This window comes from Trachypithecus francoisi, unplaced genomic scaffold (assembly GCF_009764315.1).
Source record: "Trachypithecus francoisi isolate TF-2019V2 unplaced genomic scaffold, Tfra_2.0 Lachesis_group3, whole genome shotgun sequence".
In the NCBI taxonomy this organism is placed as follows: Eukaryota; Metazoa; Chordata; class Mammalia; order Primates; family Cercopithecidae; genus Trachypithecus; species Trachypithecus francoisi.
Window position 1 is genome coordinate 3,553,530 of NW_022681468.1, and position 55,965 is coordinate 3,609,494.

General features: G+C 56.7%; 2 protein-coding genes across 6 annotated transcripts; both read right to left on the reverse strand.

Moving 5' to 3' along the window:
- Positions 1-2,336: 2,336 nt before the first annotated feature.
- EXOC3L4 (exocyst complex component 3 like 4) lies at positions 2,337-18,383 on the reverse strand. Of its 5 annotated transcripts, none has more exons than XM_033191189.1 (14): positions 18,233-18,383; positions 13,852-13,928; positions 12,156-12,565; positions 9,973-10,627; positions 8,607-8,718; positions 8,283-8,405; positions 7,837-7,937; positions 7,603-7,683; positions 5,699-5,813; positions 5,057-5,176; positions 4,817-4,969; positions 4,081-4,202; positions 2,705-2,858; positions 2,337-2,529 (listed from the first exon to the last, which is right to left on the reverse strand). In XM_033191189.1, exons 3-14 carry the CDS (start codon positions 12,547-12,549, stop codon positions 2,383-2,385), a joined length of 2,277 nt encoding a protein of 758 aa, XP_033047080.1. In that variant the 5' UTR covers positions 12,550-12,565; positions 13,852-13,928; positions 18,233-18,383; the 3' UTR covers positions 2,337-2,382. The 5 variants fall into 5 exon arrangements, with proteins under 5 accessions (XP_033047080.1, XP_033047079.1, XP_033047078.1 ...); XM_033191188.1 differs by lacking the exon at positions 18,233-18,383 and adding an exon at positions 15,979-16,219 and having other exon boundaries at positions 13,852-15,269; XM_033191187.1 differs by lacking the exon at positions 18,233-18,383 and adding an exon at positions 15,962-16,219 and having other exon boundaries at positions 13,852-15,269.
- Positions 18,384-22,851: 4,468 nt separating this feature from the next.
- Positions 22,852-28,646, reverse strand: LBHD2 (LBH domain containing 2). Its single transcript, XM_033190750.1, has 4 exons — positions 28,570-28,646; positions 26,785-26,887; positions 24,643-24,799; positions 22,852-23,187 (listed from the first exon to the last, which is right to left on the reverse strand). Exons 2-4 carry the CDS (start codon positions 26,851-26,853, stop codon positions 23,087-23,089), a joined length of 327 nt encoding a protein of 108 aa, XP_033046641.1. The 5' UTR covers positions 26,854-26,887; positions 28,570-28,646; the 3' UTR covers positions 22,852-23,086.
- Positions 28,647-55,965: the final 27,319 nt, after the last annotated feature.

Genomic DNA, 55,965 nt, shown 5'->3' on the forward strand with positions numbered 1-55,965 from the left:
CACAGACACACACACACTTGCTTATCAACCAGATGACCTGGCCGACGAGAACCCAAGCACCTCTCTGAGAGGCAGCCCGCACCCTGCAGGCTTGGCCTGGACAACAGATGGCCAAGGAAGCACTCCAGGCTCATTGCAAGGTCTCATGGGCTCAGCCTCCACCCCCTGGGGCAGAAAGGCCAGTGGCCAGACCCCAGGACTGAGGCACCCAGGATGCCCTGGTCTCAGCCCCGCCTCTACCCCCAGCTTCCCTGACTGCATCCTCTAGGAGCTGCCATCCCACCCCCAGCTCAGCCTGGCTTGGCCTGGGAAGTTCCAGCCTGCAGCCCCCAGCCCCAGGCACCACTGAGCTCACGAGGATCTGCACACATGGCACACACACCCTCCTGGAATGGAGATACAGGTACACATGCGCACACAGTTCCTGCCAGGAAAACCCTGACTTCCTGTATCCGGGCCTAGGAACTCTCAGGGTCTAAGCTGGGCCCCCTCCCTCTGCCATCAGCTGCTCAGCTTCAGCACCTCTTCCCAGCCTCTCTTGGGGCCTCCCCCTGCAGTGACTTCCACTCAACTCAGGTTTTGCTCCAGCCTCAGCATCCCACCACCCCAACCCCAGGGTGCCCAGGGCCTTCCTGTAGGTGGGCCTCTGGGAACATGGCATCACAGGGAGGCCAGGGCCCTGGCCTTATGACTGGCTCTGACTTCACCCTCCCCAGCCGAGGAGGCACTGACAGCACCCCCATTTCGCAGCTGGAAGAAAATGAGGCATAGTGAGATAAAGGAACCTGCCTGCATTCTCACAGGTGGGAAGTGGCAGAGCCAGGACAGAACCCCCTCCCCAACTCCACAGCCCAGCCCCAGGACCCTCCGGCTCCAGCTCCTCAGTGAGGAGTCTGAGACAGAACGGTGGGGAAGGGAGTGGTGGGAGCTCCTTGGAGAGAACCTGACCAGGACCAGACCAGGCCAAGCCCTCCCTTCTCCCCTCTGATGAACCCTGCCTGGGACACTCATGGCCACCACCAGGTCAGGGGTGGGGTCAAGCAAGGGAGAGGCTGACCTGTCAATCACTTGTCATCTCTTGGACCCCTCCCCTAGGAAAAGACATGCCCTTCTGGCCCCTGGCTGGGAAGATCCCCAGCATGACACAGTGCCGACCTCTGTTCTCTGCCAGCCTCGGTCTTCCCATCAGAGATGGGAATTGCTTATTGGCACTAGCGTCACAAACCCGCCCCCACCTCAACCTGGAGATGGGGAACGCCAACTTCCTCATTCCTGCCCCACCTGCCCCACCCTGCCAGGGGATGTCTGGATATTCCCTTGCCTCAGCCTGCCCTGCTCCTGGCCTCCAGCCCTGGTGCCCCCATGGAGAAGGGTCCTGCCCCAGCACTTGCTCCCAGAAGAGACAGACAAGCTCTGGGCACTCAACCCCCAGGCTCTAGCCCCAGCAAGACTCAGGCTCCAGGTCCCAGCCCTGGCATAGGAACCAGGGCAGGTCTGCCCAGGGAACTGCCCCCTGACTGTCCACAGTGCAGGGAGGGGGCCTGGAGGGAACAGGGAGAGACACGCCCCCTGTCTGCCTGGCACCAGAGCCTTTCAGACCCCTTACCCTGTCCTCAGGCGACCCAAATTCGTGGAGCTCTTGGAATCTTGGCCCACCTGCGGTCACCTGCCCCCCACTCTCGCCAGGGTCGGGGTCAGGCCCAGAGACACTATGGGGGCCCACTGTGGAGGGCTGGGAGGGGCACCTGTCACCACCTGTCTCAGCTGCTCCCTGGAAATCTCCTCATCTCAACTTTCAGCCTCCCCAGCAAGCCCGGCTGCCAATGCAAATGGGTTTCCCAGCAACTCAGCCCGCAGGCTTCAAGGCTTCAAGTTTCAGTGGCAGCTTTGCGGAGAGAAGCGGGGATGAAGGTGCACACTGCAGCAGTCTCCTTATGCTTTCCTCCATTGTTGACATCTCATGGTCACTCCCGGACACACACTCCATGAGTGACACAACCCCTGCAGTAACTTGACAACTTTCACTGCTGGGAAGTCCCTCCCACATCTAACCCAAATTCTTCAAGCTGCAGAACCAGTCTTGGCCTCTTTTTGTCCCCAGGAAGCCCCGACTCTGCCTTGGCTGAGACGAGGCTGAGCGGGCACAAGGCCAGTGGACCGTGCCGTGGTGGGGACAGCCACTTCCCTGCTCTGGACCTGCCTCAGTCGTCCCATGGGTTCCACGGGCACCAGAGGGCCACCCACCAAATGGTGTCACCAGAGAGCCTCCGGCCTGGTCCTTCAGCACACCGGGACCCAGGCTCCCCATGCCCTGCCCACTCCTTAGGGAGGCACCATTTTAATTCACATTTATTTTTTAAATAAATACTCTGCTCTTCACTTTCAGACTGGAGGGGGAAGCCAGACAGTCGGGTGGGAGGCTCTCCATGACAGGCAGCACTGAGAGCTCTGCGGCCCCAAAACGCTCCCGACCAATGCCTGAAATGCCTCCTGCACGGCTGCTCCTTCTGGCCGGACAGCTGTGCTTGGCTGCTGACGACAAAAATTCCCTAACTGCAGTGTCAGAGTTGGGGGCAGGGCCCAGAGTGACTCCCTGGGCTCTTGGCTGAACCCCACTGACCACAGCCCCCTGCCAGCGGCCAGCCCCCTCTCGAGCCAGAGAGAACTAGATACAGGTGATTCGCACAGCCATGGCACTGGGCACCTTGATCTCCTCAAAGAGCACATGGCCCCGGGGGGCGTCCGCACCCACCACCCCAGCTGCAGCTCTCAGCAAGTCTTGGGTGTGCTGCAAGAGATGCTGGTTCCGCCGGCAGCCCAGTCGGCGCAGCGCCAGAATGGCCAGTATGTGGTCCCGCCTGCAGAGACATGCGGGCGCTCACTGCAGGCTTACACCTCCGCAACATCCCCAGCCCCAGGATGAGGGGAACCCATGGGCTTGGGAGTTAGTGTGAGTCACTCTGCATTCCAGGAGTCGGTCAGGGAGGTCAGATTGACTGAGGCCAGGAAGAGCTGTGCTGGGGGAGGGGGCAGAGCGTGGGCCGGCAGGGGAGGGGGGGCCACCATAGCTGAGCTTGAAGGGGCACAGGAGACGGGTGTGCAGAGTGGGGAAGAGCCCACGCAGTGGCACAGAGGGAGACCCAGGGACAGGGTGGAGAGGGAGGGAGACACGGGGTGGGGGGTCAGGGTGGAGAGGGAGGGAGGGAGGGAGACACAGGGGCAGGGTGGAGAAGGAGGGAGGGAGACACGGTGTTGGGGTCAGGTGGAGAGGGAGGGAGACACGGGGTTGGGGGGCAGGGTGGGAGGAGGAGGGAGGGAGACATGGGGACAGGGTGGAGAGGGAGGGAGGGAGACACAGGGGCAGGGTGGAGAGGGAGGGAGGGAGGCACAGGGACAGGATGGAAAGGGAGGGAGGGAGACGGGGGGGCAGGTGGTGGAGAGGAAGGGAGGGGGTGATGCAACTGCGGGTGATGGGGCTAACGGGGTGGGGGAGTAGTTGGAGGGGAACCCCCAGGGTGCCATGAGGGCCACTCTCTCTCTGAGCCACAGCCTGGAATACAGGCCAGCTGGGGTCAGGGAATCTTCCCCCACCCCATGGCAGGGTGGCCCAGGGAAGGGGATGAACCAGGGACTTTCTGTGAGCTCCACATCCCAGAATCTTCAAATGAATGGGATTGGAGAGATTTGAGCCGGGATTTCCAAAAGCTTGGATGACTCACCGTCGCCCCAGCACAACCCGGGATCAAAACCCTTCCTCCTGACCCGATCTCAGAATCCCCTGGCTTTCAGAGAGGGCTTTCTCCCCAGGGGTGGGGGGCCCACCTTCCCCCTTGGATTCCAGGACTGGAGGTGTGCCACCCCCGGTAGGGCTGATGGAGGATGGCCGAGAACAGATTAGGAGAAGGAAGGGGTGCTCTCCATACCCCCTCCAGCCTTGAGGGTCTGAGGGTCCAAGGCCTACCTCCTGCCTCTGGTCTCCAGGCCCCTGGGCAGTCAGGTACGGGCCGGGGTCCCTCCAATACCAGCCCCTTGGCCCCGAAGCTCTGGTAGGAAGTTAGTGGAAGCAGGTGGGGTACGCACCTGATGTCGGGGTAGCTCCGGATGAGAGTCTCCAGGTGCCGCTGGATGTCGTCTTTGTAAGTCTCGCCCAGGATCTCGGCCACACACTGGATGGCTTGGTCCAACCAGGTGGCCTCGGAACCCTGCGAGACAGAACTGCCACCTGCCCCAGGAGCCCTCTCCCCACCCCTGCTCCAACACCTGCAGGAGCACCAGGTCAGCGCAAGGTCAGCCCTCCTGCAGCGTCCGCCCTCCTGCAGTCACTTCAGCTCAGTGCCGGGACTGCCTCCCCCAAAACAGAACAGGAGTGTGCCTGGGCACCGAGGGCTCGTGGGCCACACAGCATTCATCTCCCTTCTGATCCCATCCTGCTCAGACAGGAAAACCGAGGCCAGCCTGAGAGTGCTGCTGCTGGGGGCAGACAAGGATGGTATGCAGGGGCGCTGGTGCCTCCACTCTGAGGGTTCTGGCCTGAGGTGGGGAACACCTCCCACAGACCCTGACCATGAGATGGGGCTGTGACCTTCGCCCCTTCCCTGCAGCCCTGCAAACTGTATGCAAATGTCTGCAAAGTGCCGCCCTCCCACCTGGTTCACCCCACCCCCCAGCCCCACAGGCGCCCCAGTCCCTGTTCCACCCCATCCAGAGTCAGGAGAACCACTCCCACCAAAAGCCCTTCTGGCGCTACGGCCCTAGTCACTGCCACCCCTCCCTGCACAGAGGCCAGCACCGAGGGGCAGTCAGACGTCGCCCCTACCAGGCCCTGGAAGGTGTCGCTGATGGCCTGGGCATCCAGGCTCATCTTCTGGGAGCCACGCAGGCGCTCCATGGCCCAGAACCGCTTCCGTGGCCTCAGCGCCTGTGCCAGGTACTCGCGGACCACAAACCGGTGCACCTCCTGCAGAGTCTCCTGGGCGACCCAGGGTCAGGGTCAGGGTCAGAGTCAACAGCCCCAACCATGGGCACAGCCCTGCCAGGGCCCTCCCCCTTGTGGTACCTGTGCCCGTGGCTGGGCCACATGCTGGAGATGACCCGTGAACCTCACTACCTTGTCCATGAGGGGACGCAGCCAGTCCTGCGTCAGCCAGTCCCTGGTGCACACAACCCTGAAGAGCGGCTGGGGAAAGAGGGGCTGGGAGTCTGTATATGTGCACTACCCCCCAACCTAACCCTCCCTCGAAGCCCAGTGTGCCACTCCTGACCCTTCCCTCCTGGGTTTGGGGCGCCATTCCCTCTCCTAGCCACAGGTTATATATCAGGAGCCCTTTCCCAGAATGCCTCTCCCGGGCCCCAAGATCCAGGGGCAGGGTTTGAGTTTGTCCAGTCAGATCTGCTCAGGGTGTGCCCCGGGGAAGCCTTGAGGGACTGGGGGAGGACCCCGGGCCTGGATCTGTGGACCCACCGTCCCAGGCTTCGGGGGTGACCACTAAGAGCTGGAGACTGAAGCGAGAAGGCAGGCGCCTCCCAGCCGCCCCTGCTCAGCTGGGACCTCACCTGGGTCCCCTGCCCACTACCCTACACCCACCCATGAGCTGGCCCCTGGAATAAATGAACGCTGTGGCCTGGGCCTCCAGGCTCTAGGAAATAGAGGGTACCTCCTGGGCATGGGAAGTGGGGAGAGAGGGCCTGTCACAGTCACCTGCAACTCACGCTGCAAGCCCTGAAGCAGGTGCTTCTGGAAGCTGCAGGTGGCCGCCACCAGGGGCTTCTCCAGCTCGTCTAGAGTTCCTGGGAACCTGGAGAGAATACCAGTCCTGCGGAGTGACCAGGACCAGCGATGAGGGGGGCAAGGGAGACCAGGCTGGGGAACAGGGCCAGGGACACAGCTCCACTCACTGAGACTACAATGTGAAGTCTGGGGAGCCCATGGGGCTCCCCAGTGTAGCTGCCTGCAAGCAGAGTCAAGTGGGGGACAGCACAGAAGCCCAGGGAGCCAGTCACAGCGGGGTGGGTCAGGGGGTGAGTGACCCTTTCCCCTCTGGCAGCTCTGGGACAGACCTTCCATTCCTCTTGGTGATAAACAGTGCGGCATAGCCATGCCTGGAACACACCCTACTTTGAGCCTCAAAACTGCCCCCTGAATGTGACAATGTCCCTATTTCACTGTTGAGGAAACTGAGGGCCAGGCTACACCTAGTCCCCACAGCCAGGGACACAGTAGGGCAGGCTGGAGTTCCATCAATGGTTTGGCCAGAGGTTGCCTACCAAGGGTCAGAGAACGCTCCCTGGAGCTGAAACACCAGGGTCCCAGGGCCAAGGACAAGCCTGGCACAGACTAAGGACAAGAGAGTGTCGGAGAAGCCGTGCCTCATGGTCATGCTTTGGATATAGGCAGGCCGAGTTCAAGTCTCAGCTCCACCACTTCCTGGCTGCATGGCCATGGGCAAGTGGCACCTGCTTTCCAGGCTGTGCTCTGCACCTGTGTGTGGGTGTACTGCACTTGGGATGAGACCTGTCAGGCAGGGAAGGCATTCACAAAGTGCCTGGCACTCACGCATGCTCACAAAGAGCCAATGGGAACTGAGTTCCCTAAGGCACAGAGTTCCCACACCGCCCCAGGGAGCAGGTGCTCGGATCCTATTTGACAGGTGGCAAAAGAGCCACAGAGGGGAGGCGGCTTGCCCCTGAGCACACAGCCAGCAGGTGGCACAGCTGCTCTCTGAAGTCAGATAAATGAGAAGTACTTCGGGACATTACAATTCACAAACTTTTGAAAAAGGATGAACCCAGACGGGGTGGCTTAGTCTGTGCCACCGGCGCTGGCCGCCCTCCGTGCTGCCGCATCTGCTGAGGCCTGGCCTGGAGCTCAGGGCACAGAAGGCCAACAGCCACTGGCAGCCCACAGGGAGGGCCTCTGCCTTCTGGGGGCACAGAGACCCAGACCTCACCCCAGCACAGCCCAGGGTGCAGGCTGAGGGAGGCTTCCCAGAGGAGGAGGTGTCCCAAAATGGAAGAAATGCTGTCTGGGATGAAGGGAGGGAAAAGCAGAACCCAGGGCAGCAGGCAGGGAGCTGGGACCCTCCACCTCTGCTCAGCCTTGAAGAGCCGCCCACACTCCCCCAGGGCCTCCGCCCAGATGGACACACACACACACACACATGCACACGGCACACGCCCCTCAGCTCTGACACACACACACCACTCAGTTCCACCCCTGCACGCACATGCACACACACCTCTCAGCTCTGACACACACACACACCACTCAGTTCCACCCCTGCACGCACATGCACACACACCTCTCAGCTCTGACACACACATACACACCCCTCAGCTCTGCCAAACACACGCACATCACACACCCTCAGCTCTCCACACATGCACACACGCACACGCACCCTCAGCTCCATCACGCACACACACACACACCCCTCAACTCTGCTGCACACACACCCCTCAGATCCACCAACACACAGACACAAACACACACACTCCTCACCTCTGCCCCCTCCACGCGCGCGCACTCCCTTCCATCCAGTTTCCCGGCGCTCGCGTGCCCCCTGCTGGTCACGCCGCGCCTGTGCAGGAGCGGGCGAGCCCTACCTGAGCTGCTCGCAGGCGTTGATGTAGGCGCCCAGGTGGGGCTCGCTCACCGCCTCCGACGCCAGAAAAGCCTTTTCAAACCTAGGACGGGATACAGAGAGCCTTTGGGGACCCTCCCTGGCTGCGCGATGACCCTGGGTCCACCCTCCCAATCAGGTCCCTACGCAGACTCCTCCCTCCCACCTGCAGAGCACACCAGGCTGGGTCGCTCCCCTACTTAGGATGCATCCGCACCTGGGCACGAAGAGGCCGAGCGCCCGTGTGCAGATTCGCAGGGTGGTGGCCTCCAGCTCCGCGGAGATGGCGCCGGCCGCCTTCACGTGCTCAGCCACGAGCTGCGAGCGAAGTCCTGCACTGAGCGTGCGTCCCAGCCGAAGACCTGAGGCCGCGGCTCCCCTGGTAGTCCCGCCACACCTCCAGCCCGCCCCGCTGTGTCTCTCAGTCTTGGCTCCTCCAGCTTTCAGCCGCCCAACCGAGAGTCAACTCCTGCAAACCACCATCCTGCAGCCTCCCAGCCCGTCGGCGCGCCGGGGGTCCCCGATTTCCCCCCACGTGGGGCCTCAGGCTCCCATCTAACGGAAGAGTTGCTTGGGACTGGATAGGAATTCGTTCTGGGTATCGCCACCGCGTGCGTGAGGCTTGACCACACGCCCCTTCTCAGCCCCTGCTCCCGGCCGCACCATGTGGACGTCCATGGAGAGGGGCGCCTGGTAAAGGCCCTGCAGCACCTCGGGGTCCTCAGCGGCCGCCCAGTGACTCTGCTCCAGCTGCAAGATGTTGTCGAAGCAGCTTGCGATCTTGGCCTGGGGAAAGTAGGGATGGGGCCGCGGTGAGACCCTCCCGGACCCCGTCCCGCGCCGTCCGGGATTAGGGCCGCCCTGTCGGGTCACAAGCCCGAGCCGGGGGCCACAGGATGAACCGGCGCCAGCTCTGGCAGCGGCTAGCCTGGGCGCCGCACATCCCCCCAGGGCCCGCCCCCTCCAGCCTGACCCGCCCGGCCTGACCTCCAGGAAGCTGGTGTAGTCGCTCTCCAGTCGGGCCCACACGTCGGGCGCCAGGAGCGGGGGCAGGGGCTCGGCGGGCAGCGCCAGGCCCGGGGGGCCCAGGAAGTCAGGACTGGAAGGCAGGGCAGGGGGCTGAGGGCGGGCGCGGCTCCGATGCGGCAGCAGCTGCCCCTCTTCTGGCCAGGCTCAAAGTCTAAAGCCAATCCCGAACCTGGGCATCTGTACACACACACACACACACGCACACACACGCACACACGCACACACGCCTCCAGGCTGCCATGCCACACTCCCTCCCCGGAAGCCTCTGACAGCTGGGTTCCTGCTTTCCTGCAGAATGCTGAAGGGCGGCTACCCAGATGGCACTCCGCCTTCTCCTCAAACACAGCTCAGGGGTCGGTCAACCTCCAATCCACAGCAGGGAGGCCCACAGCGGGGCGGACATAGGTCTGACCCCACACAATTTAAGGAGAAATTTAAGGAGTGCGAGACTTCAGGCAACCTCCCCCACCTCCGCGGGCGCTCCTGCCGGTGGGGCTGGGAGCCGTTCCGCAGGGAACGCAATCCACCCTCATCCCAGGCACAGAGCTGGAGGTGGCCGCTCCCCGCAGGCTGTACCCTGAACTCAGATGCCCGTCCAAAGGGGATAGCACGGGTGAACCCACGCCAAGCGCTGTGAACCCACAGGGGTTGAGTCCGGCCTAGCGGGGTGCGCTTTTCGCTTTTTTCCTTTTCTTTTCTTTTCTTTTCTTTTCTTTTTTTTTTTTTTTTTTTTTTTTTTTTGAGACTGAGTCTTGCTCTGTCGCCCAAGCTGGAGTGCAGTAGCGTGATCTCGGCTCACTGCAACCTCCGCCTCCCGGGTTCAAGTGATTCTCCTACCTCAGCCTCCGGAATAGCTGAGATTACAGGTTCCTGCCACCATGTCTGGCTAATTTTTGTATTTTTGTAGAGATGGGGTTTCACCGTGTTGGCCAGGGTGATTTCGAACTCCTGACAGGTGATCAGCCCCCTCAGCCTCCCAAACTGCTGGGATTACAGGTGTGAGCCACGGTGCCTGGCCAAGATGTGCCCTTTTCTGATGCGCCCAAAGGCACTTGGTGGACCAGCACAGGCCCTACTCCCATGGGAACCTCCCCGCGGAAACTTCAAATTCTGGAACTGTGTATGGGTGACCCCTAGAAAACCTGGGGCGGGAGCGCCCCACGGCCTAACCCGTCGAGGAAAGCATGTCGAAGCCCTGGGCTCTCAGCCCTCTCCCAGGGAGGGAACAGAGAAGAAAGGCCTGGTGCTCCTCAAAGCGGGCTCCCCAAGGCCTGCGGGGGAAGCGGCAGCCGTCCTCTCCACTGGCGCCCTGGCCGAGGCTCACCTGCCATAGACGTTGGCGGCCCAGTCTAGCAGGACATAGAGCTGCTCGCAGCCGCGGGCGTCGCGCGCGAGTTCCTGCAGGCGCTGGGCCACCGCGCTGTGGAAGGCGCGCAGATAGACTTCCCACGCCGGGAAGCCGGCCGCCGCATAAGCGGGCTGCACCTCCTGCCGCACCTTCTGCAGATCCTGGCGAACCAAGCCGCCCAGCTCTGCCAGAAGCTGGGCCAGACCCGAGGCGCCCTCCGCCGCCGCAGAGGCCCACCCCGCGCCCGGCCGCCGCACGCGCTCCTGAGCGCTCCGCCGCACCGCCTCCTCCCAGTGCTGGCGCCAGTGGCGCGGCGTGCGCAGGAAGTCGCCGTCGTCGGAGGGCGAGGGGTGCGCCTCCTCCTCCGCGTTCACCACGCGGGCCAGCTCGGCCAGCACGGCCGCGTCCACGCCGTCGCTGCCCAGCGTTTCGCGCACGATGGCGCTGAGCTCGGCTGCCAGTCCGTCGTAATGCAGGCACACGTCCATGGCGCGCCGCGCGAAGGCCGTGGGGTCCTGCTCAAAAGTGCGCGAGGCCTTCTCCGCCACCAGCCGTGTCTCCAGGCGCAGAAGCTGTTCGAAGGCCGCCAGCAGTTGCCGTTCAGTAATGAGGTCGGCCACGGATTTGCCTTCTGCATAGGCAGGCGAGAAGAGGGGCGGTGAGAGAGACCGCCCCAAGACCCCGACCTGGACGAAAACCTGCAGGCCGCGACTCAGTCCATCGGGGCTGGATTGTCTGGCCTCTACCAGATGCCCCAGTCCAGCTGAAGGCCTGCTCCAGGAACAACAGGCCCCAGCTGCCAGGAACCCTTCCTTAGAGTCACCTTTGAAGAGGCAGAACCGGGGCCCCAAGCCTGGCTGAACAGAGCAATCTGGGTCAACCCCTACCTTCCGCCTGGCTCCCACGCCCACCTTGCACTCCCAGCTGAGCCGGACCTGATAGCCTCAAGCTCAGCCCTGATTACAGGTCTAATAGGGTCTGAGCTCAGGCGGGGCGTTTCCTGCCCTGTCCAGCTTTACATTCCTGCTGCTCCTTGCTCTCCGCCAGCCTCCACCCAACAGGAGCTCTCCACCTCTACCGTGTCCCCCTCTTCCCAACCCCAGTGTATCCTCCTCTGGCCAATCCCCCTGACCTTCCCTCCGGGTACCTCTGCGAGCCTTTGCACCCTCTGCAACCCTGTGATCAGCTATGTGCATGGCCCTAGTTTGGCCAGGAGCCAGGCTATGACAGGTCATGGAGAGGCTGGGTATCTGGGGCCGGCCATGCAGATCTGGGTTCAAGTCCCATTCTCCATGCTGTGAGAATTGAGTCAAGTCATTCCACCTCTCTGAGCCTCACTTTTCTCATCTGCCCAATGAGGGAGGCTCCCATTGCAGAGATATTGCGAGAATTTAAAGCGCAATTGTCCAGCTGGGCATGGTGACTCACGCCTGTAAACCCAGCACTTCAGGAGGCCAAGGCAGGAGGATTGGGTGAGCTCAGGAGTTTGAGACCAGGCTGGACAAAATAGCAAGACCTTATCTCTACAAAAAAATAAATAAATTTTAAAAATTAGGCCAGGCACAGTGGCTCCCGCCTGTAATCCCAGCACTTTGGGAGGCCAAGGGGGCGGATCACGGGGTCAGGAGCTCAAGACCAGCCTGGTCAATATGGTGAAACCCCGTCTCTACTAAAAATACAAAAAAAAAAAAAAAATTTAGCCAGGTGTGGTGGTGGGCACGTGTAGTCCTAGCGACTTGGGGGCCTGAGGCAGAAGAATCACTTGAACCAGGGAGGTGGAGTTTGCAGTGAGCTGAGATTGCATCACTGCACTCCAGCCTGGGCAACAGAGTGAGACTCAGTCTCGAAAAAAAAAAAAAGAAAAAAACATTTAGCCGGGTGCAGTGGCTCACACCTGTAGTCCCAGCTACTCAGGAAGCTGAGGTGGGAGGATCACTGGAGCTCAGGATGTCAAGGTCACAGTGAGCTGTAATTGCACCACTGCATGCCAGCCTGGGTGACAGAGTGGAGACCCTGTCTCAAATAAATAAATAAGTGCACGTGTCCCGGGCCGGGGTTTGGGGAGCTAGGGAGGAGAGCCTTTCCAGAAGCCTCAGCTCAGCTGCCACAACCTCTCGCCCGTTTCCTTTCATATTTACTGTTGTTTCTGAGGCCCTTACCTGCTTCGGGTTTCAGTTCCTCAGACGCTGCCCCAGTGGATGCCTGCTGGCTGACACCGTTCATGACCCCCGAGGGCACCTCAGGAGTGGCCTGGACATGGCCGGCAGCTGGGCCCCCATCCAGGGCTTGCCGGAAGGACCGGAACAGGGAGAAGGAGCTTCGCCGGAACAGGCCCGTATCCTCCTTGGAGACCTGGGTCAAAGCCCGTTGGCTGGCCCGGGAGAAGGCCTGCCTCAAGGTGCCCAGGCCCAGCCTTGTGCCATCCTTGCAGTGGGCATTGGGCTCTTTCCTGCTGCTTGTTCGCCGGGAGCCCTGGGCTGGAGTCTGCGACTCCTCAGCCTCCTTGGGACTTTGCAGCTCCAGCCCAGGAGTCTCTGTCTGTGGCGATGGCATCTTGGCAGCAGGAGAGCTGAGGGCAAGAAGGAGGGGCCACAGGAGCCGACGCAGAAACGTGGTGTGGCCCTGTGGGGCCTGGCCACACCCAGGGGCTTGGTCAAGGAAGGCTCCCCAGAGGAGGCAGCCCTCAGGCTGTCAAAAAGAAGCATCACCAGACCACTCTCTTGGCGAGAGCCCTCAGTGTGCCAGGCCACAGCTGGGCACGGAGATATAGACAGCTGCTTCCATCAGGAGCCCTTCCTGAGACCATCCCCCAAAGAGGGTCTCCCCAGGTGCCCACCATCACTTCGCCTGCCAGGCCAGACCCTCCCATTAGAATTGGAGAAGGGCATTGACGTGTAGGTTCTGGGGCCCAGTCCAGACCACAGCTCACAACACGCAAGGGCAGGACCAGCAGCCACATCCAGGCCTTCCCAGATGTTAGGTCCTGAGGCCTAAAACCCTCCCCCCAGCCCCCACCAGCTCCTTCACTGCCTTCCAGGTCCCTCAGCTCACCCCACTTCAGCCCAAAAGGCCTGACTACTTTGGCTCAAAGGGGAGGGCAGGGACCCCCATGAGAGCCCACCCCTTCCCCGGGTGTCGCAGAGTTTGCTGAGGTGGTGTGGGGCCTGAGGGCAGTGGTCAAGGCCACCCTGCTGCTTATCATGGCTGTGCAGCTGCAGGGCCAGCAGCAGGAGGAGCCTCGGGTCTATATTTAACCAGGGACTGGGGGGTTCTCCACGCTGTTTCCCACCCATTGCCTCTCCCCCTCCCCCCACTCCTCCCCCTCTTCACCATAGCGTGCTCTGGCCCCTCCCCAACACAGGGAATGGAGAGGGGGTGTCCCAGGGACATAGGAGTGGCTGAGCTGTGGCTGCTCCTGCTCCCCCAGGGCCCTCAGCACCCTGGCCTGCCAGGCTCCACCCACACTCCCTTCCAGCCTTAGGAGCTTTTGCTTTCCTGGCTTTAGGTTGGGAGAGAGGAGGGGGCCTCCCACCCACCCCATTGCACAAGCTGGGCCATGGGTTGGGGAGGGCATTAGGCTGGCAAAGCCTCACTTTCCCCTGGGAGAAACTGGGGCCAAAGAAGGGCTGAACCTGCCCCTAGCCCAGCCCCAGGGCCCCCCACCCAGGTACCAGGACCAAAGCCCCCGCCTGACCCACCACCCAACCCTTGGGTGACATCAGGCAGGAAGTGTGCCTCCCCAGGCCCCAGTTTGCTGGGGTGGAATGACACCAAGGTGAGCAGGGCCCAGACCCCCACCCACCCTCGCCCTCCAGCAAGGTGCCTGCTGGGTCCAGCAGAGGCCTACCTACCTACCTTCCTTGAGGTTCCCGGAGACGGCTAAGCAGCTGGATGGAGGCCGGGGTGGGAGAGACACGGAGGTGACTAAGCAGCTGGATGGAGGCCGGGGTGGGAGAGACACGGAGGCAGCTAAGCAGCGGGATGGAGGCCGGGGTGGGAGAGCCAGGTGATTGATGGGGCTTATCAGCCCCGCCCTGGCCACAGGTTGGCGACTTCCCCCAGCGCCAGGGTTCAGGGACGCTGCCTGATTCGGACGTGACCCACACACTTCAGGGCGCCATCTGTCCCAGCCTCCATTCCCCTCTCTCTCCCTGGTGCCCCTCCATGCTTGGCATGGGGGCTGGCGCCCAGCTGGGCAGGGTTGTCGTGAGGAGAACAGTTTAGTTCAGCACATGCCGCATCCACCGCTGTCAAGGGGACGGAGGCCGGGATGTGGGGCAAGGACAAGTCAAGCCCCGCCTTCTTGTTTGGGAGAGCTCACACTTAGTAAGCACCTACTGTGTGCCCACGTCGATGCCTGACACAGATCAGCTACTGTGACAACAAAGTTAGGGGGTGTCATTTGCCCGTTTCACAGACAAGGAACCTGAGGCCCACAGAGGGACAGAGTCTGCCCCTGGCCACGTAGCTCAGGCTGGGGAACCTGCCTGGAGCTGGGAGCAGAGGCGGGACCGACCGTGTCTCCACCTCCAGGGAGTCAGAACTGCTGCCCAGAAGGCCCCCTCCCAGCGGGGAGACCCAAGGTGTCAGCAGGTCCCAGAGTGGGGTCAGATGTAGAGGTCCTCTCCCAGGAAGCCTAGAGGAAGGCCGGGTAAGAAGGGGCAGCTGTGCAGGTGAATCTCTTAGGAGGTTACATAGGCAGAGGCTTGAGGGCTACTCAGCCTGCTTTTGTCCCAAACCAGAACTTTGCTGAAGGGCCAGTAAGGTCCCTAGATGGCCCCTCAGCCTCCAGCCATGCCATATTCGACCCTGCAGCTCCCAACAGCTTCCCAAGCCATTCTTGACCTTCCGAAAGCAAAACTCCAGCCAGGTCACTCCCCTGCTTTAAGCTCTTCCGTGGTTCCTCCTGCCCGAGCCCCACAGCCAGGCATCCATCCCGGAACCTCCTTCCTCCACCTCTGCCTCTCGCTGATGACACCTCACCAGCTTCCCCTGGGGTTCACGGACAACCTGCATCCCACCCAGCCTCCTCTCTGTCCTCCCAGCTGCACGCCAGCCTCCAGCTTCCCCTCCCGCCATTCCCTTTCCTGCACCCTGTTTGTTCGCCAAATCTGACCTGGGTTTCAGGACCTCGGGGTTCAGATGCCTCGCACCACCTGCCATCACCATCTATCTGCTCAGTGGGCACTCAGCATTGTCCCTGTGATGATGTGGCCCTCCTGCACTGGCCTGGCAGCCTCTGTCCATCTACCCCCGTCACCCCAGAGCACAGCCTGGAAGCAGGGGGAACATCGGTGGCAGGGTCGTCCTGCCTCCTCTGACTGGCCTGCGTGCTGCCATGCTGGCGCCTGCAGGGCTCAGACCTGAAGGCCCCTCTCAGCTCCCTCCTCCACCCCCCAAGGCTCTCGCCTGGCCTCTCCCTGTGCCTGCCTCCCCACACCCCCATGGACTGTCTCTGGCTCTCTTTTCTCTCTGTGTCTCTCTGTCCCCAGTGCCTGGAGGGTCCAGGGGGCCCCGGCTCCTAAGCTGCCGCTCCCTGATTGCAAGACCCTGGAGACTGAGGCCTGGCCTGAGCCCCGGGTCCCACTCTCCCCAGGTCAGGCTAATACAGCCTTTGTGGGGCCAGCAGCAGGGGCAAGAAACCGCCCAGAGACACGGCCACTGAGACCTCCCGCCCTGGGCCACCCTAGCTGTGACCGAGAAGTCACGTCTGAACTTCCCCACCCTCCCTACCCCCAGCCTCAGCTTCTACTCCCCACTTTCCCCTAGACTTTCCTTCCCGTAGCTGCTCCTCATCCTCCCGATCACTCTGCAGTGCTCACCCACCCCCCAGCCTCCCCACCTACGCTGGGACTGGGCCGTCGCTCCACTCCTCAACGCTCCAAAGGAGCCTCTGCAGGTGACTGCCTGTACTGTGCCCTGGGCTGAAGCCCTGTGCGGGGCTTGTCCCCTCTCACTTCCGCACCTGCAATCCACCTTCACCTGATCACAGCCTCCGAGCTGCTCTCCTTTCCAGGCCCCCTCGATGCTGCCTCCTAGGATCAGTCATAAGAATCTTGCCTAGCAGTTAGAGCGGTCGTCGGCCAACCTCCCCAACAGCACTCGGGTTTTCCTGTTGAGAGGGGGGACTGAGGGACAGGACTAACTGGATTTCCTAGTCCAACTAAGAATCCCTAAGCCGGCCGGGTGCGGTGGCTCAAGCCTGTAATCTCAGCACTTTGGGAGGCCGAGACGGGCGAATCACGAGGTCAGGAGATCGAGACCATCCTGGCTAACACAGTGAAACCCCGTCTCTACTAAAAAATACAAAAAACTAGCCAGGCGAGGTGGCGGGCGCCTGTAGTCCCAGCTACTCGGGAGGCTGAGGCAGGAGAATGGCGTAAACCCGGGAGGTGGAGCTTGCAGTGAGCTGAGATCCGGCCACTGCACTCTAGCCTGGGCGACAGAGCGAGACTCCGTCTCAAAAAAAAAAAAAAAAAAAAGAATCCCTAAGCCTAGCTGGGAAGGTGACTGCATCCACCTTTAAATACAGGGCTTGTAACTTAGCTCACACCCGATCAATCAGGTAGTAAAGAGAGCTCACAAAAATGCTAATTAGGCAAAAAGAGGAGGTAAAGAAATAGCCAATCATCTATCGCCTGAGAGCACAGCGGGAGGGACAATGATTGGGATATAAACCCAGGCACGTGTAAAACCGGCTTTTGAAAGCTTTCCTTGTAAACTTTCCTTTTCCTTCCAGCCCCTGCAAATAAGGAAAATGACAAGGATGTTTGTTCTCACCACTCTTAATCCTCAACATTTGCCTGGAGAACAAGTTAAGACGATAAGGAAAGAAAAATAGATAAGAGAGGTAAACACTGGGAAGGAGCAGATTAAATTGTCATTATTCATAGGTGATATGATTGTTGGCTTAGAAAATCGGAGACTTGGCCGGGCTCGGTGGCTCAAGCCTGTAATCCCAGCACTTTGGGAGGCCAAGATGGGCAGATCACGAGGTCAGGAGATCGAGACCATCCTGGCTAACACGGTGAAACCCCGTCTCTACTAAAAAATATACAAAAAACTAGCTGGGCGAGGTGGCGGGCGCCTGTAGTCCCAGTGACTTGGGAGGCTGAGGCAGGAGAATGGTGTAAACCCAGGAGGCAGAACTTGCAGCGAGCTGAGATCCGGCCACTGCACTGCAGGCTGGGTGACAGAGCAAGACTCCATCTCAAAAAAAAAAAAAAAAAGAAAATCTGAGACTGAAAATTATTGGAGCTAATAAAAGGGTTTAGTAAGTTCTGTGTATTGATTATGTAAATACAAGCAATACCTTTCCTGTACCCCAGCAAAGCCTATTAGAAAGAGACACTTAAAAGACTTCCCTTCACAGTAGCAACAAAGCATAAGCCCCCTGGGCCACCGCTGCCCTCAGAAGCAGCACAGCTCCGTCCTTAGCTTGGCATTCAAGGCCTCTCCTAATGACCCCTCTGGCTTCAGTTCCAACTCATTCCCTCGCTCTGATCACTCAGAAGCACCCACCTCTCCTCCACACCTTTGCACTCTGCCTACAGTGAGCTCAGCCCCTCCTTCTTCAGTTGTCAACTCATTGAAGGCTCAGCAGAAATGGCTCCTCCCGCAAGAAGCCTTCCCCGACCAGCTGAGCCCATACCATGTTCGACACCTCCTGCTCTGGGCCTGATCCAAGCCCTGGGCACACCTGCCATGACAGAGGGACAGTTATAGAACCTGGAGACGAGGAGACTCCCAAGGCAGGGAGTGAGCCTGACTCAGCCCCCAGCCATGGCTAGTACTCGGCACTTTCCCAGGGAAACCAGACAAGTGAATCTGACGCCTGAGCGTGAGCGCACGGGTATATGCACACTTTTCTGGGCATCGGTTTTGCACATCTGTGTGTTGACCTGAGAGTGTCTCCCTGTATGTGCATGACTCTGCCCTGGAGTGTCCCCAGAGGGTCTGCCAGTGCTGCTGAGTCTGTGTCTGTGCCCGCATGCCCATCTTGGTGTCTTCCGTGTCTATCCGTGCTTCTGCCTGAGCGTGTCTGCCTGTGTATCGGGTGTGTATGTGTCCACTGTGGTTTGCGCTGGCCCTCTGGCCTGGTCAGCCTGCGCTCTGAGTAAGGCCCTTGGCCTGGAAGGCCACACGCAGAGCCGAAAAGGTCCTCAAGCCCATGAGTCGCCACCCCTGCCTGCCCATAGCACCCCATGCCCTCCTGCTCCACTTGCCCAGAACATACCTGCTAAGCACGCAGCCTTGGCACAGGAAGAACGCAGCCACCTGAGAAGCTGGCCCGTGGGGCCCTCAGAGCCGGGCCCTGGCCATCGGGCCTCCAGAGCAGCCCGAACGAGTGACCAACAGCTGGGACTTCCCAGCCATGGTCAGCGCCTGCCAGGCCCACCCGGCCCCACCCACAGCCCTACCCCCCACCGGGACCCCATACTTTCACTTTCAAAGAAGTTCCCACTTCCTTTTCATTCCGGAGGCAGTCACTCCAGCTTTCCATTCCAGACAGCTCAGGGCTCAGTCCGAGGGTCAGAGAACAAGGGAGGGGAAGGTTGTAGAACTCAGCACTCAGGGCTCGAGGCAGCAGGGGGTGGACACTGCCTGCCACCTAAAACACCACCAGCCCCTCCTTTGCTCAGAGGCCGGCGAAAGCAGGCACTGGCCTCAGGCGACACTCAGCCCACAGTGCCGGAGCCCAGAAGGACCCCCCCCTCCAGGACAGAGGCTCTAGCACGGGGCCAGTCCATCGAGTGTCCCAAGACCCCTGTACCCTGCCTGTCAGGGAAGCTCATGGTGACAGTGAAGGAAGCAGTTGAGAGCCGCAGGCTGTTCCTCGGGGCTTCAGGAGCTGGAAGAAGGGACGGGGTCCTAGGGACAGACAGGGCACACTCAGGAGTGAGGAGGGACGGCATCCTGGGCAGGGCCAAAGGCGTGGAGGCGGGCGGGGGGGGGGGTCAGGCGGGCAGCTGCTGCGGGGAGGGCCACTGACACTTCCCAGAAGAGCAGCCTCACCCCTGCATAGGGGGATTCCGCAGCGAGCATCCTAGGAAACAGCTCAGGGAAAATCCAAGGAGGACAGATCCAGGCCTGTCCCAGCCTGTGCTGGGGCCACAAGGATGTGCGACGGGGCCGCCGCAGGGTACTGAGGTGGGCAGAAATAGCCTCCTGCGCCAGCATCCTCTGGCTGAGGGCAGGGGTGGCCCCGCGCACCTCAGTCCTAGGACTGAGGGCAGGGATGGCCCCATGCACACAGTGTCCTAGGGCTGAGGGCAGAGACAGGCTGGTGCACCAGTGTCCTAGAGCTGAGAGCAGGGATGGTCCCATGTACCCAGCATCCTAGGGCTGCCACAAGAGACCAGGGACTAAGCTTCAACAACAGACGTTTATTCTCTCCCCGTTCTGGAAGCCCGAGGCCCGCGATCAAGGAATCTGTGGGGCTGGTTTCTCCTGGAGCTCTCTTCTTGGTGTGTAGGTAGCCCCCTTCTTCCTGGGTCTCCACAGGGTCTTCCTCTTTGTGTCTGCATCCATATTTCCTCTTCATGTGGGTTGGGGTCCACCTTAATGACTTAATTTTAACTTATTACCTCTTTCAACGTCACATGTTTTTATAAGGAATTTTCCAAATAAGGTCACATTTTAAGATTGGACTTTTTTTTTTTTTTTTTGGTGACGGAGTCTCTCTCTGTCACCCAGGCTGAAGTGCAGTGGCGTGATCTCGGCTCACTGCAACCTCCACCTCCTGGGTTCAAGCGATTGTCCTGCCTCAGCCTCCTGAGTAGCTGTGATTACAGGCATGCACCACCACACCCAGCTAATTTTTTGTATTTTTAGTACAGACAGGGTTTCACCATGTTGGCCAGGCTGATCTTGAACTCCTGACCTCAGGTGATTGGCCGGCCTAGGCCTCCCAAAGTGCTGGGATTACAGGCGTGAGCCACCACACCCACCCAACATACAAATTGTATAGGGGAAAAGCAGCCCATAACAGACCGGAAGGTGCCTGAGATGCTGCAGTACCATCTGCAGAGGGGCCAAATTAGACTCAAAGATGCCAGTACCTCCTCCAGGAAGCCCACCAATTAACCACTTGAGTCACTACCCTGAGCCCTGGGTTCCCTCTGTGAAGTGGGGTGCTAAGAGTCCCACTTCAAGCCCGAGAGGTGCCCAGCAGCCCACAGGCCCATCCTCCCAGCCCAGTCCCACCTGCTGGCCTGTCCCACCCCATCTGTCTCCAACAGGCAGAGATGAGGGGTAACAAGGAATAAGTGCAACTGAACAGAGACAGCCGGGGTCCAAGGTGGCTGGCTTCCCAGGGCTCAGTGACCTGCTCTCGGCCGTGCAGCTGCCCGGAGAGGCCAGGACTGCAACCTAGGTCTCTGGTTCTGTAGACTGGGTCTTGCCATAGAGCCAGGCCCTGGTAGACCGGAGACTTCCTGGTCTGATCCTCCCACCTCCCAGCTCACAGGGCATGTTGGGGTCCTGGGACCTCCCATTATGGGTCACTCCATTCAATACACAGGTGCCTGAAAAGCTGGTGGTGCCCAGGGTCTGGGGACTGCTCCTGGACTCCCCTCAACTCCCATCTGCTCCCCACAGCCACCTGAGCCTGTGCCCGCTTTCAGCATGAGGTTGCAATGTTTTTTTCATGCTACATCCATGTTTTTCCCGAAGTTTCTCTGTAAAATCCCTTTGGAAAAACCCCAGCCTTGTCTCAAAGAAGCCTGGGGCACAGGGTTGGTCTGGGGTCAGGAGAAGGCAGGGTGGGGAGCCATTAGGAGGGAGAGGCCTAGCCAGGGACACTGACTAGAGGGCAAACCCAGTTCCCCACGACCTTGGAGAGGCACTTCAATCTCTGAGCCTCAGTTTACTCCTCCAGAAAATGGGATTGTCGTCGGGATCAAATGGGTTCACCTTGGCTGAGGACCTGGCTCCCAGGTAGGGAAGGCCAGGGAGCAGGACCCCCACCACCAGATGCTTGCCTGACCGGGGGCTCGCTGAGAGGCCAGGCTGTCACACCTGGGGTGTAGAAGCCAGAGGCGGCCGCTTCCACCCTCACTGTTGCCCCGACCAGCGTTAAGCGCAGCGTGAGCCGCAGAGGCCCAAGCTCCCCTCCCTAACCCGAAGCGGCTGCGGGCAGCGGGCAGCAGACCACTCTGTCCCAATCCCATATTGCAGGGTTGAGGTGGGAGCCCGGGCGGTGGCCCCAGCCGACGACAGGGGGAGCCGCAGGACGACTCCCGCGGGGCGTCCCCAGGTCGCCGCGTGCCGGGGGCGGGGCCTGGCTGGCACCGCCCCTGCCGTCTGCGCCCGCGGGCTCTGGGCGTGGCTGGGCGTTCTGGGCCCTGGCGGTCGGTGAAGGGCGGCGGGGTGGAGCAGTGCCCCGCGGTCGGGCCTCCCCATCCCTGGCTCAAGGGCACGCAGGGTCCTGGGACCTGCCGCAGGGGTCGCCTCCGCCCGAAAGCTGCCCTGCTGGACTGGGCGCGCCGGCGGGGCGCTGTGGGCGCCCTGGGACTCCGCCGGAGCTCGGGCGCTCGGCTGTGTGGGTCCTGGGCAGTCGCGTTGAGATGGGTGTCATAATTCTCGCCCCGGAGCCATGTGGTGAGGATTAAATCTCAGTAAATGGCGTCATCGCCCACTCACATGCCCGCCTCCCTGCATTCCACATCCCACGTGTCTGCAAAGCATCCTGCGAAATGTCTGTCCTCTTTCACAAAACTACCCCCATGTCCCCCATCCTGGTCAAGCCTCTCCTTCCCTGGCTCCAGGACCTACAGGAAGGACTGGAGGAGGACGGAGAGGACTGAAGGCCCGCCCCACCCCTCTCCTGAGCTATAGTCCAGGGGAGAGCCCATGGGGTCCTGAGGTTTAAAACTGAAGCAGGCTGCCAGGCCAACATCCGCACCTTGCCTCCCACCTTTCCGGCATTGGGGGGGGTGGCTGTTTTTAGAAGGAAGGCTGTAGGAGAAAGTGCATCTTCGTCCTGGAGGCTGGCAAGGCAGCAGGAAAGCACAGAGGGGCAGTGTCTCCTGCCTCCCTCTGCTCATGGGTCCCTGGCACGCCTGCCCGGGCCACAAAAGAGCCATGGACTTGGCAGAGCTGACATTTATGGAGTGTCCCACTGCCCGGCCCTAAGCTTCCTCAGCCTGGCTCAGGCTGGCTAAGGGCAGAGGGCCAGGTTGGGGGGACACACCTGGAGAGGGGGCCCTGGGCCACACTCAGGGCTCTGCTCCCATGCCAGCTGCAACCAGGCAGCACGGCTCCCCTCCTGCAGTAGAACGGAGCCCAGAGACACTATCGATGGACCCAGTGGAGGGACAGGACCCCCACATAGGGCAGGAAGAGATGCCTGCTCAACCAACCTCTGATGCGGGTTCTGTGGCAGCCTTGTGGCTTCCTGACCTCAGGGATTCCCTTCGCAGCCCCTAGCCTTGGGCACCTTGCTTTGCACCTCAGTTCCCGCACGTGTAAAATGGGACCTTCACAAGAATTTAACGAGATCCAACCTGGAATGGTGCGGCCCACACCAGATGCCATTGCTGTGCTTTCCTGCACCCAGGTCCAGCCCTGGCCCCAAGGAGGTCCCACGGAGGGTTGGGAGGCCACCTGGAGGAGGCTGGTTCTGCCTTGGGCAGCCTTGGCCGAAGCAGAGAGAGGGTCCCTGGGCAGAGGCACCAGCCACAGAGCCAACTCAGCCCTGCCCAGCCTGCCCCAGGGCCATGACCAAGTGGTCACCTAAGAGGTGCTCTGGACTGGCCAGCCTGGGCTTGGAGCTGAGGCCCTCACCTGGAAGACCACAGGCAGAACCCAAACTGTCCTCAGTCTCCTGCATCCCCATCAAGTGTGTCTGCTGGCCACCAGGAAGTGCCTTTATTTCTGCTTCAAACCACGGAACAAAGCGGGGTGTGATCCAGACCTGGGCCATGGGCAGGAGAGGGCAGGGCTGCAGTCCTGGTCAGACCTGGTGAGACAGGAAGCAGCCTCTGGGCTCTCCCGGCTGGGCAGGCCCGGCCCTCCTGTGCATCAGCCTGGCCACCCTGGGGCAGAAGCCCTCAGCAGTCAGACAGCAGAGCCCAGCCACGTCCTTGTCCTATCCCTGGGCCGGGGCCACTGGGTCCTCAGAGCAGGCGCACTCTCTGCCAGCAGCATTTGCAGCTTTCCCTGGTTCTCCAGGCAGACTCCGGGAGGAGGCTGCAGAAACATAAAGGTGTTGGTTGTGGGGGGTACTGCAGCCTGAGAGGATCCCAGGGGCCTGAAATGAGCCTTTGGCAGGCAACTGGGCTGGGGCAGGCCAGGAGGTCCCCTTGGGTGATGAGAAGTGGGAGGGGTGCTTGGCCAGGGAGGCAGAATGAGTCTGGGCTCTGCAAGCAGGGGCAGCTCCCACATCTACCAGATGAAGGGGTGGCAGAGGGAAAGGAAGTCCAGGGCAGACTCAAGGACCTCCCCAGAGCCCAAGTCCCAGGGGTTACCCAAGGGGTGGTCCCTGATGCTGTCTTGGGCCCTGGGCAGAAACTGACAAGAGGTCGAGAGGGCTTTGGGCAGAGGTGGGCTTTATAGGTCCAGACAGATAACCTCTTCTGGCCACACTGAAAAGGGGGTTTCCTGGCCAGTACAGGCTGAGGTCTGGGGATGGGAGAGGGCAGGCAAGGTGCTGAGCAGCGCCAGCTGCGGCCGAATTCACTTCTTCCTCGGGGACTCCCAGGGGCCTCCAGGGGACAACATCTCCCAGGGCATAGCTCATGCCCCTTGCTCAGTCCACAGTGGTCCTCAGAGCCGTCCACAAGGTCCCCATGGCCCAGCCTGCTGCCTCTCTTGCTCCTTAGACCTGGCCCCGGCTGCCCCCTCCTGCTCACACAATTCTCCAGAAGTTTCAGCCTTTACTTATTTATTTTTGAGATGGAGTCACTCTATCACCCAGGCTGGAGTGCAGTGGCGTGATCTCAGCTCACTGCAACCTCTGCCTCCAGGGTTCAAGCGATTCTCCTGCCTCAGCCTCCTGAGTAGCTGGGATTACAAGCGCCTGCCACCATGCCTGGCTAATTTTTATATTTTTAGTAGAGATGGGGTTTCACCATGTTGGCCAGGCTGGTCTCGAACTCCTGACCGCAAGTGATCCGCCTGCCTCAGCCTCCCAAAGTGCTGGGATTACAGGCATGAGCCACTGCGCCTGGCCTGCTTTCAGCCTTTAAGCAGGGCACCTGCAGCCGGATGGAGCCTGCCAACAGGCCAGCCCATGCCCCACCACGTGCACCTGCACCCTCACAGCCTCCCAGGCCCTAGTGAGCAAGGCACACTTGCTCCAAAGGTGATGACAACGAGCAAGCGCTGGATGATGAGGGGCAAGAATGTGGCATCACTCATTCAATAAGTATGCACCGTGCACCTCCTGTGCCCAGGCCTGCGACTGAGAGTGGATGAGGGACCTCACTTGCTGGTGGGAGGGAGGACGGTGCTAGGGAGGGGGGGTCAAGGCCAGGCAGCACCTAGAGCCCCAGGCAGAGGCTCCAAGGCGGGCGGAGGATGGAGTGTGAACAGCCAGGAGGCAGGAAGGCCTTGTCTGCCAGAGTCGCAGGAAGCACGCCCTGCTTCTGACCCTGGCAGTGGCCACTTCCTCCTCGCAACACCCCCACAGGTGTCCTCACTTACCAGCAGCAGCCTGGCTCTGAGAGGGGCCCCTCTGGGCACTCTCCAGGGGCCAGCGCAGCTCCCTGCTCTCCACAGGGTCCACCTCACTGGGCTCCACCACGATTGACGGCAGCCGCTGGCCCAGTCGAGGGCCCTTCTCCCGGGCACCTGCCACAGCCTGCAGGGAGGATGGGCAGGAGCACGGCCATGCTAGGCCTGGTACTCCTGTTCCCTCCCACCCCCGTCCCACACACCGCCCCACTAGGGGTATCAGAGACACTTCCCACCCAGTCCCTAGGGCAAGGATGGGCGCATGTGTGTTCGCACAGGAACATCCCTGAGACGGGTCCCAGGCCCTACCAGGTCCCAACCCTGGGGGTAGGGTGCTCAGCCCTTGGGGTCACAGCTCTCAGGAAGCACCATAGGATGCAGCTGTGCTCAGCTCCAGGAGCCCATTGCACAGCCAGAGCCAGAGGCCGGAGAGGCCAAGGTCACCAGGAACGAGCCCAGGCTTCTGCGCACCCCCAGCTGCCTCCTGCACCCGGATTCCTGCCAGCCCCTTCCTGGGGTCTTCTCTGCTGGGCCCTTGGCCTCCTCCAGGCTCAGAGAAGCTGGGAAGCAGTTGCCATGGCAACCCAAGCGGCTGGCTCTGGGCTCGCTCTTGGTTCATTGTTCAGTGCTCACAGGAGTGTGTGGGGACTGCATCCCCAGGCCTTCTCAGTGCCCTCAGCATCTCCACCTCCCATTCAAGGCCTTTGAGGCTGCAATGCTATGTGCAGAACTCTGTGCCTCAGCACCCCAGTGGCCCTGACTTGCCTGCCCTGTCCCACCCCCACGCCTGTGCTCGGGTAGATGGCCCCGCCTGGAGCTCCCTGTCTCCCTTCTCTTCACCTAGAAGGGAAGCTGCTGGGTCCACCTTCCCAAAAGGGCACAAGGGCCTCGAGGAAGGACAGCCACGCAGCAGGGGGGACTTAGCTGAACGGCCCTTGGCCACTGCGGCAAGATCCCTGAACAGTACACATTCCTGAGCTCCAGCCCAGACTCTCTTTTAACCAAGGACCACAGGTGACCCTCAAGTGTGAGAACAGGTGTCACTGGACTGGGATGTCTGTGGAATGAAGGAACTGTCAGAGGACAGCAGAGCAGGAACCCCATCCCTACCCCAAAGGCTGGACCCTCCCAGGGGCCACCCTCATGCTGGCATTACCAGTCCAGGGGCTCATTCCCCAGCCTGCTCTCCCTCCCCATGTGCCATTCTCCTTCCTGTCCCCAACCAAGGGCGCTCCTCTCCAAATCTGCCCACTGGGGTGAACGAGGTCCAGGCCAGCAGTGTTTGCAGCTCAGAGGCCTGGTGCTCACCTCTGTCCACCCTGCCTGGGAGGTTGTGTCTGCAACCCCAAGTTCCAGACTGGTCCCTATGTCACTCCAGGCTGGTCCCCCTCTCTGGCCCCACTGCTCCCTGACAAGGAGAATGGCTGGGCTCTAGCTGGGCTCTAACACTCAGAATACTAAGGCTGCAACCCTGTGTAGGGAGCTTGTTTTTTTTAGTTTCATCAGCACCACCCCATCCCCCACCAAAAGGTGACACTAGGAGCAGGGAACCCTGGCGTTTCCTCACTCAGCAGAGAGCAAAGCTGCCTTGGGGGACAATCCCTGGGGTCCTCAGGTCAGGAAGGGGTGCTCAGTAAGCAAGGAATGCTGGCCTTCAATTGTTTTATCCTTTATATTTTTATAAAAGAGCAACGAGCTGGGCACAGTGGCTCACGCCTGTAATCCCAGCACTTTGGGAGGCCAAGGCGGGTGGATCACCTGAGGTCAGGAGTTCGAGACCAGCCTGGCGAAACCCAACTCTACTAAAAATACACAAGTAACCGGGTATAGTGGTGGGCACCTGTAATCCTAGCTACTCCAGAGGCTGAGGCAGGAGAATTGCTTGAACCTCAGAGGCGGAGGCTGCAGTGAGCCAAGATCACACCATTACACTCCAGCCTGGGTGACAGAGCAAGACTCCATGTCAAATATAAATAAAAAAATAAATGAGCAATGATCTCCCCCACCCAGATGGGTAAACTGAGGCCAGCAGCAAGGCAGGGCATGCCCCAAGTCATGGGACAGAGTTTGAGACTTGCTCCCTCCCAATCCCCCAGAGTCCCGAGCACGTACCTTCCCTGCTGGGCCTCCAGCCCCCTCAGCAGTGCCTGGCTGTGGTGAAGCAGGCCGGGGGGTGCTCATGCTGCTGCCACTGCGCCACTAAGCTGCACTAGGACTGGGAGCAGAAATGGGGTGTCTGCTGTTGGCCTGATGCTGGATCTACCCTCCCCCGAAGGCTTCAGGCACTGAGCCCACCCCACTCCACCCCAGCTCAGGCCCAGTGCCCATGGCTCCAGCTGGACCTGTATTGCACTGCTCCCTGCCTAAGCCCGCTGCCAGAGGGGGCACTGGACCCTGGCCGCATAGTGTGCCTGCAAGAGGGCACGGGCAGGAGGGGAGACCTGGAAAGGCTTCCTGGAAGAAGTCTGCTGATCTGAGGCCTGGGGGATGAGCAGGAGGTAGCCAGGCCAGTTGGGAGGACGGAAGCGCATTCTGAGACAGGAACAGTTCAGGAAGGGACAGAGCGTCCAAGGGACCTAAATGGGTTTCTGAGACAGGAGGCTGGTAGTAGTAGAGACTGGGTTTAAGTCAGCCAGAGACCAAGGTGCCCATTTTCTCCTTGAGAGCAGGCACCCTGCACACCCTGGGGCCAGGCCCTCAGCACCCACAGCCCAAGGGAAACTGACATCCTGCCTGCACTTGGCCACGCCCACTCAGGCTGGCCACAGCAGAGGGAGCCCCGCTGGAGCCCTGGCAGCAAGGGCACTGGGAAGAGAGCCCCTGCCAGGAGCCGGCACCAGCCAGACCCTTCACCTGCTGTGTGAGTTCTTGGGGCCACACCCAGGGCAGAGGCAGAAATGGGGGTGGGGTCTGGCAGTGGTTGGCATGCAGGCAGCAGAGGGCCATGGGCGGGGGCAGCCCTGCAGGAAGGGGACAGGGCAGTAGGAGAACAGAGACCAGCAGGATGGAATGCCTGTGTCGTCCTGCTGGGGTGGGTGAGGGTGGTCCTGTGGCTGCCAGCAAAGCAGAGGGCTGCTCTTCTGGGAAATGAGGTTTCTTTCACCAAACACCCCACTCAGGTCAGCTGGGGTCCCACTGAGGGCCCAGGGAGGGCTAGGAGGGCACACAGTGCAGGAGGCCTCTCGGGACAGCGAAGCCGCACCCTCTGGCCTAACCCCAGAGCCCAGGGATGTCTCGGTGTCCCCAGGTCCAGCCCTCTATCAAGCCTCTCCTGGATCCCATCCCAGGACCGCAGAACCCAGGTTAGAACCCAGGGCAGCCAGGACAGAGACCCAGCCAGACTTGGGAAGGAGGTAGAGGGAGAGGCAAGAAAAATATTGCCACAGAGACCAGGCGAGAGGTGACTGAGATGGAGACAGAGGAGAAGAGAGAGACAGAAACAGACCCGCAGATGACACTTGGCCCCGAGAGAGAGGATGACAGTGGCAGATGATAGAGCTGTCTGCTTGAGCCAGGTGGGGGCGGGTGGGGAGGGAGCAGGCAATCAGGAAACAAGTGCCCAAGGGCTGCCTTGCCCTGCCCAGCGCCAGAGTCCAGTGCCAGCTGGGGCACCCCACATCGAGGGCGCCCACCACCCCCAGCGCCGCGGGATCCCAGGTCTTGCCAGGCACAACCCCGGGGGCAAAAGCGCGCAGAGGCATGGCGTCCCACAGCCGGGCTAACCCTGCGAACCCACGCCGTCCCCTTCCCCAGGGAACTCGACTCAAAACTCCCCAAATCCCCCCATGCTCCTCCCTCTCCCAACCACCCCGCACCTGGCCGTCAGGGCGTGCCCGGGGCCCGCACTGCCGGGGCCAGGCTGGGGACGGGGCGACCCTGCGCCACACTCACACTCACAGCCCGCGCGGGTGCTGGCGCTGGGGCCTCCGCGCTCCGCTGGCTCCGCGCTCGCCCGGCTCGCCCTCCTCTCCGCGCTCCCCGCCCACGCGCGCTCTCCCGGCCTCCCTCGCACTCACGCCCTCCACGGGTCTGGCCGCCCGCCCGCCCTCGGCGCCTCTGCCCTCCCAGCTCCGGCCCCCAGGTAGGGCCCGGCCTCATCTTCCCTTAAGCCGACCCCTCCCCAAGGACCTGCCCCTGGCCACTTGAGACTGAGCCTCAAGATTGGCGTCCAGAAATTTGAGGTGCAGAATTCGGTGGGGCCAGGCCAGACACATGGAAAGAGGACTCCCTCCTATTGGGGAATAAGAGAGGAGTAAAAAGGACAAAAAAAAAAAGCAACTGCCGGGCGCAGTGGCTCACGCCTGTAATCCCAGCACTTTGGGAGGCCGAGGCCGGCAGATCACCTGAGGTCAGGAGTTCGAGATTAGCTTGGCCAATATGGTGAAATCCCGTCTCTACTAAAAATACACAAAAAAGAAAAATTAGCCAGGCGCGGTGGCAGGTGCCTGTAGTCCCAGCTACTCTGGAGGCTGAGGCAGGAGAATCGCTTGAACCCGGGAGGTGGAGGTTGCAGTGAGCCAGGATCGTGCCACTGCACTCCAGCCTGGGTGACAGACTGAGATTCCGTCTCAAACAAACAAACAAACAAACAAACTGGGATGGGCTGCAGGAAGAGGGGGGATCACCCTGCAAACTCCCTCTCATCTTCACTTCCAGTTCCATTCCCAAAAAAGAGTGAAACAGCCCTGGGACAAGCCATCTCGTTCAGTCCAGTGCACAGACCTGACACCTAAGGCCAAGGTGCATAATACCTGGTCCATGTAATTCCCAGCCTGCAACCAGGAAGCCTCCACCATCAATTATCTAACATCCCACTTCCATTCAATATCCACAGTCCAGCCACTGTCCGTCTACCATTCACAGCTATTCATCTATCTTTTGCCATCCTGCCACCATTTGAGACCCACCATCTGCCATCCATCATCCACCATCAATAACTCAACATTCATCTCGCCCACAGCCCACCATCTACCATCAATAACCCAATATCTACCCCGTCCACAATTCACCATCTACCTTCAATAACCCAACATTCATCCCATCCACAGTCCACCATCTGCCTTCAATAACCCAACATCCATCCCATCATCCCATCCACAATCCACCATCTACCTTCAATAACCCAACATCCATCCCATCCACAATCCACCATCTACCATCAATAACCCAACATTCATCCTGTCCACAGTCCACCATCTATCATCAATAACCCAACATCCATCCCATCCACAGTCCACCATCTACCATCAATAACCCAACATCCATCCTATCCACAGTCCACCATCTACCATCAATAACCCAACATCCATCCCGTCCACAGCCCACCATGTGCCTTCAATAACCCAACATCCATCCCGTCCACAGTCCACTATGTGCCTTCAATAACCCAACATCCATCCTGTCCACAGTCCACCATCTACCTTCCCTCATGCAACCACCAGCCATCCATTCACAATCCACCATTCAACCACCGTCTGGTATCCAATGTCCATTAACCATCCATATCCGGTCACCATTCTCTATCCAACCACTGCCCATCCATTATGCACCCATCCATTCACCACCAGCACCCATCATTTACCAAGCATCAGTACACCACTAAATACCCATCGATGGAACATTCATTCACCAACCATCCATCCACCACCTGTCCATCCATCACTCACTGTGTAACAGCTTTCCATCAGATATTTAACACATCCATCTACCATTCACATCTCCATCCACATATCTCATTCTGAATCATCAATCTATTTACTATTCATTTATCCCAACTTATCCATTAACCTCCATCAAATCAGCTACCATTCATCCATCTACAATTCAGCCACCAATCTTTCACCATTTGCTATCCATTCATATTTCTATGAACTGTATTCCTGTATCCATCCACCAACCATCTACCATCACCATCTCTTTTTTGGTGTTTGTTTGTTTGTTTGTTTGAGGCAGAGTCTCACTCTGTCACCCAGGCTGGATTGCAATGGCCCAGTCTCCACTCACTGCAAACTTTGCCTCTGGGTTCAAGCAATTCTTCTACCTCAGCCTCCCAAGTAACTGAGATTATAGGTGGCTGCTACCACACCCAGCTAATTTTTGTATTTTTAGTAGATACGTGATTTCACCATGTCGGTCAGGCTGATCTCTATCTACTGACCTCAGGTGATCCACCCTCTACGGCTTCCCAAAGTGCTGGGATTATAGGCGTGAGCCACCGCACCCAGACTACCATCACCATCTCTTATCCACATCCACCACATACCTATTCATTCATTGTCTATCTCACAACATCCTCTATCTATCCACCCATCATCCAGCCAAAATTCACTATCCATCCAGAATCCATCCAAGTACCATTTAGCATCCATTCATATTCACCCATTCTAGAAAAAAAATATTGGCTGCCTTCTATGTGCCAAACATTGTTCTAGGTGCTGAGGACAGAGTAGAAAGAGAGCAGTGAGCATTTATTTACCGTTATCCATCCACCATTACAATCCACCCACCATCCATCTGGTCACTATTCATGCAGCACCCCACATTCATTATTCACTCTCCATTTAGTATTCATCTTCATTCAACATCCATTGACTGTCCACTTGCTATGTATCCATCTTCCTCCATCTATACATTAAGGCATCCATTTACCACCTCTCCATCTACCCACCCACATTCACCTTTCATGCATCACATTTCCAAGTTGTAGCCATCTGCTGTTTAACCTTCATCCATCCGTTCAACATCCACTCATCATTCATCATCCAGATTCCATCCAGTTGTTATCTATCCACATCCATCTATCTATACCTCCACAGCACACAACCCATTATTCATTCAGCTAGCAATCATTCATTTATTTGCCATCCAGTCCCCATTCATGCACCAGGCAGCCACCATTTACTTGTCCACCACTCATGATCCATCCATCAGTCATATACTCATTGGTATTTCTGTCCCATCTGCCCATCCATTCTCTGTGGATAGATCCATCACAATCATCCACTTCTATTTATCCACCATCCACCCACACTTCCATGATGTATCTACCCACTAAGCATCCACCATCTACTATTAATACTTATTGCCTGCAGTTTGTATCCACTATGTATGGATTCATGTGGTATCCATCAATCCATCAATTCAGCATCCATGTCCACCCATTTTCCATCTATCAATCTACAGTGTATTTATCTATTCTTCATCACTTAATCAGTCACCAACTACATAGATGCATCTACCATCCATCATATTATATCCATCCACCATCTAGGATCACCCTCTACCATGCTTCCAGTGCCCATCCAATCATTATCCATACATTCTTCTACCTATCACATACTCATCCCATCATTATGTCCATCATTCTTCCACTATCACTCACCCAGACAGTTATTCATCCCCCACCAGTCAGTCAGTCACCTAATAATTAACTCATTCATGTGTTCATCTATTACCCTTAAGTTACATTCTTATATTATCCATATACATAAACATCAATCCACCGTTCTCACTTCATCTCACCACCACCCATCCCCACCATTCATCCATCCATCTTCTCACCATTCTTTTGCCCATTCATTCATAAACAAAGCATTCATGTATTAATAAATATTAATATTAAGCATTTTTGAGTCCATGTCAATGCTAGATTCTGGGATCATTGAGAGAAATAAGACCCAATCCAAATTCATGATCCAATGGTCCAAAACGGAGAACCAGGTCAGGCAGAGAAGTGTCTGTGTGAAAATGTGAATTGGGCCGGGCGCGGTGGCTCACGCCTGTAATCCCAGCACTTTGGGAGGCCGAGGCGGGCGGATCACAAGGTCAGGAGATCGAGACCATGGTGAAACCCCGTCTCTACTAAAAATACAAAAAAAAAATTAGCCGGGCGCAGTGGCGGGCGCCTGTAGTCCCAGCTACTCAGGAGGCTGAGGCAGGAGAATGGCGTGAACCCGGGAGGCGGAGCTTGCAGTGAGCCGAGATCGCGCCACTGCACTCCAGCCTGGGCGACAGAGCGAGACTCTGCCTCAAAAAAAAAAAAGAAAATGTGAATTGGATTCTCCTGGATGTGGGATGGATGGAGCTCTTTGCACAAGTTCCCCAGGAGGAGGATGGGCAAGGGGGCATCACAGCAGGGTGAGTGGAGGCCTGACCTGGGCACTGTGGCTGCAGCTCGGGAGACCTGATGATGTGGACATAGAGGGAGGTGGGACTGGATAAAAGAAGGTAGCAGAGATTGTGCAAGGCTGAGAATGCCCAGCAGAGAGGCCAATCCCTGATGGAGGGGCAGCAAGGAGCTCTGAGAAGGTTTGAGGCAGGCAAGAACCCCAGTCAGCTACGTTCTGAGACGGGGCTCCCCACATCTGTACACTACTCCAGGCAACAGCACAGACCAGAAGGACAGGGGCCTGCCTTCGTGTTACACACCAATGCCAGAGTAGGTCCGACACCTGACACCCTGATCACTGTGACTGCAACTGCACCCTCTGAAGACCCAGACACCCTCATGTCAGGAAAGTCAGCTGGCATGCTCCCTTTCCATTGCCCTATCCCCCAAAAGGCCACCCCACCCCCTTGCTACTTGGGCAGAAATTGCTCTCCCAACTTGTTAGTGCAAGTGGTAACTATCACCTAAGGTGTTAGTTGTCATCCAAAGTGCTGGCGGGCAGGGGCCTCCCAGCTTCTAGGGCTTGCTCCCGATGGGGCATGGGGTGCTCGGGAAGTGCTGAAGTCCCTTGAGGCACCAAGCCATGGAGGCTGGGGCAGGGACAGGCCTGGAACTCATAGCAGAGCTGCACAGTTGGCCTCAGGGCCCGTTTTTGCCTCGAGCCTCGGAAATGCTGCTTCTCCGCCTCTCTCCTGCCACCACCATGGGCCTTTCTCCACGGGAGACTGGCAGATCTAGAGGCAGGAGCTGTGCCTGGCCATGCCCCATGTCTGCTGTGTGTCTATGGAGCCCCTGACCCTCTCTGGGCCTCCCTATCCCTGCCAATGCAGTAAGGGCATGAGGTGGACTAAGTGAAGGAGTATTGTCCCCGACGTCCTCTGGCTGCACTGAGACTATCGTTACCCTCTCCCAGCCCTGCTTCCCAGCCTCCACACCTTCCAAAGCTTGAACAGGCTGGGCACAGTGGCTCATACCTATAATCTCAGCACTTTGGGTAGCTGAAGTAGGAGGATCACTTAAGCCTAGGAGTTCAAGACCAGCTTAGGCAATATAGTGGGACCACAAAAAATATGAAAAAAAGTATCTGGGTGTGGTGGTGCAAGCTGGTAATTCCAGCTACTCAGGAGGCTGAGTTGGGAGGATCACTTGAGCCCAGGAGGTCGAGGCTACCGTGAGCCGTGATTGCCCCACTGCATTTTCCAGCCTGGGTGATAAAGTGAGATCGAAAAAAAGAACGGAGGTGAGGGCGGGTGGCATCGGCATCTGCTGGGGTGCTCCGCTGGAAGCAGAAAGCCTGGCCCTGGGCCAGAAATGCTTGCTCTTGGCACCCTCTTGTGACCGTCCTGGAGTAAGACACCACAGACTCGCTGGGCAACACTGAGGACTGCGCTGTGACAATACACCACTTAGGTGTTTACCTGCATGTCTCTGCTACATATCTTCCTTCCTTCCTTCCTCCCTTCCTTCCTCCCTCCCTCCCTTCCTTCCTTCCTTCCTCCCTCCCTCCCTCCTTCCTCCCTCCCTCCCTTCATTTTATCTGCATGTACCTGCTACATACAATCGTTCCTTCCTTCCTCCCTTCCTTCCTTCCTCCCCCTCTCCCTCCCTCCCTTCCTTCGTTTTATCTGCATGTACCTGCTACATATAATCGTTCCTTCCTTCCTCCCTCCCTTCCTCTCCCTCCCTCCCTCCCCTTCCTCTCCTTCCCTCCTTCCTTCCTCTCTGCTACATGTTTCTTTCTCTTTTTCTTTTTTCTTTTTAAACAAATGCAGCCTTGCTGTTTCCCAAACTGGCCTCGAACTCCTAGGCTGAAGAGATCCTCCCACCTCAGCCTCTGAAGTAGCTGGGACAGCACAGGCTCATGCCACCAGGCCAGGCCATGTGAGCACTGTGGCCCTATGCTCTGTCCTCGTGCTGATCCTCTGACAAGGCAGGTCCAGGACCAACTCCTGTGCCCCTTGGCAGACTGGCAGGCAGGGGGTCCTAAATAAATGACCCTGGTGGAGGTTGGAGGGGCCTGAGGGGTGGATGGAGAGTGAAAGAAGAAGGTGACTGGAGGAAGCCTCCAGCCCCTCCTGGGACTGTCTCACCCTGCTAGAAAGCTCTGGTGCGGGGACTTCCAGCTGTCTTCTCCCACACTAAATCCCCAGCCCTAAGTGTTGGTTGACAGCAGTTTCCAGATGTTTCCCTCTAGATGTATTATAATCATCTGGTTTCAGAGGGGTTTTTTATGGCCAGGAGCAGTGGCTCAAGACTGTAATTTGGAAGGCCAAGGCCGGTAGATCACTTGAGCCCAGGAGTTCGAGACAAGCCTGGGCAACATAGTGAGATTCCCCCCATCTCTACAAAAATTATTATTAAAAAAAAAAAAAAAAAGTAGGCTGGGCGCAGTGGCTCACACCTGTAATCCCAACACTCTGGGATGCCAAGGCGGGTGGATCATGAGGTCAGGAGTTGAAGACCAGCCTGGCCAAGATGGTGAAACACCATCTCTACTAAAAATACAAAAATTGGCCGGGCGTGGTGGCTCATGCCTGTAATCCCAGCACTTTGGGAGGCCAAGACGGGTGGATCAGGAGGTCAGGAGATCATCCTGGCTAACTAACACAGTGAAACCCTGTCTCTACTAAAAATACAAAAAATAGCCCGGTGTGGTGGCGGGCGCCTGTAGTGTCAGCTACTTGGAAGGCTGAGGCAGGAGAATGGCATAAACCCAGGAGGCGGAGCTTGCAGTGAGCCGAGATAGTGCCACTGCACTCCAGCCTGGGCGACAGAGTGAGACTCTGTCTCAAAAAAAAAAAAAAAAAAATTAGCCGAGCACGGTGGCTCTCACAAGGAATCCCAGCACTTTGGGAGGCCGATGCGGGTGGATCATCTGGGTCAGGAGATCAAGACCAGCCTGAGTGAGCAACATGGTGAAACCCTGTCTTTACTGAAAATACAAAAATTAGCGAGGCATGGTGGCACACGCCTGTAGTCGGGAGGCTGAGGCAGAAGAATTGCTTGGACCCGGCAGGTGGAGGTTGCAGTGAGCCAAGATCGAGCCACTCCAGCCTGGATGATAGAGGCAGACTCTGTCTCAAAAAAAAAAAAAAAAGAGCCAGGAGTGGTGGCGCCTGTAGTTCCAGCTATTTGGGAGGCTAAGGTGGGAGGATCACTTGAGCCCAGAGAGGTTGAGGTTGCACTGAGCCGTGATCGCATCACCGCACTCCAGCTCGGGTTACAGAGCAAGACCCCACCCCAAAAAAAAAAATCCGGTAGATTTTATTTTTTGGTGGGTTTTTTTGTTTGTTTGTTTTGGGACGAAGTCTCTCTCAGTCGCCTAGGTTGGAGGGCAGAGTGCTGTGATCTCAGTTCACGGCAACCTCCGCCTCCCGGGTTCAAGCGATTCTCCTGCCTCAGTCTCCTGACTAGCTGGGATTACAGGCGCCCACCACCACGCCCGGCTAATTTCGTATTTTTAGTAGAGACGGAGTTTCACCATGTTGCTCAGGCTGCTCTCGATCTCCTGACCTCAGGTGATACGCCCGCCTCGGCCTCCCAAAGTGCTGGGATTCCCGGCGTGAGCCCCGCGCCCGCCCAGTTTTTGGATGTCGTCCTGAGAGGCTCCACACACAGGAGCAGCCCCGGGGCGCGGAGCAGGCCCTGCCTGGCGCAGAGCGATGCTCCGCCCCTCCGCGGGACCCCGACTGCGCGGACTCGGCCTCCAGCTCGGGGTGAGGGTCTGCCCTCCTAATGGGAGGTGCGGGGAGGAGGCGCCGCGGAGTGGAGCGGGACCCGGCCGCGGAAAACGCGGCCGGAGGCAGGGCGTCGGCAGGAGGGGCGGTGCTGACGGCCCCGGGTTTCCCGTACTCCAGCGCCCCCTCCCGGCCGGGAAACGAATGCCCGACCACGTCCCTAGGCTGCCGAGGGCGGAGGAGCCCGGGCGACACTCCTGTCCCGCTCGCCGCAGCCTCCAGCCTCCCGCGGCACAGTCGGAGACAATGAGGCTCCAGGCAAAGTCAGGCAGGTTCCAGGGGCTGGGGCCCGCGCGGAGCCGACACCTTGCTTATAGGGAAGAGAGGCTTGCTTCCCATTGCACGGAAGGGGAAGTCGAGGCCCGGGCGCTTGGTGGTCCGGCGCAGGGAGCTCTGCTCCCGCACGGAGCCGGAAGGGAGATCGGGCTGGGGGGGGTGGGGGCGATCTAGGTGACTAGGAGCGCCCATCCTGCGGCTGCAGCCAGGCGGTGCTGTCCTTGATTTCTGGCTTGAAGGACAGGTGACCCGGGACAGGTGGAGACGGAAGTGAGAGGGGCAGCCAGGTGATGGGGACCGCCATGCAAGAACCCAAAGGCCGTGAGCATGGGACTGCTGCCGACACCGAGGCTAGTCCCTCCCAGTGTTGACCTGGCAGCCAGCCCGGGAGGAAGGGAGCTGTCTGAGGCCACGCCCGACGCCCACCGGTGTCCCCCGGGGCTGAGGTCATCGGGCCCGCCCTGAGCTGGCAGAGTTCAGCCTCCCCGCCCACCGCAGGGGACCTTGCTTGTCGCCTGCCCTACTTGGTCGCACTTTAACCCTGGTGCTGCGCACACAGACAGGCCTGGCAGGGCTGGCATCTCAGGCGCAGGGTCAGGGTTGTAACCTCCAGAGCCTCTGAGGACTCCTCACTGCTGAGGGCAGCGGCTGGGAGCCTCCAGCTGGGAAGCTCTGGGGACAGCCAGGTCCTGCCGTGTGGCCAGCACAGCCTTACCCCACTAAGGGGCAGCTCCTGTTCACAGAGGTGGGCAGGTCCTGCTGCCAGGCACGTGCTATATGAGCAGTAATTGTTGTGGGCCACCTTTGTGTAACAAATATTAACTCTAAAGTATGTGCCCCTTTTTACAAACTCCTCCTTAGTACGGTGGTGGGTAAGACAAAAATGCCTTGTGTATAGCGCACAAGTGTGCTGGAGAGCTATGCCGTGATCCTAGCTCAGCTCACATCGCATGTCCTGTGAGCAGGCACTCTCCAGGCAATTGGCCTGAAACTAGATGGTTTCATTGAATCATGGAAACCCTATAAAGATGGCATATTATCCCATTTACAGGAAGGAAACCAGGGACGGAGAGGCTGAGGACCCTGCCCAGGGTCACAGAGCTTGTGAGGGGAGAGCTCCATCCTGGAATGTGCCATGACATTGTGCACTGGGCTTCGGGGCCAGAGGGCAGGAAGGTGCCGGGGGTGGGGAGTCAGCCTCTTACTGCAGCCACATTGACACTGGCCACACCCCAGCTGGGGCCTGGAGACCTCCAGTCCCAGGACAGCACTGGGGATGTACGGGAACAGATACTGAGACTGGGAGGGAAACAGGCTTGCCCTGGGACCACAGCTGGAGAAGCCCAGAGCCAAGGGAGGAACCCCCAAGGCCAGCGGCCCACAGGGGAGCCCTGTCACCCTCCCTCTCCTCCTGCACCAGGGGCGCTGAGTCCTGAAGACAGGCATGATGGGTGCGGGGCCTGCAAATCATGCAGAACCCACCCACTCCCCAGCAGGCACAGGCTGAACTGATTCTTGCTGAGCTCTAAAAGCCTCCAAGTGAATCCCCTGCACTCTAGGGGCAAAGATGTGACTGTGCCACCAGGGAGATAGGGGTCCAGCCCTTCATGGCCCTGGCCCCACCTGCGAGGGTTTGGGGGTAGGGTTTAAGGCCAGGCTGGCCTCAGCCCTACATCATGGCTGCAGGGTGGGGCCTGACATCCTGGGCCCTGCCCTGCCTCTGTGCCCCAGAGTAGTCAGGGAGAACCGATGTCTGAGGCTGGGCTGCTTGGGCGCACTCTGTCCTGGCCTGGGCACCCATTCCCCCAGCATCCCATCTCCCCCAGCCCCTGCCTCCCATGAGTCAGGTCATTCAGCCATGCAGGCCAACATTTCCTCCCAGCAAGCGGTCGCTAGACTTGGTGCCAACACTGTGCCTGAGGGGTGTGCAGCCTGGGCTGGCTGGGTGGGGTGCGCGGGTGGAGAAAGGTGAGAAGCGCCAGTGGGAGGGGTGGCCTCTGGGACAGTCTCCGTGCAAAGGCCTGGCATCCCAGCCTCAGGCTCCCCGACCCAGTGAGCCGGCTGTCCAAGGCCATGTCAGGAGACTATCCTCTGAACACTGGGGAGGGACGGGGCCAGGCCCACGATAGTGGTAACTGATGGAGACCTGGGATATGGAGCACCCCCTACCCCGCCCGGTGCAGAATCCCACCCTAGCCTCACAGCCTTGTGCGGTGGGGCGGAAGTTGTACCCATTTAGCAGATGACTAACAATCTGCTAATGAGTGTATGATCTGCCCCTGGCTCAGACAGGGGAGGTGGTGGACTGGCCATGGCAGCTGTCCAGACTTGACATCACCCTGAACGTCCCCAAACCTCCCTCCCTCCACTCTCGCTCCGCTTCTCCCTGGCCAGAGGTGGAGGGTGGTGCTGGGAATAGGAGGAAGGTGAGTGCCTATCCTGGCCAACAGCAGAGGCCCTTGAGGGAAACTGCACCACAGGCATCACGGTAGAGCCCACAGCAGGGGCTCTCAACCTGGAATGTGCAGCAGAATCACCTGCAGCCCCCAGGCCTAGCCCCAGCGGCTCTGGGTGAGTGGGTCTGGGGTGCATTTCAAACAAGTTTCCAAGCGCTGCTGCTGCCAGTCCACAGGAGTGTCCTCAGACGGCCTCTCCCAGAGAGTGGGCCTCCTTGGTCCACATCCCACACAGGATATGACAGCTTTGCAGCCTCTGTGGACATCTCCGTGCTCAGGGGCAATGCCCGGCCTCTGCCAACCACACCAGCTTAGATGAAGTCCAGGCACCTCCCTGAGTTCACCGGGTGCCCCTGAGCGAGTCTCTTGCCCACTCTGAGCCTCAGTTTCCTTATCTGCACGGTGAGGAGGGGAGCAAGGCCACGTGCAGGTATTTGAGCAGATGTGAGGGAAGCGCTGGGCACACAGAGGCCATTGAGATGAGTGCTCTTGTTTGTTTGTTTGCTTGTTTTTTTGTTTGTTTTTGAGACAGCCTTACTCTGTCGCCAGGCTGGAGTGCAGGGTTGTGACCTCAGCTCACTGCAACCTCTGCCTCTCTGGTTCAAGCAATTCTCCTGCCTCAGCCTCCTGGGTCGCTGGGACTACAGGTGTGGACCACCATGCCCAGCTAATTTTTGAATTTTTAGCAGAGATGGGGTTTCACCATATTGGCCATGCTGGTCTTAAACTCCTGACCTCAGGTGATCCACCCACCTTGGCCTCCCAAAGTGCTGGGATTACAGGCATAAGCCACCGCGCCCAGCCTTTCTTTAAGGAAGTTTATGCATTTGTGTCGGGCCGTATCCAAAGTCGTCCTGAGCCCCGTTCAGCTGCGGCAGATTGGACAGGCTTGATGTGGAGTGTTTGCAGCCATGACTGCGAATCCTTAGTGCCTCCTAATGGCCCCTCCCTGCCTTCCTGGCCCAGCCTCCACACCCACCCCACCCAGGCATGAGTAAGTCCCTCAGGTCGCACGGTGGGCTCTGGGAAGAGAATCCTAGATCAGAGGCTCCAAAGGGCCTGGTTGGAGGCCCAGGAGCCCCCCTTTATCCCCGAGGCAGTGAGGACCCCCGGCGGGTTTCTGGGCAGGAGAGGGAGGTAGACAGAGTCAGCCTTGGGGAAGATGCCTCTGGCAGCCCAGGGAAGCTGGGCGAGGCTGCTGGGGAGGGGAGTGCAGTGGCACTCAGACGGGTTGCGCAGGCTGTGCTGGTCAGCGCCTCTAGCCTCTCACCTTGCATCATGTCATCAGCTGCTGCCTGTTAACACCACAGAGGGCTGTCTGTACATTCTGTCCCCAGTGTGACTGCGGGCTGCACCCGCAACCTCCATGAAACCTCACAAGGATGACTACAGATGCTCCTCTTCCCCTTAGACGGAGGTCACAGAGTCAGTGGGTGAGCCCTCTCCCAGCCCACAGGGTGTCTCAGGCGGGCCCTGCTGGCTTCACTGCTCTTCAATGCAGGGCACATTCTTGGCTGCAGTGGAGCGTTGCCCTGAAGGACATTTGCAAGGGGATCAGGAGGGCAGGGCTCGTGGCCAGGGCTAGACTAGGGTGCCCAGAAGCAAGAGGCAGCAGGCTCAGAGAGGACAGTGTAGGCCTGGCAGCGCTGCCAGCCCTAGGGCTGGCCCCACCCATGGCTAGAAGGAAGAAGTGAAGGCCTCAGAGACTGGTACGCAGAGCAAACTGCGTCGCTGACTCGTGGCTGTCTGGACAGGACAGTGACTTTTGGCCGGGGTCACTGCCCGGGGCCATGCAGCAGGGAAGGAGCCGGGAGATAAAAACCCTCTGCTGTCTCCTCCCTCCCTCCCGACTTCCATCAGGACTTCCAGGAGCTGACCCCAAGTGCAAACCAGAGGGCCGAGGCCGATGGTGCTCACACAGGCGGCCTCCCAGGCACAGAGCCAGGAGAGAGGTGGCAGTGGCCCTGAGGACATTGGAAGATGTGGTATATGGGTGGTGACAGCTGTGCTGCTGCCAGCTCCTTCCTCCACCAGCCCTGGTGGTCCCCCCTATTGGGCTCTTTCCAAATAGACGCACCTGGACTCACTCTAATTTGAGGGTGCCAGCTCTTTCCTGCTGGGACCCTGGTTGACAGCAAAGTTTTAAGCCTGCATGCAGGGCCACTGGCCCACAGTCCAGCTCTGCTCTGAGGCTGTCCCCAGCCTGGTTCCCCTCTCCCGGGTCCTGGTGGGGTCTACAGGACCGGCCTCCTGGCTCTCTAAGACTATGCACTTGTCCCTGGCTACTTGGGCCTCCAGGATAATGGCTCCCCTGACTCCCTGGCCACCACCACCACTGCAGAGTAGAACAAAGGAGGAGAGAGGCTGTCACCCTCCCCTGCCCCACCACCTGATGCACCCAGCCACCTTCCAGATGGCCCCCCACCTCCCGCAGCACTTATGGCCCCTCGCATCCCCTCCTGCCCCCCTCATCATGGGCTCTCTGCCTCCTTCCATCTCACAGACATTTCTGTGGGCACTCTCTTTGTGTCTGGCCCTGGCAGGGTATTGGCCCATGCCCTTGACCTTCCATTGCTTGACCTTCAATGTGGTCAGCATGGATGTTGAGAATGAGGAGAAACACCGTTCAGAAGAGCTGCAGAGTCAGGCAGCAGGAAACCCTAGGAACCAATGCCAGGGTCACCATGGCCGCGGGCCTGGGGACTCCTCCATGCCGGGCAGGGAAGGGGAGCTGCAGAGACTCCCACCTGCGAGGCCCAGCCGTGCACATCCAGGCCTGCAGGGCTGGCCCTGCGCACCTCCCCAGCATCCCACGGCAGCCACCTTCTGCTCCCATCTGTGCCCTGAGCTTTGCTGTGCCTGGAAGGCCACACAGGGCTGCCTCCTCCTGGCTGTTTGCATCTCCCTAAAAAGTCACCGCTGGAGAGAGGCTTCCTAGCCTCCCCCATCTGTAAGGCAGGTACCCCTCACACACCAGTTACACGGTCCACTGTTCTTGCAACCCTCATCCCTCTCCGAAATTCTCTTTTACTCCCCTGTGTCCTGGTGAACGTGGCCTGTTGCCCCTAGACCAGAAGGGACACCCTGGAGTCCTCAGCACCCAGAACGGTGCATGCCGTGGGTGCGTGCATGCTGTGGGTGGCCACCTCGCTGGGTTGCTGGAACGAGTGGCCCTGCCTCACGTCTTTAGTGCTACCTGGCTTCCATGTTATAGATGCACCATAATTTCTTTACCTATTTGTCTATCAGTGGACACTTAGGCTATCTTTATTTTTATTTTATTTTAATTTATTTTAATTAATTAATTAATTTGTTTGTTTACTTATTTTATTTTTTGAGATGGAGTCTCGCTCTGTCACCCAGGCTGGAGTGCAGTGGCGCAATCTCGGCTCACTGCAACCTCCACCTTCCCAGGTTCATGCCGTTCTCCTGCCTCAGCCTCCCGAGTAGCTGGGACTAGAGGTGCCTGCCACCACACCCAGCTAATTTTTTTGTGTTTTTAGTAGAGATGGAGTTTCACCGTGTTAGCCAGGATGGTCTTGATCTCCTGACCTTGTGATCCGCCCGCCTCAGCCTCCCAAAGTGCTGGGATCACAGGCGTGAGCCACCACGCCTGGCTTTTATTATGTTTTTTGAGAAGGAGTCTCACTGTGTCGCCCAGGCTGGAGTGTAATGGCTCAATCTCGGCTCACTGCAACCTCTGCTTCCCACATTCAAGCGATTCTTCTGTCTCAGCCTCCTGAGTTGCTGGGACTACAGGAGCACGCCACCACGCCTGGCTAATTTTTATATACTTTTTAGTAAGGACAGGGTTTCACCATATTGGCCTGGCTGATCTCAAACTCCTGACCTCGTGATCTGCCTGCCTCAGCCTCCCAAAGTGCTGGGATTACAGGCGTGAGCCACCGCGCCTGGCCTAAGCTTTTGTTTTTAAAACCAGGAGCACTGCAATGAGTGTCACTGTGCGTGTTCTGTCTTAGGCAGTCCCAGAAGGGCTCACACTGACACAGGGGATGGAGGAGAGGATGAGAGAGGTCACCTTACCAAGGTGTGGGCAGGGTGCTAGCAAGTCAGGCAGGAGTGGGAGCTGTTTTCACCTTTGGGCCCTCTGAGGACAGCAGGAGGGAGGAGTGGCCGGATCCTGGAGAGAGAAGCTCCGAGGAGAGGGACCCCAGACTTCGGTAGAAAGACGTGGCCAAGGCGCAGCTCCCAGGGAATCTGGGGAACAAGTATTCCCTCCTCTCCCCCAGCTTCCAGCCACATGCCAGAGCCCCCACTGGCCCAACCCAGCAGTTGGAGGGCCAGGTGGCCTGTGGGCACAGCCCATGGGGATACAGAGCAGGGTGGAGACTGGGTCTGGAGGGGCAAAGGCAGCTCTCCAGCAGCTATCCACCCTGCTGCCCTTTGGTCTCCATGCTTGCCCTGTGTCTTCAGCACCCAGGGCACATGACGTCCCATCACCCTCAACTGTGTGTGCACCAACCTGAAGGCTGAGAGCCGGGCCCTACCAGCCTCTTCACTGAGGTGAGAGGGGGTGGGAATGGGCAGGAGGGAAGCAGCCTGCCGACGGATGCCCCCGAGCCACGCTGCCCAGGCCGCGTTCCTCAGCCACCATTCCATTCCTCTCCCCTCAGCTGGCTCCTCAGCAATACTGTTTTCTCTCTCTCTTTTGAGACAGGGTCTTACTCTGTCACCCAGGCTGGAGTGCAGTGGTGCAATCATGACTCACTGCAGACTCCACCTCCCAGGCTCAGGTGATCCTCCCACCTCAGCCTTCCCAGGTTCAAGCAATTCTCCTGCCTCAGCCTCCCGAGTGGCTGGGACTACAGGCACTTGCCACCATGCCTGGCTAATTTTTGTGATTTTAGTAGAGATGGGATTTCACTATGTTGGTCAGGCTGGTCTTGAACTCCTGACCTCATGATCTGCCCGCCTTGGCCTCCCAAAGTGTTGGGATTACAGGCGTGAGCCACAGTACCTGGCTAGTTTTTGTATTTTTTTCAGAAGAGGATCTCCCTATGTTGCTCAATCTGGTCTCTAACTCCTGGGCTCAAGTGTTCTGCCTCCCTCGGCCTCCCAAAGTGCTGAGATTACAGGTGTGAGCTACTGTGCCTGGCCAGCACTTTTTTCTTTTTTTAAAGCCTTGGTGGGATAGCCCAAACTTTTGTTCCTTCAGAATCTGATTCCTTTATTTCTTGTCTTTAATGAGCTCCCTTCCCTTTTCCTGATAATAAAAAACATTAAGCAAGAAGTACAGTTACAGCTGGGTGTGGTGGCTCACGCCTGTAATCCCAGCACTTTGGGAGACCAAGGCAGGCGGATCACTTGAGCCTAGGAGTTTGGGACTAGCCTGGGCAACATGGTGAAACTCCAACTCTACAAAAAAATACAACAACAACAACAACAACAACAACAAAAAAGCCAAGTATGGTGGTGCATACCAGTAGTCCCAGCTACTTGAAAAGGGGCAGGGGGTGGGGTGTCGGTGCTAAGGCGGGAGGATCACTTGAGCCCGGAAGGTCAGGGATGCAATGAGCCAAGATTGTGCCACTGCACTCCAGCCTGGGCGACAGAGCAAGACCCTTTCTCAAAAAAAGAAAAAGAAAAGAAAGAAAGTACAGTCATGCGTCACTTAGTGGCAGGTACGCATTCTGAGAAATGTGTCATTAGGCAATGTTGTGTGAACGTCATAGAGTGAACTTACAAACTGAGACAGGACACGCCCAGGCTGTATGGTACAGGCTCTTACTCTTAGGCTGCAAACCTGTGCAGCGTGCTTCTGTACTGAACACTGTAGGCAACTGTATCCCAACGGCAGGAATTTGTGTCTCTAAACATAGGAGAGGTCCAGTAAAAACATAATATCATAATCTTATGGGACTACTCTCATGTACGCGGTAGTCACTGACCAGAACATCACTATGTGGTGTATGACTGTGGTAAGTCGCGCCTTGCCTCACTGTGAGAATCGATTCAGTGCAAACTCCCTCTGAGGATGAGGATTGCCATCCCAGCCAGCACAGTGAGCCCTTCTCTGCCTGTTGGTTCAGTGGCACGAGGAACCGGAAATTGCCAGTGGGGGGAGGGGCAGTTCCACCATAATCCATTGAAATCATGACTGTGTTTCCTGATGGAAACATTTTCCTGGACACTGGCCCAAGGTCACACACAGGAAGGAAGGCAAAATTCCTCCAGGATGTTATTTGGTGTAGTAATGGGAAGGGCCCCTCCTGCCTCCACTGCTCAGTTCCTGGACCCATGCATTTAGGGTATTGGGGGAGGGTACCACATACCATTTGCTGGCTTGAGGCACACACTACACCCTGTAGGATGGTACCTTAACCTCATAGGCTACTGGCTTTCATCTGGCACCTTAACTGCATCTTCTGCAGACGATTCCTCCATTCTCTCAAACCAGCTGCCTCTGGGTGATGGGGTGCATGGTAAATTCAGGGAATTTCACAGCCACGAACTCTCCGCCATACTTCCTTCGACATGAAATGAGTCCCTCAGTCCAAAGTGATGGTGTTTGAGTTGCCATGATGATGGATAAATAAAGCGCTGTCCGAGTTCACAAATAGTAGTGCTGAGAGAAATATGTGGCTGGAAAAACAAGTTCTTACCTAAAACATGCGAGGATAAATCACTGCTCTTTCCGTGATGGAAGGGGTCCATGTCATCAAGCTGGCCGCCAGCAACTGTACCTTGTGGGAATGGCACCACATTAGGAGCTCAGGGTGGGTCCCTGCTGTGAGGGTTGGGCACTCAGCCATATAGATACCAAATCAGCCTCGGTGAGGAAAGGTCATGCTTCTGAGCCCCTACATAGCCTCCCTCTCTGCTACCTCAGTCATCTGTCCACAGGCTCTTTGAGCAGCACTGGGGAAGGGGAGGGAGGAGGCCAATGGATGTCCTCAGAAGAGGCTGCCTTGTCCGCCTGGGTACTGAGAGCCTCCTCCCCAGTAAGTGCCCGTGAATGAATGAGCATTCATTCCTATGGGTACTCTGTGTCCATTCTGAGAAATCCATCCCCTTGCCTGTCCCGAGGACCACCTGGAACATTTTGGTCAAGTCTCTAATTGTCCAGCCAACCTGTTAGCTAGAGCCTGTGAATCACTGTACAAGTTTTGTCTTCTGCAAGGATTTTTCTTCAATGCTGACTTTCTGGGCCTCTCCTATGTCTATAAAGCACTAGACGTCTACCTCTAATGGAAGCTAGCACTCCAGGCAGAAAAAATTTCGGACCAGACCCACTTTTTCATCTTCTGTTGACTGATCACAAAGTATTCCCCATGAGGGCATAGCTGCAGGTTAAGAATGTTGCAGGGCCGGGCGCGGTGGCTCACGCCTGTAATCCCAGCATTTTGGGAGTCTGAGGTGGGTGGATCACTTGAGGCCAGGAGTTCGAGACCAACTTGACCAACATGGTAAAACCCTGTCTCTACTAAAAATATAAAAGTTAGCTGGGTGTGGTGGTACATGCCTGTAATTCCAGCTGCTCGAGAGGCTGAGGCATGAGAATTGCTTGAACCTGGGAGGCGGAGGTTGTAGTGAGTCAAGAGCATGTCACTGCACTCCAGCCTGGGTGACAGAGCAAGACTCCATCTCAAAAAAAAAGAAATGTTGCAAAATGGCTGGGCGCAGTGGCTCATGCTTGGGAGGCCAAGGTGGGTGGATTACCTAAGGTTGACTCGAGACCAGCCTGGCCAACACGGTGAAACCCCATCTCTATTAAAAATACAAAAATTAGCCAGGTGTGGTGGCGCATGCCTGTAATCCCAGTACTTGGGAGGCTGAGGCAGGAGAATCCTTGAATCCAGGAGGCAGAGGTCTCAGTGGGCCGAGATCGAGTCTTTGCACTACAGCCTGGATGACAGAGCAAGACTCTGTCTCAAAAACAAAACAAAACAAACAAACAAAAAAAAAACAAAAAGAAAACAAATGTTGCAAAACAGTTGGAGCAAATACTGTTAAGAGTCTAAGGCACCTACTCAGGAAGTTTACTTGTTCCTCCCGGAAATGTTTGGGCCTACTCTCATCTTACAATGGAATGTTGCTGGGGGTGTGTGTGTTTATTTTTTTGTGTGTGACAGAGTCTTGCTTTGTCGCCCAGGTTGGAGTGCAGTGGCATGATCTTGGCTCACTGCAATCTTCGCCTCCTGGATTCAAGCAATTCTCCTGCCTTGGCCTCCTTCCCAAGTAGCTGGGACTACAGGTGCACACCACCATGCCCTGCTAATTTTTGTATTTTTAGTAGAGATAGGGTTTTGCCATGTTGGACAGGCTGGTCTTGAACTCCTAACTTCAGGTGATCCACCCGCCTCAGCCTCCTGTAGTGCTGGGATTACAGGTGTGAGCCACCACACCCGGCCACATATCTAGTTTTATGATTCAGTGTATAAGATAGCATTTGCTTTTTGATGGACAAACAGCTTGGGTCACATAGTTTCTTGGTATCCCTGGCTGAAGATTCAGTTTATATTAAGAGCCAGTAGTAAGCCAGTAGTTGCCTCTGAAATGAAGAAAACTTGTTGGCAGAAGTAAGCATGGACTTATTCCAAAACTTTGGAGGTACACACTGTGATTCTATCAGGACTTGCTCCACAAATCTGTCTGCCACTCACACTTTCAAAACAAAAGATCTGCTGGGTAAAGTGGCAGGGGAGCTGACACCAAAGCCTGGGCCTGTTGATGGGTCCATTTGTGCTCTGGGTTTCACTGAAAATTGGCTGTCTTAGAGGTCACCCAGTAAATGAACCAGAGAGGCTCACTCAAGGTAGTCAATGCTATCTCTAAAATCTGAAGACGTCAATCAAGCACTGTACCTCTGCCTCCATGGGAGGCTTTTGCATGTCTGAAAATATCTCTATTTCCATTTTCTTTTTTTTTTTTTTGAGACACAGTCTCACTCTGTGGCCCAGGCTGGAGTGCAGTGGCGCCATCTCGGCTCACTGCAAGCTCCACCTCCTGGGTTCACGTCATTCCCCTGCCTCAGCCTCCCGAGTGGCTGGGACTACAGGTGCCCATCACCATGCCTGGCTAATTTTTTCTATTTTAAGTAGACACAGGGTTTCACTGCGTTAGCCAGGATGGTCTCGATCTCCTGACCTCGTGATCCGCCCGCCTCAGCCTCCCAAAGTGCTGGGATTACAGGCGTGAGACACCACGCCCAGGCTTTTTTTTTTTTTTTTTTTTGAGACAGAGTTTTGCTCTTGTTGCCCAGGCTGGAGTGCAATGGTGCAATCTCGGCTCACTGCAACCTCCACCTCCCAGTTTCAAGTGATTCTCCTGCATCAGCCTCCAGAGTAGCTGGGATTACAGGTACACGCCACCACACCCAGCTAATTTTGTATTTTTAATAGAGACGGGGTTTCTCCATGATGGTCAGGCTGGTCTCAAACTCCCGACCTCAGATGATCTGCCCGCCTTGGCCTTCCAAAGTGCTGAGATTACACGCATGAGCCACCATGCCCGGCCTGTTTTGTTTCTTTATCACTGGTTTTGAGCAATTTGATGATGATGTGACTTGGTGTTTTGTTGTTGTTGTTTTTCATATTTCCTGTTCTCAGGATTCACTGAACTTCTTGAATTTGTGAGATTGTAATTTTCATTGTATTTGGAAATTTTTCTTCAAATATTTTTTCTGTTCCTCCTCTTTCTTGCTCTTCTCCTTCAGGATCCCAATTATCCATGTATCGGGCCGCTTGAAATAGTCCCACAGTTCACTGATGCTCTGTTCATATTCTTTTTTTTTTTTTTCTCTCATTGTCTTATTCTGGATAAATTCTATTGCTATTTCTTCAGATTCACTAACCTTTTGTTAAGTAACGTCTAATCTGCCATGAACCCCATACAGCATATTTTAAGTCCCAGAAATAGTAGTTACCTCATCTTTAGAAATTCTATTACAGTTTTTAAAAATGATTTTCATGATTCTATTAACTTTTTCAAACACATGAAATACAGTTATAATAACATTTAATGTCTTTTTCTGATAATTCTAACATCTGTGTGAGTTCTGGGTTGGTTTTGATTAACTGATGACATCCTCATCATAGGCTGTGTTTTGAATGTCTGGTAATCTTTGACTAGATGCCAGACATTGTGATTTTACCTCTTTGGGTGCTGAATATTTTGTATTCCTATACATTTTCTTGAGCTTTGTTCTGGGATGAAATTACTTGGAAACTGTTTAATACTTTCATGTCTTATATTTGTAATTCGTTAGGTAGATCTGGAGCAGTGCTCAGTCTAGAGCTTTTTCTGGGATGCTGGGGGAAAGGCAAGTGGATGACTTCCTAGTGGTAGAATCCTATTACTAAGGCACAACTTTCTTGAGAATTCTACCCAATACCTGTGAATTATTAGTTTTTCCAGTCTGGCCAGTGGAAAACAACACTACTCTCAGTCTGTGTGAGCATCAGGCACCATTTCCTCCAGTCCTTTTCGGCACTATTTCCCCTAATCCAGCCTGCGGTAGCTTTCATCCGCGTGAGCACTGGCCAGCGTGCTGCTGGATGCCTGAGGAGACTCTCTACCAATCTCCAGGGCTTTCTCTGTGCAGCTCACTCATTTATGGTACTCTGTCCTGAGAGGTCTAGCTGCCTTGGTCTCCCTAGTTTCTGCTCTGTCTCCTCACCTAAGGGAGTCCACTGAGCTCCACCTCAGTTCCCCTTCCCTGGCAAGGCAGTCATAGAACCACCTCTTTTCTTTACTGTGTCTCAGGGATAGGGATCACTGTACTTTGTCAAAAATATGTATATTTTGAGACAGAGTCTTGCTCTGTCGCCCAGGCTGGGGTGCATGATGCAAGCATGACTCACTGCAGCCTTGAACTCCTGAACTGAAGCCATCCTCCCATCCCAGCCTCCAGAGTAGCTGGAGTTACAGGTGAGTACCACCACGCGTGGCTAATCACTGTCCTTTGATGCCTGATTCCCAGTGTCATGAAAATCCTTGTGTTAGGTGATTTGTCCATTTTCTTTCTCTCTCTTTTTTTTTAATCATTGTTTCAGGTAAGAGAGTAAATCTGGGCCGGGCGCGGTGGCTCAAGCCTGTAATCCCAGCACTTTGGGAGGCCGAGACGGGCGGATCACGAGGTCAGGAGATCGAGACCATCCTGGCTAACACGGTGAAACCCCGTCTCTACTAAAAAAATACAAAAAACTAGCCGGGCGCGGTGGTGGGCGCCTGCAGTCCCAGCTACTCCGGAGGCTGAGGCAGGAGAATGGCGTGAACCCGGGAGGCGGAGCTTGCAGTGAGCTGAGATCGGGCCATTGCACTCCAGCCTGGGCGACAGAGCGAGACTCCGTCTCAAAAAAAAAAAAAAAAAGAGAGTAAATCTGGTCCCGATCACACCATCTAAGCTAGAAGCAGAAATTAATTTCCTTTTTCGTTTTGAGGCAGAGTCTTGCTTGCTCTGTCACCCAGGCTGGAATGCGGTGGTGTGATCTTGGCTCACTACAGCCTCTGCCCCTGGGCTGGGCGATGCTTCCATCTCAGCCCCCGAAGCAGCTGGGACCATAGCCACACACCACCACACCTGGCCAATTTTTGCATTTCTGTAGAGATGGTGTTTTGCCATGTTGCCTGGGCTGATCTCGAACTCCTGAGCTCAAGCAATCCGCCCGCCTTGGCCTCCCAAAATGTCGAGATTAACAGGTATGAGCCACTACACCTGGCCAAGAAAAAAAGGAAAATGTATTGTTTCATCTAACCAGATCTCTCTCTCATTTTTCTCTTTCTTTCTCTAACAGGTGTTGTGGCTGTTGATCTTGTCTCACCATCACAGCTTGTGTTGTAAAGCAAGGATCAGCAAGCTACGGGTCTGCAGGCCAAATTTAGCTTGCTGCTTGTTTTGTAAATAAAGTTTTACTGGCACACAGTCATGCTCACTTTTTTCTATAATGTCTATGACTGCTTTCTTGCTATAATGGTAGATGCAGAGACTGTAGGGTTCACAAAACCTGAAACATTTACTGTCTGGCCTTTTACAGAAAAAGTTTACCCACCCCTGGTCTAAAGGAAGGGATAAGAAGCTCCCCCAGTTTTAGTATGAAACATTCTTTTTACTTTTTATTTTATTTATTACTATTATTATTTTTGAGATGGAGTCTTGTTCTGTTGCCCAGGCTGGAGTGCACTGGTACAATCTCTGCTCACTGCACCCTCTGCTTCCCGGGTTCAAGTGATTCTCCTGCCTCAGCCTCCCAAGTAGCTGGGATTACAGGCATGCGCCACCATGCCCAGCTAATTTTTACATTTTTAGTAGACACAGGGTTTCATCATGTTGGCCAGGCTGGTCTTTTTTTTTTTTTTTTTTTTCCAGGCTGGAGTGCAGTGGCCGGATCTCAGCTCACTACAAGCTCCGCCTCCTGGGTTCACACCATTCTCCTGCCTCAGCCTCCCGAGTAGCTGGGACTACAGGCGCCCGCCACCTCGCCCAGCTAGTTTTTTTTGTATTTTTTTAGTAGAGAGGGGGTTTCACCGCGATAGCCAGGATGGTCTCGATCTCCTGACCTTGTGATCCGCCCGTCTCGGCCTCCCAAAGTGCTGGGATTACAGGCTTGAGCCACCGCACCCGGCCCAGGCTGGTCTTAAACTCCTGATCTCAAGTGATCTACCTGCCTCGGCCTCCCTAAGTGCCTCCCAAAACAAGGATTACAGGCATGAGCCACTGTGCCCGGCCTTCTTTTTAATTTTAATTTTATTTTTATTTTTGAGATGGAGTCTCGCTCTGTCACCCAGGCTGGAGTGCAGTGGCGCCATCTTAGCTCACTGCAACCTCCGCCTCCTGGGTTCAAGTGATTCTCCTGCCTCATTCTCCCAAGTAGCTGAGATTACAGGTATGTACAACCATGCCCAGCTAATTTTTTATTCTTATTTTTTGTATTTTTAGTAGAGACGAAGTTTCACCATTTTGGTCAGGCTGCTTTCAAACTCCTGACCTCAAATGATCTGCCCGCCTCAGCCTCCCAAAATGCTGGGATTACATGTGTGAGCCACCACACCCAGCCAGTATAAAACATTCTAAATAAGTTATCTGCTGAGGGAGCAAGACGTTTGAGACCAGAGGTTCAAGACCAACCGGGACATCATAGCAAGACCCCTTCTCTAAAAATTTTTTTCTAAATTAGCCATATGTGGTGGCATACACCTGTAGTCCCCACTACTCTGGAGGCTGAGATGGGAGAATTGCTTGAGCCTGGCAGTTCGGGGCTGCAGTGAGCTATGATTCTGTCAAGGCACTTCAGCCTGGATGACAGAGCAAGACCCTGTCTCTAAAAAATAGATGAATAAATAAATAAATGAGTTCTCTGATTGGCCTGGCTTCAGTCACATGATGACTGAAGGGGGATGAAGTGCTGACTAGGGTCTTGGGTCATATGTGGTGCCAGCCCCTCTAGAATCCTATGATCAGAGTGGAGCTGGAACGGAGACTCACAGGGTATGGTGTTCAGGAGACAGAGAGAGTGAGGGCAGACCAATATAAGCACTGTCCACCAAAGGGATGATGACCTTTGGTGTACATTTGTACATGTATAAGAACAGTACATGGAAATTTCCAGGAGGCAAGAAGAGAGAGCAGATGTGGACTTCTCAAATGCTATGTCAGATCCCCATGTGTAGATTGTCAAGGGAAATGTTTGGGACCCTGTCCCACACTCAGGAATAAAAGATGAGAGTGGAAGAGATTTGGTGAGGTGATCCTGCCTGGGGACACAGAGGACGGGCCCTCCTTCCTTCACTTTAACCCTGTGAGGGGGGCCTTCCAAGGGATTTCTCAGAGAGCTCAATATTTGGTGCTCCATTTGGAGGGCACAGTGGCCTGGGGGTTGGCTCCTAGCCAGGAAGGAGGGGCTCACGTGCTGTTTCGGAGGCAGAGCTGTGCTGCTGTGCTGGGATCCACCTGTTCACTAACGGGGTGAGAAGTGTGCAGTGTTTCCTGAGGACAGATGTGAGCTGGGTGGATGAGCAAGCACGAGACCATGGATCCATTGAGGTCTTGTCCAAGAGTCCCTCAGGAAGAACAGAGGGCCCCTCCCCTCCACAGTCACCGGGTAAGCACCCACCCAGGGGCACACCTGCTTGGGTTAAGGGGACTTCAGGAGACAAAGCAGCAGGGAACCACCAAGGAGCCCATGAATGTTCCCAGGAGAGACAGGGTCAACCTTACCCCCTGCTAATCCAGATGGGATCAGAGCCCTTCCCCACTTCTCCCTTCCTCCCTTGCCGGTGGTGGCTCTAGATGGGCAGAAGGGGGCTGAGCGAGCCAAGGGAGGTTTGGGGAAGAAGGAGATGGCACCAGGTACAGCCCCCTTTCCCCTTGCTCATCTCAGGTCCTAAGGGGTCCAAGGGGGAAGATTTAAAGTTAAGGCCAGAGGTTTAGCTCTGCAAATCTCAACGTTCTAATTTCTGAACCAATTTATTATTTCTGGCTTGAAGTAGCTGTAGAGTGCGTACATTTTAGGTTACTGGGGATAAGACTACGCTCAGTCTGGGGTTGGTGTGTTGCAAAGACCAGAAATTCACTGGAACCAGGCAAGTAGAAGTTTATTGTGAGGATACAGCAGAAGCTCACAGGTGCCTGAGGACACATACAGCTGGGCTTCCCTGGCCTAGGGGCCAAGGGCCAGGACCCATGGTTGCTCCATCTGTCAGCTGGTCAGAGTCCCTGACTTCTGAAATACTCATTCTAATGTATGATAGCAGCACCTCCTATGAGCCAAGTACTGTTTTCAGTGTTCCCTGGGTATCAACTCATTCAATCCCCTCCCAAACTCACTGAGATGCCAAGGTCAGTCCTATTATTCCACCTTTACATCTGAGACTGAGGCACAGGCAAGACCCCCACATACCCACTGTATCAAGTGCCGAGGAGGAAACCTGCAGGGCGAACTGGGGCCTGATCTCGCCCAGGGAGTTAGGTAAGGCTGCCCTGAAGGGGCGATGTGGAAACAGAGATTTGGTTAAGTGGACAAAGTGGAGGCAGTGGGGGAGGGGCATCCCAGGCAGAGGGGCAAGTGCAAAGGCCAGGAGGCAGGAAGGAGTAGAGACCACTGAGAGCAGCAAGGAGATCAGGGAGACTGGAGTCAGAGGCTGAAGAGACATGGCAGAGAACAGGGCGGGAGGGCTGCGCAGGCCAGGCAGAGCCTGTGGTGTCAGGAGATGGGAGCACACTGTCTGCATCCAGTCACCTGTGAGGACACAGTTAAAACTTACACAGGGACAGGATAAAAGGTGGAGACCCAGCCAGGCGCAGTGGCTCACACCTGTAATCCCAGCACTTTGGGAGCCTGAGGCAGGTGGATCATGAGGTTAGGAGTTCGAGACCAGCCTGGCCAAAATGGTGAAACCTTGTCTCTACTAAAAATACAAAAAAATTAACCAGGTGTGGTGGCAAGTGCCTGTAGTCCCAGCCACTAAGGAGGCTGAGCCAGGAGAATCACTTGAACCCAGAAGGCGGAGGTTGCAGTGAGCCAAGATCATGCCATTGCACTCCAGCCTGGGCGACAAGAGCAAGACTCTGTTTCAAAAAAAAAAAAAAAGAAAGAAAAAGAAAAGAAAGAAAGAAAGAGGCCGTCCCATACAAATGCAGATATCTGACTATTCTACTGGTAAAGAATTTGGTCTCCTATAATCCCAGAAGTTTGGGAGACCAAGGCGGGTGGATCACTTAGGTCAGGAGTTCAAGACCCTCCTGGCCAGCATGGCAAAACTCCGTCTCTACTAAAAATACAAAAAAAATTAGCCAGGCATAGTGGCACACACCTGTAATCCCAGCTGCTTGGGAGGCTGAGGCAGGAGCATCGCTTGAACCCAAGAAGCAGAGGTTGCAGTGAGCCAAGATCACGCCACTGCACTCCAGCCTGGGCGACAGAGGGAGACTCTGTCTCAAAAAAAAAAAAAAAAAAAAAAATTTGGTGTCTATTCTAAAACCAGTGGGAAGTCTTTAATTTTGAGCCAGGTGATCTGCTCAGACTTTTTAAAACCACTTTTAATTAAGGTTTCATACACATACAGTAACATGCAAATATTTAGAATAGTTTGATGAATTTATATACTTTTACAGACCCACGTTACAAGATGGCTCTGATGAAGATACACAATGTACCCAGCCCCCCAGAGGCCTCTCCTTGTGTCCCCTTCCAGTTCATACCCCAAAGGCAACCAGTACTCTCACCTCTAACACCAGATTGTTTTCACCTGCCTTTAAGAAATGAAGGTATTATATACATATTCACACAGTGACATGCACTGATCTTTAGAAGACAATTTGAAGAATGTTTACTTATGCGTACTCCCATGTAACTACTACCCAAATCCAGGCATAGAACATTACCAGCAGCCCAGAAGGTTCCTCGACCTGTTCCGGTCAACAACAACTCCGGCATAGGCAGCCACTCCTCTTATTATTATTATTACTATTATTATTATTATTAAGACGGAGTCTCGCTCTGTTGCCCATGCTGAAGTGCAGTGGAGCGATCTTGGCTCACTGCAACCTTCGCCTCCCGGGTTCAAGCAATTCTCCTGCCTTAGCCGCTCGAGTAGCTGGGACTACAGGCGCGCGCCACCACGCCCGGCTAATTTTTTGTATTTTTAGTAGAGACGGGGTGTCACCGTGTTGCCCAGGCTGGTCTCGAACTCCTGAGCT

Bases quoted from the DNA above. Each gene is read 5' to 3' on its own strand.
- EXOC3L4 (XM_033191189.1), bottom strand. From the start codon at position 12,549: ATGCCATCGCCACAGACAGAGACTCCTGGGCTGGAGCTGCAAAGTCCC. The intron at 4,970-5,056 runs GTACCACAAGGG...TGGGTCGCCCAG, and splicing joins TGGCCCAGCCACGGGCACAG to GAGACTCTGCAGGAGGTGCA. The intron at 2,530-2,704 runs GTGCCCAGTGCC...TGTCGTCAGCAG, and splicing joins TGCTCTTTGAGGAGATCAAG to CCAAGCACAGCTGTCCGGCC.
- LBHD2 (XM_033190750.1), bottom strand. From the start codon at position 26,853: ATGAGCACCCCCCGGCCTGCTTCACCACAGCCAGGCACTGCTGAGGGG. The intron at 24,800-26,784 runs GTACGTGCTCGG...TCCTCCCTGCAG, and splicing joins CTGGAGGCCCAGCAGGGAAG to GCTGTGGCAGGTGCCCGGGA. The intron at 23,188-24,642 runs GTAAGTGAGGAC...ATGTTTCTGCAG, and splicing joins TCAGAGCCAGGCTGCTGCTG to CCTCCTCCCGGAGTCTGCCT.